This window comes from Thermobia domestica, chromosome 7, assembly GCF_964235325.1.
Source record: "Thermobia domestica chromosome 7, izTheDome1.hap1.1, whole genome shotgun sequence".
NCBI classification, from domain to species: Eukaryota; Metazoa; Arthropoda; class Insecta; order Zygentoma; family Lepismatidae; genus Thermobia; species Thermobia domestica.
In genome coordinates, this window is record NC_137460.1 from 197,751,085 (window position 1) to 197,823,173 (window position 72,089).

Genomic DNA, 72,089 nt, shown 5'->3' on the forward strand with positions numbered 1-72,089 from the left:
TGTGCGTGGTCTGGAAACATGTTCGAAATAATATGAGCATGCACCGTTCAATCGCGAATATTTCACGAAATTTTACAAAACGGATTTGCATTAAATTAGAGAGTCCTCTTGAGATGATAAAGTAAGCATAGATGTTGATTCCTAAAAGATCCTTATGCTAAAAGTTGCTACAACTGAGGACATAAGGTAGTCTTTCGTTAGTATCTAGATTGTGCAAAAGATGAACGAATTCTTTACTACAATTTTACATCGTTATAAACATCTTGTATGACAAGAAAACATCTAGCGGTGGGATCATCGTTTATTCATAAGGTGTAGGTTTCCTCATGAATGATACGCAAAATATCAATCGCATTGTGAACTTTAGCGTGTTGCTTCCAAATCCGCGTAATCCGCACACTAATTTATTATTTAATTTAAGGGAAATTAAGTATTACGAATACTTACAAATATTTTGCCGTTGAAACATGTAAATATATTCTAATGTGAAAGATAGTATTTCAGTAGTTCACTTTTTTGTTCAGTTCAACATTTTGAACGAGAAACAACGTATTGATTCTGTTCATGTTCTGTGCAATTATGAATCTCCAAAGCGTAAAAAATCGAACAAGATTCATTAAGTGATTTAATACTTATTATTTCACAAGTTGCTTACAACATAGTACTTTGTAAAAGGAAACAATCATTTGAATTCGCATCAGATGTCACATTTACATAGACATAAAAGTAACTTGAATGGTTTATATGGGTAATATCCAATACTTAAGTAGAAAAATAAAATTTTATTACAAAAAGGTGATGCTTCTTTAATATTAATTTCAGGTCCATTATTTGTTGAAGTATCAAGTAGTACATTTGGAAGATAATGTATGAATTACGTAAAATGACTTTATTTTCTGAAAATGCAGTGGAGGAAATGCATGCGATAATTAAAATTATATATATTCATCAATCCAATTTATATGATGAATTATAAATTGAAACGTAATGATCTGAGTATTGTAAAAATTAAGACTTGTGGCAGCAAGTATTACAACAGTATTTAAATTATACTTCATCAGTTTCACAAAGTACTAACATGACGTACTATTGGGAAAGAAGAAAAGGTACTGGTAAATCAACAACATAATTGTGTTGTACCGTTTGTACCAGACTATTTGAAATCAGATCGAGAACACTACAAACCAAAATAAATGTATTAATCAAATTCTTCAAACGTTCCGATAAAATTCATTGGTATAAGATGGGAACGGTTTGCGGAAATACAATTCAGTCTTCTAATATTATACATTTAATGAGCGATGTTGGACGTACATGAAAATATTCAAGAGATCCAATAAGTATTAACGAATTTAAAAGAATTTGATCTTAATACTGTGCAATCTAACCTTACTTGCAACTATTTATTATACCATAGTATGTAAGTAAGCCTGTCACAGAAACATAAGTGCCTTAGCACCAAAGTAAAGATGTATCCAACTACCTGAAATAATGGGTTGAAGGTTAGTTACGTATTAAATATGCTTTGTTCAGTCCTAGGCGCCCAGATCCATCATGTTGACTAAGAAAGACATGGTCAAGCACTTGAAAAGTGTAAGAGGAAATCTGAGGAAGGGTCGAAGCGGAAAAACTGGCAGGTGTTTCAACCTAAACATGATCATAGTGCGTGAAGGTGGCGACAAAGTGATTGGTAATGATACTACTGTACTTGGTGAAGTAGTGATTTATGATATGAATTATGCTAACTCTGAAACTTAACAAAAGCCAAACAAAATTTGCATTCACATTACTTTGAGTACGCTTATGTGTGTATGTGTGTCATCAAAATCCTATGGTAAAAATACAAGCTATCTGTATGTAAGTATCCTTCGCTTCCTACATGAGATGAAAGGAACTGTGGGTGTGATATTTCACTATTCCTGTCGGTGTATAAATTGTGGATGTGACTTTTTTTACCAGTAAAAATTTCTGACGGATACAACGTTGTGCATAGTTCTTTATACAGTATTCTCTCGGACGGGATTTCGAATGCTTTCCAGTGAGTTATACATTTCAATTTGAAATTTCGGGTTTGAAACTGAACTCTTAGCTTGTATTAGAAGAAATGAACTCTGAAGCACTTCTCAATGAAGCGACCTGTGTCGGAATCTAAGATTGCGATTACTAATTAGATTTCTTGATTTCAGTGTCTATGCGATAGTAGCCTCTAACGTAAGAGGGATGGCGTTTTCGGAGATTACACTATACAAAAAAAGGGAAAAAAGAAAGGATTGGGAAAAGGAAATGAAATGAAATGAAATTGTTAAGTTTTACGTCCCACGGTTATGCCGGTCAGGCTAAAAGAGACGTGATGATGAGAGATAAATGAAATGGGGAATGAGGAAGGTGGAAAGAAACGGGAAAACACCAAGAAAAACCAAGAAGATGGTGCTTGTCCACCACAAATTCCACCCCGCACGAGCTGGGATCGAACCAGGAACCCCAAGCACCGAAGGTTAACGCTCTACTACTGAGCCACCGCGCCTCCCAGGATTCGGAAAAGAAGGAGACGGTCTGGGACGTATATGTTAGTAAGTTTCCAGGCATTTGCCTGGTCTGAATGTTTATATACGAGAAAAATTACTTACGATGGTTGACCTGAAAAATCTCTTACACTTTTCGACCGAGTATCCCAACCGGGAAGACAACCCGAGACTGCTCGCACCAAAGACGAGAGTCTTAATGACTGCGCTACTCAGGGCCATAGGTATCAATCTTTATGTAGTCGTAAAGGCAGAATTGAAGCTGAAATTTGATCTGTTGCATTCGTGAATCAAATATCGATCTGAAGTATCTATCTGGGATGGACGTTTTTTTTCCTAGAAGTTTCAGTATTCCATCGACTTTGACACATCTTTCCATATGAAATTTTCGAGTTGAGTTCCAATCCCATGTTTCACTCATTTATCACGAGTATTTTGAACTGTAGAAGTCCATAAGAAAGGTACTATGTTTTAGTAGACATCAAGTTGGAAGCGTTTGATAGAATTGACCAAGGTCAGATTTTGTAGACACTGGAGGATGAATGTATGTATATATGCGTGTGTGTGTGTGTATAGATAAATTCCTTGTAACATACATGAATAGCAACGTTCTCTATACCGTTTTTGTAGAAGTTTAGTTCCAATTGCGAAGGGCTGGGAAGTGTTTACAATAACATAAAAACATGATTCACATCGCTGTCAACTTCATTCAGTCAGGAAATTTATTAACTCTTATGAAATGGCTTCTCGAACACAGCAAATTTCTTCCTGAAGCTTGGATTTTAAGCACATAAATTTGACTGAAGGCATAATCTAGAGGAAATGGAGTGTATCAAATATTCTGTTCTAAGTGGTACTTCTGAAAACTAGGCAATAATAATATAAATCCAGTTTGATACACAGACCTTCAAGTTCTGATTGTACCTATGTACGTTATCTAAGCGCCGCGAAACTCGTATTTCTAATCGGCATGGTGACTGGAATATTGGTAGATATATGCATGTTTAGTTTGTAAGTTTTATGTTTGTTTGATAAGTGCTACATTAGAAGAGATTGAATTCTTAGGTGAAATTGGTTAGATCTGAAACATAGTACAGTGTACAGATAGTTTAATTTCGGAAATGTACCAACAAAGGACAAAAGACAAGAGGAGATTGATTTTGCAATTATATAAGGCATTACATTGTATATGCGGTGCTACATTGAAATACAGTGCACGAAAATATTAAATTTTCCTTCCCTCTTTCCTCGAAACTTACAAACGTGGCATACCATTGCGTTTCCCTTTGCCGCTCATACACTTCCATGTATCAGGTAGCATTATGGTTGGAAGTTTTGATATCCGTTTGTTAAAATCCTACCTGTTCTACTTTTACAGTTTTCCCATTTTGTTTTTCTATTTGAATTGGTTACCCAGCAATAGTAAGATATGTGACAAATTAGAATACTTTTACTTTTTTGTACTATAATGAAACTCGTAAACAATGTAGTCGGTCGGATTTGGAGGGAACCATACCATGTTGTATAAAGTTTTTCTTTGTTTTTTATTATAAAATACAGGATCCTTTTGCAGATTCCGATTGATGCCACCGTGTCATCCTTGGGCAATTTTCAAGATTACACCATATATGACATCACTGTTTCACACTTCTAATTGACGTAGTAAACGCTGAAGGATGAGTTAAAATCTCAGCAACACAGCAAGGCAGAATATATTTAGTAGGACCTTTCCACAATTTGGAACATTTTGGTGACCATTCCTTGTATAGGAACAATTTAGTGACGTCACAATTTTGGAAAAATATTCATTTAAAAATACACTTTAAAAATTTGCTGGGAACAAAATATTTAAACGAATTGGATCAAACTAAAGGATTTGATTTAATTTAACATTCTTTTCAGCAGCGAGGGTATATGAGACGTAGAACCACTGATTAACATGGAATCCGGACCACTTGTTCTCCTGCTGGGAATCTAACCCGCATCTTCCACGCGAAAGGCGCGTACGCTACCCGCTTAGCCACAAAGGTGCCCTTGAACTAAACGAGATCGAAAGGAGATATACACACGAGGAGAAGTGAAAAAGTAAAGGCACTTTTGAGAAAAGGTACATTTATTGTAATGATAGAAAACCGAAACATATACTATTTTTCTACATAATCTTCCTGCACGCAATTGCACTTCACCCTACGTGTCGTAAGATTTTTGATTCCATGGGAAAATAGATTTTTTGTTGAACCTGAAACCAATTTTGCACCCCATCAATGATTAGCTGATGGTTGACGTTTATATTACTTAACTTTTGGTGATGATGGGTGTTTCCAAACTATGCTCGCAGCCTTACTTTCCGGTTCGTGATGACGTACCCAACTTTTATCTACAGTAACGATTTGCTGTAAGAGTCCATTTCCCTCGCAGCAAAAACGGGCCAAATGTTTACGAGAGATGTCCAATCCTTGTGCCTCATGCTGTGCTGACAATTCTTTCTGGACTAACTTTGGACAAACTTTCCGAGAATTTAGCGTGTCTTGTCTTCGTCAGATGTTGACGTCGATGGCTTGCCCGATCTTTCCTCGTCACATATAGAAGTTGTCTGAAATTCGCTATCCATTCGTAGATCTTGCTTCGCGATAAACAGCTGTCCACATGTACTCGACGAGTAATTTCCGCAGGTTTAACACCTTCTGCAGTCACAAAGCGAATCACTGCTCTTATTGCCTCCTTTGTGCAGATCTACAAGGAAACTGCCACGTTTAACGTTCTGGCACACTTCAAAGACTAAGGCGCAAATAAGAGTAACACGTTGCATTGAAATGTTGTAGACGACACTAATTCAGAGCGGTGTACTAGCAGTGTTATAAAAGTATACTGCTATAAATTTTAAGGGTCCTTTGCTTTTTGATTTCCCCTCGAAAAGCAAAAAGCAAGGGACTTTCTTTTAAAAAAAGCATAAATCTTACTGCTCAAGGGCTTGTAAATTTTTAATACAGAGTTCTATAATATAATCATGATATACATAATCATGAAACATTACAGTAGAAGGGCTTGTATCAGTAAGCTTTATGCTTTTTCTAAAAATAGAAATCCCTTGCTTTTTGCCCTTCTAATGACTAAAAAAATAAGAACTAAAGAAACAAAGAAATTGTTATTCCCAAATAGTTTCACAATTCACAAATGCGAGTGTATAATATTAAATAGGATATACGAACAAATTTCAACAAACATTTCAGCTCTTCAGCTAAGGATCCATATACTCAAAATTACTATCTTTGTCATCACTATCATATTCTGAATACGAATCTTCATTTTCAATTTGCTGAATCATGGTAAATTTTTGCAAATACTTTTCACATGCATCACATTTACATTAGGTTGAGCATGACAATTTCCCATATTTATAGCTACAGTTACTGTGATTACAGCTGACACAACTGCAAGCAACGATTTGGATGAGTTCAGGTAGACCTATGCTGTCAATGGCCGTGATCGTAGGCAACAAGTATTCTCATGCAAACCATACATAGCCAAATTTACATTTGGCGGATTTTGTTTTTGTGCTGCTTTCCGGAACATGGTTGGTATTTGGCTTGTTTTAAATGTACAATCAAAGGTTTGTCCGTCGGAGGTAAAGTTCTCAAATTTGCGGAAGGAAGTTTCTTCGATGCGAATAACTGGTACTGTAGTTGGTTTATTGGATTGTTTTCTTTCCATCCATACAAAAGAACAAAACAATTATATACCTGTATAAATTGGATCACCTTCATCAGTGTCGGTTTCGGTACAAAATAGAATTGCGCATCCATGGATTTTCGTGGTCAGTTTGTAGTCTTCAAAAACGTCAATTAAATTTTTAATCAATCTGGAACGAGTAGTTCGGGATACACAAAATGCACTATTATTCAATAATTCGTATAATTCAATAGAAGTTCACATGTGAGTTGGAGCGTTCAGCATCTTTTCAACAATAAACGATAAAGCTAAATTCTTGGACCGATAAAACATTCTCTCTTGCTTATTAGCACTTTCTATGTTTCGTATCCTTACTATAGCACATGGACAATTCCCATGGTATACTGCATCTACTGAGTTTAAATCAGCTATTGCTACTTGTAGCCTTATTCGTACTTCTTCAGCCTGATCATCGCTTCATTCATCGCATATTTTTAGTTGCTTTTCTTTCAGTGATTTTCCTGTTGTGGTAATTGCTGAAAGAAATTAACAATAAGGACTCCATTTCTGTGGATGTTTAGGATGACGTTTTGCACACTCTTCCCCGCAAAACACACACTGTTTATGAAACTGGAAGGATGATATTAATTGACAGTTTAACTTGGTATATGTTGTGAATTGTTTAGTAATTCGTCGAGATTTACTAGCTTCTTAGCACGTGTAATATAATGTATAGGCATCTATGTAGATACACAGGTCCTATGGCATCTGATTAAAAAATTAGGATCATTTTGAAGAAGGCGTTCTAATCTAGGATGAAAGTTATCTTGCCTACTTTTACTTTCACCAATAATAGATAGATTCCTCTGTTATCCAGCAGTTACCAATTGTTCGTCCTCCCACAATCGAAAACGCAATTACACTCCATTAGTCACCTGCAGGGTTGGTTATAACTGCGGTTTTTATTGAAAAAAACAAAAAATAGTTTTTTTTGTTTAAACACGGTTTTTCGTTTAAACCAGTTTTATTCGTTTAAATAATTTGCTCGATGTATTTATATCACATATGGATAGAAATAACTTTGTTTCGCCTTGATATTATTATGCAAAAACTAGGTTATGCTGGAAGGGATCACATAAGCTTAAAGCGGAATTACAACGGCTTTTCGGCTTACGTCCGAGAGAAATTGTCCTCCGTTTGAACTGGAAACCGAGATTAATTGGATATAAATGAGATACGTCTGCCGACTCACTCACGAAGGACTCTTGATAAAATTACGGTGTACTAATTTTTACTATCAAGAATCAAATCAGAAGGACAAAAATATAAACAGTTGCAGAAGTGAAATATTTGTACAGAATTACATATGAACAATTTCAAAATACTACAGAATACAGAAGTACTAATTTAGTCCAAGTTAGTTCCCTACGACCTTTATTAGTCCAAGTTAAGGAAATATGACGACTTAATTTGCATATCAGTAAGAAAAGTGAATAAAGATACGAACTATTTGAGTCCACTTTCGCTCTGACCAATTTATACATAAATACATATAAAAGATACTTCTGATTTCAATAAATGCCTCTTATGGTGTTTGTATGACCCTGTTCCCAAAAAGTACCGCATTTCGATTTATTTTATCAACAGTAAACATTATTAAAACAAAACAATATTTACAATTTTCTTCGGTTGCAATTGCATAACAATAATAACAAACTACAGAAAAAACAAAAGAAACATTCATAAACTTATATAAAGCTGCTTTTGTAGTTTAATATCTTTGAGTAATAAATGGGGAATTTAGGTCTGAATATAATACTATAATATACGGGAGTGAAAAGTGATAACCCATAATGTGTGTTTATCAAGATATTACGAACACTTACCCTTTTACGAACATCTTCCGTTTTTTTTTTTTTTGGCTAAACAAGTTTTTTCTTTTAAAAAAACACCTGGTTTAAACCACCTTGGTTTAAGCCAGCCAACCCTGCTCACCTGTAAAATAAAAGTAAAAAATAAAAAAAAATAAAAGCTGACATTGCTTATATGTTTCAAAATATCCCACTTTCTGCAGAGATATTTACATGCTGTAAGGAAAGAAATCAAGAAATATAAATGTTCCTGATTTTATATCAGTCAATACAGCTTTCAGGACATTACGTTTTCCGTACTTATCAATTTCCTCTTCCTGATAGAAAATCGGGAGGTAAATTCAGGAGTTGCGAATCATTAAAACAAACGGTACATAAAAATTACCTTCCCCAGTGAAATTATAATTAGTGTTAACACACTGAAAATTGCGCTACCCTGGCAAGATGGCTTCATTCTGAATAGGAAAGAAAACGTTCCAATTCATACGAAGAGAAGAAGGAACACTGTACACATTAGCGTAATATAAACACGCTTATCCCACTTTCTATCTTTATACAAGTTTTACTGTAGTGCTTTCATGAGTAAGAAATATTTATTTTACATTTTTCTTTGTTGTTTCCTTTAGTTTGATCGAATTTGTTTAAATGCTTTGTTCATAGAGAACTATTAAAGTGCATTTGTTTAAAAGAATATTTTTCCAAAATTGTTACGTCACTATATTGTTCCCATACAAGAAATGGTCACCAAACTATTCCAAATTGTGGAAAAGTCGGACTAGATGTGTTCTGTCAAAAAATGTCTTTTTGCTTTCTACGGTTGCTGTGTTACAGAGATTTTAATTCTTGCATCTGCGTTTACTACGTAAATTAGAGATGTGAAACAGTGCCTCGTATATGACATAATATTAAAAGTTGTCCAAAAAATGCCATGGGGGCATCAATAGGAATTTGAAAGAAAACATTCAATATCATAACACAAAGCAAAGAAAAGAACTTTATACCATGTGGTACTGTATAGCGAATTTTACCATCGCTATCGTCTCGACTAATACAACATTTGCATTGTTATTTCCCTTTTCCTCGTGTGTGTGACGGCGTACCAGAGTAATATTCGGTATGTTTCCGAATATGTTATTTTATTTTTGCTTTTCGCGCCACACCGTAAAATGTGTTCAATAGCAGATTTTTCAGTGTTACATTTCAATTTCCAGAATGGCGTACGTTTTACCAGCTGTAGTGGAACATATGGGCACCCTTAATTAGTGTTTGTTTATTCGTTATATTCCACTCTCAACATTGTTTGTAACAGGATACTCTATTTTTTTATATTTTCAATAAGGTGATTGACTCTTTTTTGGTTGTTCACTTATGCTCTTCAAACTGTAACTCACTCGCTGCAGCATTGTATTTTCGTATACGACTTAATTTGTCTTCTTTTAATACGACATTGTTACTTTTACTCCTTTGTGCGTTATTGTGCTTTAAAATATATGCTAAAGGGGTTTTCGTACGTCTTCTCTCGCTAATAATAAACATACGTCTCAATTGACTAAGTTGTAAGTACGTGTAATGTTGTATTATGAATAATTGTTTGCAAATGTGTACGTATGTTTGAAACTTCAAAAGAAATGAACACTATCATCGTTTGTAACCATATTTACAACGATATTGTATATGTATTCGATGAATTACATCCAGTTTTGTCTTGTAGCTATTTTGGGCAATTGTGCTTAAAAGAGCAGAATCTGTAGTGAAGAGGAAGAAAAAAGTTATGACATGTCGTTGATTTGAAATGTAGAATGAAAGATTAATCTCAGTGACATAGAATATATGTTGATTTTAAATACTTAATTGGTAATTTTGGCGATCGTAACCACTGATAGTTGATTGTTTAGAGTTGCTATGACAACCGAACATAAATAAAGTGGAGATTTTGAAGAACAAAAGATAGTAGTGAGGTACATACTATGTGTCTAATCTTCCGGTTAGCAATGATTAATTATTGCAAATTTTCGTATTAATTAAGTCTCCGTGAATGTGGTGAAGTATTCAAATATTCGGACTGTGGGAAATAAATATAACTAAAGATAAATACGTCAAATAACGTTAAATTTATAGATTGCGTTTACCAACCAGGACCCTTGAGATTGATTTGAAGTTGAGTAAGCAATCTCATAACTTTCAACACGGAGTTTTCCATACTAAGGACTAAAAAGAAAATTTATAGAAACATTAAAATGGATGTTTCCAGAAGTGAAAATATAAATGAGGATGTTGGTGATGTAATATCAAGTACTGACACATCAACGGACGTGGCTGTTCTTATAAGACAACTTGGTCAGCAAATGTCACAGCAACAGAAGCAGTTATTACAACAAATGACAGAACTATTACAGCAGATGGATGCTAAGTTTCAGCAAATAGATGTCAAGTTTGAGCAAATAACTAAACAGATGGACACTAAAATGGATAATAAATATGAACAAATAACTCAACAAATACACTATAAACTAGAACGAACCGATGGTAAGATGGAACAGATTTTGCACCGATTCATGGGTGTACGAAGTTCCGTAGAAGTTTCTGAAACTTTAGTGAATGAACATACTAGTGAAATTAAAGAGTTACAAGAAGAAATAAATACCATCAAAGAAAAGTTGAGTGTTACTAACGGTGACTCAATTGCAGCTGTAAACACAGAACATGTGATATATCAACCCGGAGTAGCAGTGGAAGATAGTGATTCTTCCGAAGGATATTCAGCAAAGAACAATAGTATCGTGAGAGATTGGAGAAGAAATCATCCATCTCACCGCCGTAAAAATATTAACGTAAATTCTAAACATTGTAACCATACTAGTAAAAATAATCGTTTTCGGTTTAGTGAGATTAGATTTCTAACAAAATTTAGGGAAATGTCAGAAGACACCCGGCCCGCACATTCCTAGAAAAGTTCGAGGAAGAATGTGATTTAATTGGAATAGACAAATCTAATTTTTTGAGATTATGCCGCATGTTTTATTACCATCGCGTTCCGTATGGTTTAAAGCGATCAGAAGTAATTTACATAATTATTTAGAATTTAAAAAAGGCCTTGCTTTCTAATTTTGGAAACGATTTCATGTTGGGTAATAGAGATGCCTTAGTTCAAAATAGACATTATAACCCAAAATTGGATAAGAGTCTCACTGATTTTGTGGTATACGTATATAATGAATTGAAGTTAATTAATCCATACGAACAGGAATCAAGAGTAATAGCATCAATCTAAATCTTGTTACCTTCCAAATTGCAGCAAATGTTGATTTCTGCACAATGGATTAATTTCAGTCACCTTATTATGATAGTGCAAAATTTTGAAAGTCAATCTATGTTGCAGGCTAATAGTAATCGGAATCAAGACAATACAAACCGAAATCAAGTTAGTTATGTACCTGTTCGCAACATTAGTGTCAGGGAAGAAGGTGATCTTAATGCGAGAAGTAATATTAGATTCCATTATGATAATAATAGAACTGAATCCAATTTAACCAATAATAGAGCTGAACCTAATTACAGAAGAAGTAGCAATAGTAACTATTCAGCATTTGGAAATCAGGCAAACAGTACACCTAATATTATTCGTAATAGGTTTCGTAACAATTGTATAGTTGACAGAAGGTATCAAAATATAAATCAAAGATCGGGAGGAATACCTAATACACAGAAATGTACTCAAGATTGTAGCATACAATGCAACTTAACCTAACCATTGGCAATGTAACTTAAGCTAAAATTGTGGCATCTGTCAAAACACATTTAGTTAATTCTTGTTTAGTTTCACACTTTAAATATCGTTATGATTACATTTATATTTCGTACATGTTCTTAATATAAATGAACACGAATATTGATTATCAAAGTTATGCTAACTATGCCCGAATAAATAAAACAAGTTATATTCTATACTAACTCATATAAACTTTTTAGATCGATTCTTAGTATGATAATTTCTTTATTTGTATTAATCCTTGTTATGATATTGATTATTTTGTTTCACTTTAAATATTGTTATGATTCTCCTGTAATTCGGTTTACTTATCTGTCTTGTGCTTTTGCCTAAATAAAAGAAATAATTTATTAGTATGTCTAATTTATTAGTATGTCAAGTTATCCTGGTCTAATTCGTTAATGAACTCCCATGATATTGAACTTAAGAATATGCCTTAGCAGCTGAATAACTAAATAAATTAATGCCATTCTTGAATATGTCCTCTTCGACGGTAATTTTATAGAATTAATATAGAATTGATAATTAAATGAATATAAGAATGACAAAATGGAATTTATATATATATATATATGAGAGATATGCGGGAAGTAATGTTGCTCAGGACATAATACATGTAACGGTCCAGGATTCTTTCTTTAATTGTAAAGAATTAAAGAAGTCCTCCTCGGGAGAAATTTTATACAACGATATTGTATATCTATTCGGTGAATTACTTCCGCTTTGTCTTGTAGCTATTTTGGGCAACGGTGCTTAAAAAGGAGCAATCTGTTTTGAATAAAAAGAAGAAAAAGATATAATATATTGTTGATTTTAAATGTAAAATGACAGATTAAGCTCAGTGACGTAGAATATATGTTGATTTTGTATAGTTAATTGGTAATTTTGGGGACCGTAACCACTGATAGTTGTTTGTTTAGAGTTGTTATGACAACCGAACATAAATAAAGCGAAGTATATACTATGTGTCTAATTTTCTGGATATGCAATGATTAATTATTGAAAATTTTCGTATTAATTAAGTGTACTTGAATGTTGTGAAATATCCAAATATTCGGAATGTGAGCAATAAATGTAACTAAAGATAAATACGTAAAATAACGTTACACATTTTACTTTCAGGTAACAATTGTAGTGCCCTTTACGAAGAATGATACGATATATAGAAAGAGTGTTTTCTAAAACAGCATTTCATGGACTGAATGAAGTTGGTCGAAGCAAAGAAAATATAGGTTCAAGGTAAGTCAAACTATAAATTTTGATTGCTACTATTTTTTTTAAAAAAATATATCTATAAAGGGTGAAAAATTTATCTGCGTGTAAAATATAGCTAATTATAACAAAGCAAAGGAATTTTCTACCATGCATCATTCCTAAAATTTATACAAATCTCCAAATAAAACTGCAATTTCAAGATTTGTTATAATTGCAACTGCCAAATATTGTGGTAATTCTATGCAACCAGGTTATCTATAAAGTACAACAATCTTGACCAATGTGTACAGATACCGAAACGGTTTCATACATCGAATAGAGATAAACGGCATTCTGACATTCATGTGTCTTCATAATAATATACTGTATCTAACTGAGTGTAAAAAGTATCTGTGCAGGTTTCTGAAATAAAAACATTTGAAGAAAGTAAAATTTTCAATATTTGTAACTTTGTACGTATACACTATTTGCTTGAAGCTGCAACAAATTATACCAATAATATTTAACATTTGGGAACGTAAAACGATGGGTATTGGTCCTTCTCTCTCACTTGAAATACTACTATTAAAGATGTCCTTAGAGTTTGGAAATTTTTAAATACTATAATGTTTATTTGCAACACGGAATATTTAATTTGAAATGTTAAATGACCGTTTAATATCCCAATTTGAATTGTGTAATACCTAGCATAGTGTCATATCACTATATGAATATATATTAGGTTGCCAACAATAATAATCTTGTAGTGTTGCAGAGTGTCAAATTTTGACACAATGCAGTTAGTTTTATGGAATGATATTTCAACATGTGTCATATATTCATTTAAATGTCCTAATGGTAATCAAGAAAGTTAGAGCACACTGTGTACTATGGTGTTTCGAAAAAACATATTTTCGAAATGTTAAGGTGGCTAGTACGGAAAATGTCAATTTGTGATCACAGACATCTTTTAAGAATCTTTGGACGCAGCTTATGTGGAAAGCATTGTTTTAATAGTGATGTGATTATACAACACGCACAATAATTTCACAAAAATATCATTTTATGACAATTTTATGTATTATGTCTGCATTCATTGTTTCTTTTAAGCAAATATATCAAATTCGTGACTTAAGGATGGTTTACGTATGCTTTTCCTGGAGATCGGAGAATCAAAGAAGAATAAACTGAAGCGACCTAAACAGATATGGGTTGGGTTAGGTGGTGTGTTCTATGGTTTCTGCAGAGGGGAAAGGTTATAAGGGTTTAGAAACAATAGACAATCTGCAAGCATCGTTGCTCTAGGAGGGGCAGAGGAAATGAGGGCCTCTGGAGCGGAGGTTTTTGTTTGTTTTAAATATGAGAAGCCTGATGTCCTTTGCGGGTGTAAAGCGCTTGGCGTACTGCGTTTGTGTATCAATAATTAGATGTTACCTGCTTGTGTTTTTGTCTTTGTTTACTGCACACATACTGCTATTTTGTAAATGTTAGAGATAATTTCGCAAAGTGAGTAAGAAGAAAATGTTGCGTACAAGGATTTACTATTTCTTTGACCAGAAGGACATTCAGACAGTAGACTTCCAAGTAATTCTGGTGTTATGAAATTTATTATATTTTACAAAAAGTGCTGAAAATATGCAACAAGTAATAATTCTAGAGAGTTTGCGAACACTGTCGAGAGCAGTGCGATAGCAATATGAACAAAGTCTTCGATTCCTACAGTGTCTAGGAAAACGGATAATGGAAACGATTTTGCATTATAACAAATCCAAATTAAATTTGCACCATTCTGGATAAAGTGCATCGGATAAAAGAAAAGAAAACGTTTTAAGAACAATAAACAAAATATCTTTGATATTTGTTCATGGAAGTGTACGGACACGGGAAAGATATAAAACTGTGAAAGAATAAACAAAACGTGAGAAGCAGATCATTTTTTTTTATAATTTGTAAGCAGGATTCTGAAGTGGCAAAAAATCGAGAAAGGACTGAAGGATTGAAGAAATGATCTCCGGTCAAGACAAATGTTATGAATATAAGTATGAAGAGTTACAGAACGAGACCATAGGGACATAAAAATCTTTCAGTATTAGTAAGATTTCTGGAACTCGCAGTAATGATTCGGATTTTGAGCCTTGGCATCAATCTCAAAATCAGAAAAACACAGATACGAATCGATCTAAAATAAGGGTTGGTATAGGTCCCTATAGAACCGGAGCATCCAGGAGATGAGTTGTTCTTACAATATCTGTTAATTTGGAAGATGTAGAATTAATATCACCTGCCAATAAAGATAATGTTCTTGATAAAAGCAAATTGGCACGAGAAATGAAGCAACTTTAAGCTCGAAATCAGTATCAAACCCGAACAAGAAGGTATCAGTTGGCATTGCTTCGATGGATTTAAAACTAAATCTTTAGCAAAGTTGCAGACAGTAGATCGTTTTTACCGCAAAGATATCTTTAAGGAAAATGTTTGTTTAATAGAACTAAAACTCTTTTATTTAGGCCATATAACGCCCTTTTCCGTACTGCCGAGGATAATATATGTTGTAATTGTTATTTCACCAAAGAGAACAACATTGACTTGTCTGATCCTCAAGTGATAAGATGTGATAGCACACCGGTAATCACTGGTCGAAAAGGTGTAGTCATACTTTGTTCAAAGACAATTATTAACAACATTATATGCCACCACGAAAGTTCCGTCGAAAATTTCAGAACGGATTGAATAAAAGCATATAAACTTCTCAAAATGTTTTAACTTGTACGTTTGAACCTGCCACGATTCGCTAGGTGAAAGAAAGTTCAAGTATAATAGATTTAAGCACGTCCAACATTTTGCATATATATGTCCCTGCGTTCGGGTGTATATTTCTCGGCCGACTAGCGAGGATGAACTCTAGAGCTATTTGTTCTGTCGCGGTCGTTAACGAGAGCATAGCGAGTGTTTCAACTGTATACAAAGTTTTCAAAACAACACCGACAACATTAGGGATGTCTTGAACCGAGTACGGTGGGTGCCATAGGTTTGGGGCTATGGATCTTTAAAATTCATTTTTTCATATTTTCGGAAGTCTGCAACTCCGAAAGGAAGCTTTTGTACACCCAGGTTGGTTTAAAGTTTTGGTCTTATGTTGGTGTCAGCAATCACCTCCCAAGCGTTGTTGGTGCTACTGTGAAACACCCTGTGTAAGTACGCTAAACCCCTCTGAACAATTGCAGCTTATTCCAAGGCACAGGATTTACAATTTCTATGGACAGACCTCAATCCTCTGCAATCTGTTTTTGACCGTTGTCAGTCTGTAAGACACCTATTGCCACATTTTCTCAACTCTCCCGTCTACTACTTGAGTTTCTTCATGTTGTATCTAAGTCTAAACAAAGCAAAACTTAGTATAAACAAATAGCATTCGATGAAACCTATAAATGGTGAGTGACTGATATTTTCCTATCTACAAGCTACATCGTTGAAATACTTTATGATCAACCAAAATGATGTCTTACTATTGTACTTTACACTATTCCCGATTCCTGAAACATGTAATTGCCCAGATGTGTGCTACTATAGACAGAGAAAAGCTAGGCTTACTGAGCAGGGAAACGCACTATGTGCTCCCTATGTCAGAAAATGCGTATACACAGGGTATTAATGAACTTATCGGCAAACTGTAAAAGGTAATTCCTCACATCAAAATAACAGAAAAAGTTCATATGGACTTATGTCGATAAGCGCATAGTTTCAGAAGTAGGGCTGTCTAAAATTACGAGATACCTAAATTTCAAAAGGGCCCTAATTTGAATTCGAGAAACTGTGGATGGCGGTCATAGCAGAGTAAACAAAGTCACGCATACACAATTCAAAAGTGCATATTTCAATTTTCAATAGGTGTATAGGCTATTCGATACAGGGTGTAATTCTTAGATATGCTCTAACTAGAGTTTTCCGATATACCCTTATTTCAAGGCGGGTTCAAAGTAGGCAGGATGTATGTCTTGACAACATTAGTTACCCGATGCTTCGGAAGGAAATAGGAAGTGTTTGGTTTCACCAGTTCTATCATATAACTTGTACTGTGATGTAATTCGTCACGGTATGTTTCACGTTTTCTTCACTTATAAGTGTAGAGTGCGTTTTTTACGAGTTCGAGAGACTGTGCTGCTGACGATACTTAACAATTCGACATCCGTTCAAAGGATTTCGTGTTCACTATTGTCAAAGCTTATCGTTTCCCTACTTTGGACCAACCATCAAGTCAGTGCATATCTCAAAATTCGGTTGACAGCATGTCTGGGAATTTCACCCTGCAGGGAATACTGTATACACTCATTTAACATTCATGAAATGTGCACTTTTGGATTGTGTATGCGTAACTGTGTTTACTGTGATAAGGACCACTATCTACAGTTTCTCGAGTTCAGAATAGGGCCTGTTGAAATTTAGCTTTCTCGTAATTTTAGACAGCCCTAGCTCTGAAGCTATGTACTTTTCCCCAGAGGTCCATATGACTTTTTCTCTTATTTTGATTTGAGGAATCATCTCTTACAGTTTTCGGTATAGTTCATTAATACCCTGTGTATATATAGTGTTAGACATATTGTGGGACCGGTGGTCAAAATCCTCGTACAAGTCATAAAGTAGCTATCTAACAGTATGTGTTTCGATAGTGTGCAATAGTTGCACGAGGGATGACCCAGTGTCATTAGATAGCTCCAACACACTCAAACGAAAACTTGTGTCCAAATTGGTCAATAGTATAGCACCAAACACTGATTGCCAGAATTTTATATAGTAACAATAGGCAAGATGGTGCATTGTACTAACCTGCGAGCGGTTAGGTATCAAAAGAGAGGACAATAACTTCCGATTAAGATTGAAAATGATGTAGTTTTCTCAGTTACACTAAACAGAGACAGACACCTAATCATATTGGTAGGAAACTTAGCATATTTCGTAGTTTATATGGGTCTGATTTTAGGTAGAAATTAAAAATATGGTAGGTGGTATTGCTAGTGAGATAAGAGAAATAGTTTGATAATTGAATGAATCAAACAGAACGAAAATTATCACTAACGATATCATGGTAGAATATATGAGAACAATAAGTAGAATTAACACAGAAATACTTCCTCATACTCCCGTTATCTTTCAAGTATGAACGTAGTTCACCATATGAAATGTAAACATATATTTCTACCAAATAAAGTGTACACTGTTTATGAGTGCATTCGCCTAGTAGACAATGAATAAGCCTTTTAATTATGAGATATCAATCTCAGTTCCCAGCTGTAAAAGTGGATTAGAGCAGATGCCAAGCTGTAGGAACTGTTATTTTATGCAATGGTACCGCTATTGAGAAATGATGTAAAACCATAACATTATGAGTGTAGTAATGTAAGTGATAAGGTCTCCTCAGTAGTGTATCCTGCCGTCGTAATCGAAAAGAGCAGAACTCCGCATTTTGCAAGAATCGAGATATTGGTATGGAAATGTTCTTCGTACAATTCTGCATCTATTTAAGGTGAAATTGAGATGATTTGACCAATAGGTAAGCGGTAATGATGTAATGAGTGTTTACCTTATCTGCAAAACTGTAAGTAAAACTAACTAAAAAGACCTTAACTGACATTTCATAAGCAAAAATACCTCAAGTACATTTTTCTTGGCCTTAAGGCTTTTTAGCTTCTTATGAGCAATACGAATAAATTCCTTATGTATAGAATGAAGCAGGAGGTAGGGAAACAGTGTCTTCCGAATATTTTTTCACCTTTCCCGCAATAATGTTTTCATATTATTGGGTTTGCGGTTTTTTGTTTGTTTTGGGTAGTTAATACTTTATTCTAAGTTGCAGTCTCTGAAGCCCCTTGTTATAGGCACCCTTTTGTTTAGAAAGAAAAAAAATTGTTGCTATTTAACTTTGATTTCCAGTTTTGTGATTTCTGTCAGGCCGAGCGAAGCAGTTGAACGATTTGCTTTCTCTTCTGTATTTCTTCCCAAGGTGACCACGAATAGGTTTGGGGACTCCAGAGCTGATAAGATTATCACAATTCTGAAAGACAGAAATTCAAAATCACAATTAACGTTTGTTTTAGGATAGCGGTCAGTGGTGGACTGCAACGGAAAATAAGCAATCATGATGAAGTCCATAGTGCATATCAACTTTCTCATGAAACATGTGCACTGATTACATCATCAATTCTGCAGGAGTATGACACTACATTGACTGATTGTCTGACAATAGAACAGGAATCTCCAACTACTGCCTCTTCATTTCCGAATGATGTATTTAATTTTGTCGCTGGAGATATGTTATCAGAAGAATACTATCGCTCGCCTTGCGTTTCATCATGTAAAGAACAATCAGCGTTCGTTTCAAAGGAATGTGTGAAGATATAACATTAATAGCTCCTAATGATATTAAAATAACTAAACATGGCTTACCTAGAAAACGAAAGAGGAAATGTTCCTGTGTGGAGAAACGAAAGAAAATCCGATTTGAAGTGTTAGCATTAAAACATAATGTTAAAACTCCTTCCAATAATTGCCAAACAGCATGTATAGGGAAAATATCCCAGACGGGCAGATAAGGATGCGCACGAATCGAGACAAGTCGAGACTCACTTTGTAAAATTCGAGTGAGTAGAGACAAAAACGCGTTTCTCGATTCGAATTTTCGAGTCAAGACTGGTCGTAAAAATCTCGACTCGACTCGAATGTCTTGAAAATCTTTCTATAATTTTTAATACTATTTTGAAGAAAATATTCACTCAGAAACAACCTTGAAACCAATTCAAGTGAGCATCCATGCATAGGCGTAACTTAGTGGGGCAAGCGGGTGACTCTCCCTCTAAATTTCTGAACTTTATTGGGATAGTCATCCAGTTTTGTCTGTGAACTGAGCTGAAGCAAATACCACACCATTTTGCTTAATTTTATGTTTTTGTTTCACTGTATCATGGTATTTAGGCGACTAACCAGACCAAGAGAAAAGAGGGGCAAGGAAGTGAAAAGACAGCCACCCTGAGGCCTGATAAAAGTTGCCAGGCAAAACCTCAGTAGCTTAGTCAGGATGGCCGGTCGGAACAGAGTTCGTTGCCATGCTCCACCTTTTCAATGCTGCTCGATAGGCATTTACACTGCCGAGGGCTTAAAGTGGCTTCAGTGAATAGCCCCCTCTCCAGAATGCTTATCCACAGTGATCTGCGAGAACACAGTCAATAATGAAAGTAAATAATCTCTGATCCATGTTTCAGATCTGGTTTGATAAATCATATGAATAGTCGTCTCATAGATGGAACCAAAATATTAATTAAAAGTTAATGCCAAAATTTGCAAAATAACAAGTGTTGCATACGAACTAAATTCCGACAGTAGGATGATTTGCCGGGGCGCAGTTCCGGCACGTTCGGCTCACTTTAAGCCCTGAGAGTGCCTCTCTACTACTAACTGGTAATAGTCACACACTTTCGATGCATGTGATCTGAATTGGTTTACACCTCACCTTATTGTTTTCTTGTTTTTTGACATTACATGTCTCTTTACAACTGTAATTATAAGTTATAAACTATATTGTGAAATTCAGGATTTCTTTATTTTTCTATTACATCAGAAATGCTTGTAATTTAAATAAAGATAGGACTTATGCTGAACATTTTTGGGGGGAGGAGGATCACAGAGCCAGTGTAAAATTGTGATTGAACTACATCTAAAGTAATTTGCTCATGCACAAAGACGTTCATATATCTTCTCTCATTCAGGCTCTTTCTTAGGCAATGGACAGTTATTAAATTTTCTTATCTATACTGATATTGTTACAAAATATTTCACTGTAAACTGTCTTTAAATCTGAAAAGAGTTGAATAACAACGGGAATGGAATTTTGATTTTAACCTCATCCGGTAAAGTGTTGCAAATAATGTTTTGCTACATCCATCTTTAAAAAAATTAAGTGAATTTTGAGCGTGCTGGAGAAAGGGGATTCGGTGTACATTGATTGTCAAATGTAGTACAGGTCAGTCTGTTGTCTGCGATACGGAGTGTGATTTATAAGGATAAGCAGATACATACAGAACTCGACTCTTTGTCGGAAATCTTGTGGTTCCAAATACAAAAGATATTTTATTGCTTTCCCCATATTTCACAAAAATAACGTCTGGAATTGTAGTTAAGTGAAAAGGGATAACAGTACAGTTAAAACAACGCGATATTTTTACTAAAAGCCACAGTAGGTGTGCGGCATTTGAAGTGGACTACCCAAAAAATCGCGTTTTTTCCCAGGACCTTCTTAGAGCAGGGATTCAACTTTCCAGTGTCGCGTGATACGCCATGACCCACGTACCGTCCAACCATGGAAAATGGAACACCCCAAAAACTCATTCTTTTCAATGAGGGTGAACTCGTTCCCTTTTACTACCAGTTTTTAGGGCTGTACTCGTTCCCTTTTATGAGTACTTTTTCAACCTCTATTTTAACATAGCAGAAATTACATAAGCATATGAGTGAATTTTCCAACCCTATTTAAAAGAGCGTCTGACTATTAGCGTAACAGACATAATGGGAGTGTATTCCTACTCTATTATGACCACTTTTCAACCCTTATATTAACATAAAAATTACTTAATACAATGAACACATAATCCAACCAGATATTACAGATAAACTACAAACATAGCAGACCTGATAAAAGAGTATGGGCTCTTTTCCAACCACTATTTATCATAGCAGATTACACCCCTATTTAATACAGCAGAGAATATGAACCAAGGGTCTATTCGTTCTCTTTATGAGCACTTTTTTCAATTCCTATTTTAACATAGCAGAAATTACACAGAGACTACGAACATAGCAGTGCTAATAAAAGACTATGAACACATTTTCCAACCCCTATGTAACATAACACCATGAACACGTAGCAGACCTAATAAAAGCGTTTGACCTATTTTTCCACCCCTATTTTAACATAGCGAAAATTACATAAGACTGTGAGCACAAAGACTAAGGACGCATATTTTAGCAGCACTCCTATGTAACATGGCAAAGACTACTAACATAACAGAGAATAATGGGGTTATACTAGTTCCCTTTTATGAGCACTTTTTCAACCCACTATTTTAACATAGCAGAAATTACTTAAGAAAATGAACATATTTTTCAACCCCTATTTTAACACAGCAGAGATTACACAGAGACTACGAACACCTATTTTCGCAACCCCTATAACCCATTTTTTATAACTATTTAACATAGCACAGATTACAACCCCTATTCAATACAGCAGAGAATATGAACCAATAGCAGGAATGTGATCGTTCCCTTTTGAAAAACCTTATCTACAATAGCACAAATTACACAAGCATTAACCAACGACTATAAGTTCCAAAAGTAGTGACCATCGAGGTCAAAGGTCTAATATTGAAACCCGAATAACTTTTAAACGTAGCCTCTAATTGAGGTGCGGTTTCCACATTTAGTAATGTGTCATTAAATAATACATGTCCCATAAGTGCTGACCATCAAAATCAAAGGTCACATATTTAAACCCGTATAACTCTTTGACGGAGCAACCTATTGATGTGCTGTTCCCACATCTAATAATGGGTAATCAACTACTACATGTCCCAAAAGTGCTGACCATCGAGTTCAATGATCAAATATTTAAACCAGTATAACTCGTAAACAAAGCTACATATTGAGGCGCAGTTTCCACATCTAGTAATAGATCATCCAGTACTACATCACCGAAAAGTAGTAACCATCGAGGTCAAAGGTCAAATATTTAAACCCAAACAAATTTTAAACGGAGCCGCATATTAAGAGGTTCTTTCCACATTTATTAATAGATCATCAAGTGCTACATGTCCCGAAAGTACAGACCATCGAGGTCAAAGATCAAATATTAAAACCTGAATAACTTAAACGGAATCACAATTGAGGTACTGTTTCCATATTTAGTAATAAACCACCCAGTTCTACATGTCGCAAAAGTCGTGATAATCGATGTCAAAGGTCAAATAAGAGGTTGACTGCCAAGGTGATTTGTGAGTACTCCTTTCAGGAAGCCATAAATTTCTTCTTACCTTTGGCATAATTATTTATAGTCATGCCTCATTTTTGTCGCGATATTTTGCATCTCCCGAAAATGTACCAATGGGAGCCGAGCACTATATATAGTAATTTGTATAAATCTCACAGGAATTTGTAACAATGAGCATCATATATGATGATCAAGAACCTGAATATTTTAGTAATTTGTAATATCGAGCACGAGCATCATATATGGTGCTCATGGCCCCACAAAAAAATAAGGTGAGCACCACATACGATGCTCATGGCAGTCAACCTGTGGAGCCACATATTGAGGTGTTGTTTCCACATTTATTAATGGGACATCAACTACTACATGTCCCAAAAGTAATTAACATCGAGGTCAAAGATCAAATATTTAAACACAAATACATCGTAAACGGAGCAATGTATTGAGATGCTGTTTCCATATTTAGTAATAGGTCATCAAGTAGTACATGACGCAAAAGTACTGACATCCGAGGTCAAAGGCCAGATATCTAAACCCGAATAACTCGTAAACGTAGCAACGGATACATTTCTGTATCCTATTGAGTTTTGTATGAAGAACATAAAGTGAAAAGCGAATAAATTTGATTGTCCTATTTACGTCTGTAACAAACATATATATCATTTTCTACTACTCAAATAAACGAAGGCATAAATTTGTACTAACCAGAAAGAGCGAAGAAGGGTCATTATAAGTAACTCAGACTTTTGTATCACTTTGTACTACTCCAATAATATTAAATAGAAAGAATACACTTATGTATTCTACGTAAATTTAAGCTAGCTGAGTATTTTATACCATTTTGCTCCATTTAAATAAACAAAGTGATACATTTGCACTAACCAGAAAAAGCGAAAAAAGACCATTTAACTGGCTCAGAAATTCTATACCATTATGTAATATTTAAACAAACGAACGGTTAGCTTTCGATTGAGCTAATCAATTTTGTAGCAAGAAGAAAAAAGAAACAGAATGTTATATCATTTTCTACTGCTCAAATAAACGAAGAAATAACTTTGGATAGTTTTGTGCGAACCAGAAAAAAGTTAAGAATGAACAAAATTTCAGTGTACTATTTCCTTATGTACAAACTGGAAAAAGTGAAGGGCCATTATAGTTTTTGTATTATTCAAATAAACGAAGGAATAAATTTTTACTTACCATGAAAGGCGAAGAAGGCTAATCTTAGAAAAGCATTTTGTAACTTTGTGTACTACTCAAATAATCGAGGTAATAAATTTGAATTGTCTATTTTATTTTTGTACCAATCAGAAAAAAGCAAAGAAAGATCATTTTAACTAGCTAAGCATTTTATTAGTTTTTATGACATTTAAATAAATAAATAAATACTGGTGTCCTATTTTCTTTTGTACCAACGAGAAGAAAGCGAAGAAGAACCTTTTAAACTGGCTTAGAATTTTATAAATTTTGTAATATTTAAAGAAAACGAACGGTGTGTGACCTTAATTTCCGTGATCTAACAGAAAAAAGTTACACACATAAACAAAGGACTAAATTTGTACTAACCAAAGAAAGCGAAGAAAAACCATTTTAACTAGCTCAGCATTTTATACCATTTTGTGCTACTCAAACAAACGAATCAATAAACTTGAGTGGCTTATTTACTTTCGTATCAAGCATTTATATCATTTTGTATTACGCAAATAAACGAAGGAATTAATTAGTACTAACCAGAAGAAAGAGCGAAGAAACACTCACTTAACTAACTGAGAATTTCATAACTTTTGTAGTACGCAAATAGAGGAAAGAATAAATTTGAGTGCTCTATTATATGATTGTACCAAGCAGAAGAAAAAGAAAAAGGCCCATTTTAACTAGATCACCACTTTATATATTTTTGTACTAATAAAATAAATGAAGGTTTAAAATTGAGTGAACTATTCAATTCTGTACCAATCTGAAAGAGTGAGAAATGAATAAATTTCAGCGGCGTATTTACCTATGTATAAACGAGAAAAAGAGAAAAAATACCATTTTTATCTGGTTCAGAATTTTATATTTTTGTACACTGAAATGGACGAAGAAATAAATCTCTACTAACCAGAAAAAGCGAAGAAGGACCATTTTAACTAGCTCAGAATTGTATATCATTTCGTAGTACTCAAATGAAAGAAGGAATAAATTTGACTGATTATTTACTTAAGTACCAACGAGAAAGAAAACGAAGGTCCATTCTAACAAGCTCAGAATTTTGTATCATTTTTGTTTATTCAAGTAGAAGAAGGTATAAATTTGAGTGTCCTATTTATGTTTTGTACCAACCAGAAAGAAGGGAAGAAGGTCCATTTTAAGTAGCTCAGAATTTTCCGTACCTTTTTGCGCTGTTCAAATAAACTAAGCAATAAATTTAAGTTGTCTATTTAGTTTTTTACTAACCTACAAAAAGGTGAAGAAAGACCATTATAATTAATGCAGAATTTCTGTACATTTCGTGCTACTCAAATAAACGAAAAGATGAATTTGAGTGGTCTATTTAGTTTTGTACCAACCTAGAAAAGGTGAAGATGGACCTTTTTAACTAGCTCTGTATTTCTCTACTATTTTGTGCAATTCAGATGAACAAAATAATAAACGTGGTTGTCTTATTTCCTTTTGTACCAAGCAGAAAAACGCAAAGATATATCATTATAATTATCTCAGAGTTTATATCATTTTGTACTACTCAAAATAAACGAAGGCGTAAATTTGAGTGATTTATTCAATTATGTGGATTTCGCCAAATTAATAACAAGTCCAAATTAATAAGAAAATCTTGCCCCGTTTTCTTATGCATCCAGAAATACATGTCTAAATCGATTAGTTGCTTCAAGTAATCAATTAGACTCCTCCCCCTCCTCCACCTCTCCTTGTCTAAAGCAGTGTGTCTGACGTTGTACACTTTTTCATACAGCTGCAAAAGAAACAGGAACCAAGTTTACAACGTTATAGCTTTAAAAGAGTCTTTTCCATTCGTTTGTTCTGATATATTTTTAAGAGCCTAAATTTAAAAAAGCCACACAATGTTGCCAGAGCTTCACAAAGATGTTTAGTTTCATTCTTTCCCTTCTTTATAGACTGCAAGCAAGTAAGATGCTTCCTAAGAAATCTATGGAAATTTTCAATAAGGAGAGTAGGCTTTTTCTTCCTAAACTCTGTAATGCACGCACAGAGATCTAAAATATCTACTCACAGAACTCTACGTAATCGTTTACCATATTTCTTTTAGCTACTCTCAATGCTAACTTAATGGGATATTCCACAAGTTGACTCGGTGAATGCGTCGTTCAGATAGGACGTAAACCTCTTGCAACTTGCACAAACTTGAAACAGAATGTGCCAGTTAATTTCAGAAAACGAACCGTAATTTCATTCAATTGGTTTGAAAATAGACACTATAATGCCAATTTTCAGAATATCCGTATATTTTTTGGAAAAGTTCCCACGATATGTAATGGTCTCGTTTTTGGTTATTATGAGTCTGTTGTTTCATTTTAAAAGAATTACGATTCCTTCTGTTTTTCTCTCTTTCTCTCTGTCTCTATACATACATACATACATACATACATATGTGAAAACAAGTTAAAGAGCAATAGAAAATACAACTTTTTTCGGTTCGGATTGTTTTGGGTTTGCATCTTCAAAATGAAATATTTAGGTTTAATATCCAACTTTTATGCGTGTTAGGTTGAGGAAGACTGATTAAAGCAAGTGAATTATGGACGAATTTGGTGGAATGACAAACTGAGACTGTCCCAAGAAAACCGACGAGCACAATGTGTCCGTCTGAAGCTTACTTGCCTTGGAAAGAACTATTTACCCCATCTATTAGATAGTTCAGTAGGCGGGGTCTAGGTTTCGATTCCCGATGGGAGAGCCTTTGAAATATTACATGTCCCCTATGTATCTGTGTTCGTGTTCCTGTCGCTCAAGGTTACTGAAAATACCTGTAAAATGAGAATAACTGAATAAAATAGCGATAAGTTACGGAGATATTTTCTGTCCTTTTTAAAATTTAAACTTTACTATAATATGTTAACTATAATTCAGTTAACTATAATATGTTATCATGACAGAAATAAGTACTTCATCGTTAATAAAATAGTGGAATCGAAAATGTTTACACAGCTACATAGACAAGTGTTCCTTTAGTCTTATTTAAAAGAGCAGTTTTTGGGTAGCGGCTTCCGCATTGCTTCCGTGCATTAGAGGTTCGCGGTTCGAGTGCCTCCAAGGATATTCAGAAAAATTTTATAATTTAGAATGTAGATATTTCTGAATTATAATAACATGAAAAATAGTCAATTTGTCTCGTTTTTACAATGCTCAATTGAAACGACTTCCTTCACAAGGAAAAAACTAACAACATGGCGCCACAATCCACAATCTCGATTGCTACTGTCTGAGAACTTTTCGTGTTTCGCAAACAATTCATGAATATAAACGGGTCATCCTTCAGGCCTAGTATGAGTCATAAATTTGTCTGAAAGGTCTTTTTGGATTTGTTATTAAGTTCTAATACTTTTAGTAGAAATACCAATAATATTTTCGTTCGTCATTTTCAACACGTTCTATATATTCGTTCAACAAAAATTGCTAAGTAGGAACTACTCCTTTTTATATATTTTTTCTAAATTTTGTTAAAATATCAAAATAACGCATACATAATAAATGTCCTTTACTCAAAGAAAGGGTGTTACTGTGTATCGTGATGAAAACCAATCCGACTTAGTTTGTGTTGAGGCATGCGAAGGTTCGATTTTCACATCGTCCAGTAGCTGACACATTCTTTTCCCTGCCTTTCTTTTCAAAGTATCTCTAATAAGTCAATTCATCCTTATATAGGATCTAAAATATTTCCTTTTATTTTTGTTATCCTGCGTATGGTTATTTGCATTGGAATAAGACGTAATATTAGTTTCAAATATACAGTAATAATAATAATAATAATAATAATAATAATAATAATAATAATAATAATAATAATAATAATAATAATAATAATAATAATAATAATAATAATAATAATAATATAGAAGACAAAATCTGTATCAGGACACCTAGTATGAAAATCTGTAAATTCGCTCGTAGCGTTAGGCAGAAGTTAGAAAATAGCCGGGATTGGAGACAAGTGTCAGGACTATCAAGACATGCCCTTTGAGTACGTCCCTACAACTGCTAAATGTTAAAACGGAAAGGTTCGCAGCAACATTCATGTAGAAAATAGGGATACAGAACTCACAAGAGCCGTAAGAAAATTTGTTTTTAAGTAATGGTTGTGGCATCTAAGCTTTACAAGACGGCGATGATGAGAATGAAAGAAATATTGGAATAAAGAAAGTGCGAGAAATCCGAACCCGGAGAATACCTACACACAGGTTTCGTTCAGCACAATACTCACTAGGGGGGAGATGGGTGAATAGAGTGAAGCATTAAATTAATAAGACTTCAGTAATAATAATAATAATAATAATAATAATAATAATAATAATAATAATAATAATAATAATAATAATAATAATAATAATAATAATAATAATAATAATAAAAGTAACTATTGGTATTAAAAGTTTTAAGGTTGCCCTAAAAGTTGGTAAACCTTGCTTAAATGTCGGAATTTCGGAGAAGTGGTTCCGCACTTTCAGCACACACCTCAGCAACAAGCCACATTCTAAACAAAAGCTTTCCGCTAAATCTTCATGTGGAAAGTATTCTACTTTATGTTAAAGGAAAACAACTGTAATAAAAATATCTGAATATCACTCAACGGTAAGGCATATAATAAACTAATTTTTATGGTATAAAAGCTTTCCTACAAAAATACCTACACATACCATAATTCAATGAGCTCTGAAATAGAAAGTAACAAAAGGCTATATGATTCAGTCTCAGAGCAATTCTTACTTACAGAATGGAAATACATTATCTCGAGAATTGAGACAACACGAAAAATGTTTACGACACTTTTCGTCTCGTCTCGATTCTCATCTCTAAAGCGGGACGATAATTTGAGTTAGCCTTCTCCCGTCTCGAATGTAAGATGTTAATTCTATTTTTTTGTTTGCTTTAGAAACGACATAGAAAATTCCTCTTCTCGTGAGCAACAGTAAAGAAAAAAAAATGTTGTGCTCAAATGTCACGTTTCTAGTGGTAATGGTATGACCTGAGCGATAATTAGCTCCTATCTTTTAATCTTCTACGAGTTAATAATAATTATTATTAGTTTATTATTATTACTATTATTATTGATGGAGATTTGATAGTTTAAGTATTGAAAAATCCGAGTATTCAAATATGTCAATATAATAGAACGTATGTCATCGTCGATCAATCGCCATCAAAAATCCTAATATAAATAAGTGCCCGACGTGGACTCGAACCACGAACCTCAAGATTACTGATCCAGCGCCTTGACATCTGAACCACGATCACTACGCGCCATATGATTCACCTTTGGTTTCGTTACTTTAGGTTTGTTTGCCTCCCCTTGCGAAGTTGTATTTCTTCGTTTCAGAATGTCTTTCGTATTTCTTTTATGATGATATAAGTGAATAATCTTCTGAAAAGTTTATGTTAATACCTTGAGTTATTCTTAAAGTTATGGTTCACAAATTTGTTTCTCCTTCACACGAAACCACAGATATGATTTATTTAATTCTCATACTCTGCAGTTGCTTCAAAGCACTCGCTATTACCTGATCAGTGATTTATATACTCCAAGAAACATTATCTTAGTGATTCAAGCCGATTTTGATGAAATTTGGCAGTGAGATACTACACAAAAAATAAACGAATACGTGTTTTTATTTTCTGCGGAATAACGGTTTGAGGGGGCAAAAGCCCCCACCCAAAATTTTGAAAAGTAAGCCCCTGAAGGTCAAGAACAAGTGGACCGAAGCAAATGAAATTGTACACACATACACTAGACATAAAATAAGGGAATACGTGTTTTGTGTTTTCCGGGGAAAATCAGTCGGGTGGGGCACAGACCCCTACAAACGTACAAACACGAAATCTGAAAAGGCATAGTAAGTGTAGTGCAAAAGTACCTCAAGCACATGCAGAATTGTAACCTAACTCCGTGTAGGAACAATACACAAAAATAAGGGAATATGTGTTTTCTATTTTCTTCAGTAAAACGGTTTGAGGGAGCAAATGCCCCCAATTAAAATTTTGAAATGGGCTCCAGAAGGGCTAAACAAGTGGACCGAAGCAAATGAAATTGTACACACATACACTAGACATAAAATTAGGGAATACGTGTTTCGTGTTTTCCGGGAAAAATCAGTCGGGTGGGGCACAGATCCCTCCAAACGTATAAACACGAAATTAAAAAAAGGGATTGTAAGTGTAATGCAAAAGTACCTCAAGCATATGCAGAATTGCAACCAAACTCTGGTTAGGGCCAAAGCGAATACGAGTGGTTATTTTGTACAGAAAAACTGCTTGGTAACCGAAACGGGCCTCGAAATATTTTGGCAGTCAGCATCAGAAACGAGATGATTGGAGAAAGTAAGCGAATGAAGTACATATAGACATTTGAGCTGCAAAAGGACAAAGAATGCAGGATACACACATATGTCCAGCATGTTGTAATTATTGAATTCTATGAGAAATGTACTGGCCATAAGATCTTGGCATTCGTGAACCTAAGTTAACTACAGCTGTTGTATTGCCCACAATTACAGTCGAGTTCAACTTCTAGCAATTAGTAAGACGACCTGTTTCCCCAGTTTCCCTATATCCATACATATAATATGTATGTTTTGTGAACATATCTACCGATATACCATTCTCTTTCAAGGCAGGTATTCTCTGTTACACGTAAAGTGTGGATTCTGGCATATAATCTACTAGTCAGAAGTAGTTGCCATGAGGTAGGCTTTGACGTTGAGAGAAGGTTGATATGTTGAAGGTAAACAAATTATGAAGCATGAAGTGTAGATCCTAATTTATTTGTGTGTTGACCACACAATCTTTCCCCACAGTCTGTACATTTGGTATGTATACTGTAGTACGCGTGTTGAAAACGCCTTGCATGTTGTCCATTCATAGAAGTGTAGGTCTAGTAGTACTGACAGGTAGTGTGTTCACTCAATTAAGGTTTCACACTAATAATAGTCCAGAAAAAAATATTGCAAACACAGTGATCGCTTACACCATCCACAACGAATCACACTTGTCCACAAATATCACACGTGGGTACGCTATTCGTGTCGTAACAGTACTCTGCAGGTGTCTGAAACTTTGCTGGTCCTTCTGTTGTGTAAGCGATCACATGCCAAGAGTATTTAAGCACGTATCGATATCTTGCCGAGGAGAATTGATTATGTGTCAATTATTGCAATTTTATTATATTGTCCCTTATATGCAAGCTTATGTCGGACAGTTGCAAGATCACTGCGTCAAAAAAGCGTCCCACAAAGGTCTTCCACAGCCGAAAAAATACACATCCAGTGGTTGTAGTTTCCAGGTAGGCCCTGTGGTATTGTGCGCAACGTTGTATGCTTTTCACTCCGTTCTATTTCGCGTAATGTGTTTTCACAATGGCCACGCCATGCATCTAATAGGAGAACAGTATTTTTTTGCTTTGTTGGAAAATACACTTCAGTGAACCATGTTCGAACATGAATTTTTGTAAGTTTACCGAACTTCGAGGCAGCTAGGTAAATGTTACGTGGGAGAAACATAGTGTCCTGCACCCTTTGGACAAAAGTCACCTTTTGGCTCCTTCAACACAACAAATAATGGTGATAGCAAGATCCCATCCCCAGATATTATTGGCTGGATTGTATAGCTATGTGTTGTCGCACTCACAGCTTGAACAAGTGTTTCGACTTTTTTCATGCCCTGCCGTGCCAAGGTACGCCCGGCATGCATTTCTAGTTGGAATCCGCTTTGGTCCGAATTATAAACGTTATTTGGGCCGCATTCAATAATTAGTTTTTTGACATTGTTCACAAAGTCACTTACAATATTTGCGGAATCCTCGTTGTCTACTGCATGTATAGTAGATATAAATTTTGTCACTTAATGCGAAACAATGCTGTGTCTTCTTTTAAATTGCCACAGCCAGGTATGCGATGCTGAAAATGAAGGAAGACCTAGTCGGTTACTTAACTGCAACGCCCACCTCCGGAGGTCCACATCGTGTATTGGAAAGTGAGCGTTTAGAGCATGTTTAAACGTACGTAGAACGAACTGTGACACTTCAGCTAGTTTGTCCTTCCGTGTCCCTCCTGCAGCAACTTGTTTTTCCCATCGCACGAGCTGTTCCCTGGAGGTAACCTTTCTGTATTTCGATCGGACAGATAACACGGAAAGAGGCCTCTTCTTACCACTTTTGCAGTACATGACGGCATTCCGTTTATACTCAAGGGTGACATCACCAACAGGTGCGGTGTCGGATACAGCACATTCTTCAGCGTCATCCTCCCGTGCATAATCTACATCGTCCTGTTCTCTTCCTTTATCGTCATTTGCAAGCGCTAATGTCGTAGCTATTTTCATCTGGAACGTAGTTCCCGCTTCCATCCAGTCCTCCAACAAATTCTGTAGTAGATTTGCTACATGCCTGTCCCCTGTTATTGGTGTCTCCGGTAGATTATTACATCGAAAGCAAGATGCAACAACGCTATAACATTTACAGCATTTACTGCAACCATACTGTCGTCTTAGTAGGCTCTTTCTTCTCTCTCTCTCTCTCTCTCTCTCTCTCTCTCTGTCTCTCTATACGAGCGTGTGTGTGTGTGTGTGTGTGTGTTTGGTCTCCGTGCCATATATATCATCAGGCGACGATTATGAGTTCTATGCAAACAGTATACATAATAACCCTTTTCCCGTACATGTTTGTACTATTTAGCGAGTAAATACCCCTTTGGGTACTTATCATGTTCCTTATCGCATCAGGTGCCACTCACGAGTGTAAGTGTAAGCAAGAATACATCGTAAGAGCAACAATAGTCCATACAAAGTTGAGTATGTTTGCACACCTTCTTCACTATTCTTTGTCGTACGATGTTTGCAAATACTAATCTTCCGTATTGAATTAGCGTTCGTTGCACGTAATAGCAACTGCACACGTAACACATCCATTGTAAATAACAAAAGTAGGTATAGTACATACAATTACAAAATAGTTTTATTTACAGAATATTACATAAAAATACTCAAGATAATGGGTCGCTGAAAAACTTTAGGAGCGACCTGTCCTCAATTCAAGTTCCAAGAAGCTTCCATATACTTCATATTAAACATCACAATTAATTTACTTCTGCCACACCACCGTTAATCATAATAATAATAATCATCATAATAATCGCTAGGCTTTCCTGAGATCGCAATTCTTCGGTTCCCTTGTGCTATAATTTTACGACTACAATATCTGTACACAATTTCATTTGCTTCGGTCCACTTGTTCTTGCCCTTCAAGGGCCCACTTCCAAAATTTTGGTTGGAGGCTTTTGCCCCCTCAAACCGTTTTTCCGAAAAAAAATAAAACACACGTATTCGCTTATTTTTTGTGTCTTTTTCCTACACGGAATTTGGTTGCAATTCTGCTTGTATTTGAGGTACTTTTGCATTACACTTACTATCCCTTTTTTGATTTCGTGTTTATACGTTTGTAGGGGTCTATGCCTTACATGGCTGATTTTTACCGGAAAATACGAAACACGTATTCCCTTATTTTATGTTTAGTGTATGTGGGTACAATTTCATTTGCTTGGGTCCACTTGTTTAGCCCTTCAGGATCACACTTTCAAAATTTTGGGTGGGGTATTTTGCCCCCTCAAACCTTTTTTCTGCAGAAAATAAAAACACATATTAGTCTATTTCCTGTATAGTATCTCCCTTTCAAATTTAATCAAAATCGGCTTGGATCACCAAGATGATGTTCCTTGTAAGTTACAAGACGTTTACGTCCTATCTGAACGCTGCATCCAGCGAGTCAATTTTTGGAATATCCCATTAAGTTAGCTTTCAGAGTAGCTAAAGGATATATATGTAAACGGGTACGTAGAGTTTTCCTTAGCTAAATGGATAAAGCCAGGTTCGATAACTACAAGGTTCATGGTTCGAAACCCGTCTCTCTCTCCTTCTCTCTCTCTCTCTCAATGTCGCCCAGGAGATCAAACCTTCACCTCTTGAAACCAAATATTAGCTCTCTTGCAATGTGCTATCGTAACTCTATCGCTTTTTTTTACTGAAAGCAGCGTCTTTTAGATTTTATTCGTGGGGCATTCTCCACAAACATAAGATTATCACTTGTATATTAATTTATTACTATACATTTGATCAAACGATACGTATTTATGAAGCTCAAGGGATGGAGAATTATACCCTCCTGCCTTGCCCAAGAGAACATTTGCTTGCAATAACTGAAAAGAAATGAAATGAATCATTGAATAACTTCCATTTTTGTTATTAGATATCTTAGAGCTCTGTGCGTGCATTGCTGGCTTTAGGAAGCACAAAATCTACTTCCGTTATTGACAATTTCCCTAGATTTCTTTAGAAGCAACTTACTAGTTTGCAGTCTTTAAAGAAGTGAAAAAATGAAACTAAAGGTCTTTATGAAGCTCTTGGAACATTGTGTGACTTTTTTAAAATTTAGGCTCTTAAAAATGTTTCAGAACAAACGAATGGAAAAGACTGTTTTACAATTATAACGTTCTAAACTTGATTCCTGTTTCTTTAGCAGCTGTATGGAGTGAGTGTACTACGTAACACTCACTGGTTTAGTCAAGCAAAGGTGGAGAAGGGATGGAGTTGGATTGAATACTAGAAGCATATACTCGATTCAGACATGTATTTCCGGATGAATAGGAAACAGAGCAAGAGTTTGTTATTAATTTCGACTTTGAATTTGTGCTACGATTTCTACGCCGAGAACTCTACCAAGCAGAAAAAAGTGAAGAACTAATAAATTTGGGTGTTGTATTTACCTGTGTATAAACGAGAAAAAAGAGGAGAAATGCTAATTTTAACTGGTTCAGAATTTTATACCTTTTTGTACTATTTAAACAAATAAAGGAATAAACTACAGCGACCTATTTAATTTTGTGCCTGCGAGAAAAAAATAGCAAAGAAATGTCATTTTAACTAACTAAGAATTTTTACTTCTTGTGATATTCAATGAAACGAAGCGATAAATTTGAGTATTCTATTTAGTTTTGTACCAACCTAAAAATGGCGAAGAAGCACCAGTATAACTAGCTCAGTATTTCTGGACCAATTTCTACTACTCAAATAAACGAAGGAATAAATTTAAGTGCCCTACTTTTTTCGTCAACCAAAAAAGGGACCATTTTAACTAACTCAGTATTCTATACTTTTCTGGGGATTCATATAGACGAAGGAATAAATTCGAGTGGCCCACTTAGTTGTGGTGCTAGATTCTGTATTATTTTGTATATTATTTGCGTCACCCCGCGAAAAGCCCATTTTATAATTTTACAGTCCAATCTTTCTTAAGTTTGTAATTCGACATTTTAAAGCATTTTTGTACAAGGAGAGCCACTCTACTATATTTGCGACTTTTTTGTTTACCATTCAAAATAAACCAAAAAGGCCATTAAGTTATTATACAACATTTTTAAATTCGAATCTTTTATACCAACAGAGAAAATATTCCGTTTAAATAAGCAACATATTGTTTTCATACTTCATGTGTGGTAAAACTCTAGTTTCATAGGCTAAGTTCGTTATAAGCAAAAATAGTAAACAAGAAGTATTTTATTTAAAGTGCATAAATATTGAGAGGCTTAAATGTCTGGAGGTATTGAATTTTTAATATTCATTGTGACCGTCAGCCCGGCCAGAAAATTACGTTTTTGGACGAACAGTGTATTTCTTTTTTAACTTCTATTCATGCAACGAAATCATTATTTTACTCATAGGGAAGAAAAGCTATTTTTCTTTTGGTGAAACCTTCAACTCTTTCTTTGTCTGCAGGTGTTCTTCAGTTGCTCTTATCGTTTCTCACGATGGAACAAAGAACTTGCTGTTTTCCAAAACGACGCTTATCGTCTGGACAAAGTGCTTTGTAGCAGCAGACTCATTTGTTTCTTTCCCTAAAAATAGTTACCAGCTTATAGTTTTCGTTACCACGACTGTTCCGTATATATTTTCTCCGCAACAACATTTATTAAGATTGGGAATATTTTCGGACACGAAGTTGATATTGTGTGTGAACGAATTTTCGTCGTCTGTCGTGTTCGCATGTACTCATATTACGTCATCCTTCCTACCGTGAGAACAGTCTTCATAGCTTGTAGGAGTCGAAGGTGAAATGACTCATTCACACAAATTACCAACGTTGGCTCCTTTCCACTGAACTGTTTTATGTATGATAGTATTTTTTCTAGTGTATAAAAATCTAATAGTCATGGAAAGAATCTACTAGTTCAGACTGTGACACTTTTTTTAACTATCACTTCCAAGTTGCACTCCCACGGGACCGAAACAAATGTTGCCAGTGTTCATTATACCGTCGTCATATTTGCATTGTGTATTAATGCAGAAAATTTTAACATTCCTTTATTATTTTGTACAACGCACTTCCAACCCTAAGTATAGCAAACTGGTTGTTCCCAAGCGTTAGGAGAAACGAGAAGTGAGCGGAAGTCGTCGTACGAAAAAGGAACGAATAGTTAGGAAGAACGTTTTGTCCCTGTATTAATATAAAGGAGTGTGGCGAATACTTAAATATGTAAGAAGAATCTTAATTTGGTGTAAAGCTAAAAAGTGAACGACCATCTTTTGGGGATGTTAGCATTTCTTTGGAGTCAAGAAACTTCATCAATTAGTGCTTCCTGTTTTTCCCCAGTCCCCTTGTCCTAATTACGCACTGAAAGTCTCATCTCAGTGCGAATCATAAGTTTATAGTGCAAGTGATGTCAAATACAAGGGCTATGTTTCTAGTGTTTTTATACAGTGTGGGCATATCTACGTTTACTATGCAATGTTAAGTGTTTCATTTTTCATTATTTCGTTTATTTGATTGCGTCAGTGCAACTTCTTCTGTTTGCGCGTTTAAGCTCTGTAAAGTGAAAATTTTGTGTGTTGGTTATATATTTCTCATTCCATTTCGTATCCACATATATGCATATTCAAAAAATAAGAATTCATCTAAGGGAATACTATCGTCTTCATTCATGTGTGTATGCAACCCTGTGAGCAGTCGGCTGGCCAGTTGCGTATATGTATACGTGTATACGCAAAAGTAAGTATAATACAACCTGAGTCTCCAAAGCACCAACGTTGCTCATGTCAAATCACTTGTTATATTTCAATATTATAAATCTGCGCCTGAACAGAGTATGAACCTGGACCATAATTGTTATCAGCTGTTTTCTTACGGAGTTCTCCGGAAGCCAGCACCCAAGGGAAACGGTAGGTAGCAACACCAAATAAGAGAATGAATAATAGTTTTGAGCTGATTTGTTGAGCTGATTTTTTACTTTGGTATGATTTATTCTTCGTAACTGCATCTAATTATTATATCAAGGTTTTCCTTTTGCTTTTTCTCCTATGAGCACAGTGATTCAAAATGGCTACGAATGCTGTTTGTTCTTTTACCTACTACCTTCATAATTTGTCGTCCGTCATTAGTTTCTCTTATGCATTTTCATTCCCTAGTAATGCTAATTGTTGTGGAGTCTTTTATACAGAATTAAGTAAAAAAATGAATGTATGAAGCTACTCTCTTATATTGAAATTCTTTTCTTATGTAACCGAAATTGAATTTCAATGGCAGCTCATGTGGGTTAAATATTATGTTTAAATATTTTGTTAGTGGCCGGGAAACTTTTTACTTTAGCGTCCCCGTTAGTATTTTGTCAACCAATAACTAAACGTAAGATTTCATTCGCTAAACGCATATCCATTAACCATATAATTATGAGCCTTACTTAGTGGCGGGACAGGCAATTAATATTTATTTAGCAATGCTTCTTGTTTATCATTTTTGCATATAACGAAATTGGCATATGACCCTAGTGATTTTCCACACAAGAAGGATCACAACAATGTGTTGCTTATTTATACGGAATATTTTTTTCTGTTGCTACAAAAGATTCGAATTTAAAAATGTAGTGCCATAATTTAATGGCCTTTCTTCGTTTATTTTGAATGGTATACGAAAAGTGCTCAAACATAGTAATATGACACGTTTTGTATAAAAATGCTATAAAATGTTGAATTACAAATTTGCATCAGAAAAATTGGACTGCAAAACTTTAAAATGGGCCTTACTCGGGGTGACACAAAAAATATACAAAATAGTACAAAATCTAGCACCACAACTAAGTAGGCAACTGGATTTATTCCTTCGTTTATTTGAATCCCCAGAAAAGTATAAAATGCTGAATTAGTTAAAATGGCCTTTGTTTCTGTTTGACACAAAAAATAGGCCACTCAAATTTATTCCTTCGTTCATTTGAATAGCAAAAAGTGGTACAGAAATACAAGGCTAGTTAAGTTGGTCCTTTTTTGAATTTTTGGTTGGTACAAAACTAAAGAGACTACACAAATTTATCCCTTCGTTGTTTGAATGTCACAAGAGTTCAAAATTCTTAGTTAATTAAAATGACATTTCTTTGCTTTTTTGTCGCTGGTATAAAATTGAATATGTTACTGAAATTTATTCCTTCGTTTTTTAAATAGTACAAAAAGGTGTAAAATTCTGAACCAATTAGAAATGACAATGCTTCTCTTTTTCCTAGTTGATACACAGGTAAATAGGAAGCCCAAATTTATTCATTCTTCACTTTTTTCTGCTTGGTGCAGAATTGAATAGATCACTCAAATGTATTCGTTCGTTTACTTTGAGTAGTACAAAATGGTATAAACTCTGAAATAGTTAAAATGGAATATCGTTGGTACAAAAGGAAATAAGATACCCATACTTATTACTTCGTTCATCTGAATAGTACAAAATAATACAGAAATACCGAGCCAGTTTTAAAATGTCCATCTTCCATGTTTTAGTTTGGTACAAAAGTAAATAGAGCACTCAAATTTATCCTTTCGTTTATTTGAATAGCACTAAAAGTTACAGTAATTTTGTGTTAATTAAAATGGTCCGTCTTCACCTTTTTAGGTTAGTACAAAACTAAATAGACCACTTAAATTTATTGCTTAGTTTATTTGAACAGCGCAAAAAGGTACAGAAATTCTGAGCTAGTTAAAATGGACCTTCTTCGTGTCTTTCGGGTTAGTACAAAACTAAAATAGTCCATTCAAATTTATTCTTTCGTGTTCTTGAATACCCTAAAATGATACAAAATTTTGAGCTAGTTAAAATGAAACATTCTTTTCCTTTCTCGTTGGTACGGAAGTAAATAAGTCAGTCAAATTTATTCATTCTTTCATTTGAGTAGTACGAAATGATATACAATTGTGAGCTTGTTAAAATGGTCCTTCTTCGCTTTTCTGATTGGTACAAATTTATTCCTTCGTTGATTTCAGTGGTACAAAAAGATATAAAATTCTAAACCAGTTAAATATGGCATTTCATTTCTTTTTTTCTCGTTGATACATAGGAAAATAGAACACCCAAATTTATTCATTCTTCACTTTGTCTGCTTGGTACAGGATTGAAAGGTTCACTCAAATTTAACACTTCATTTATTTGAATATCACAAAATGGTACAAAGCGGTGAACAAGTTAAAATGGACTTTCTTGTTTGTTTCTTCTGATTGGTACAAACATAGAATAGACCACTTAAATTTATTCATTCCTTTATTTGCGTTGTACAAACGTTATAAAATTCTCCATGAACCTGGTAGAGCCTTATTTTTTTGTGTGCAGTTTTTTTTGTTAATTTATACTTGAATATGTTAATTGAGCTTTATACATCACAAAAAATAGCATTACATCTGAGAAAATATTTTTTCTTGTCCATATATATGGTGTGTCCATATGGTCACGCTAGGCCTTCGTGATATATAAATGCAATAAATAACACTACAGTAGAGTTGAAAAACTATATTTTCCTTACTTTTCTTTCATACAAAATTATTCCCATTGTAGTGGGAAAATGACAACAATAGTGTGTTTAATACTTCTTAGAATAGAAATTGAAAAAAAAAACAACGAACACAAAGGCCAACATCACATTGTACACATGCTGTACTCCCCACTGATGAACAATTTTCTCCAGCACGTCTTCTTCGTTTGTTGCCAGGAACAGGAATAACTAAATGCCCAATACCATCAAATATCACTGAATTGGATGTTCTGTTTCCAGAGAAACTCAGTCTGGATACAACTGGACGTCCAGCACCTCTTGGAGACGAACCAAATGCAAGTAAATAATATTGAACAATTTCTCTTCTAAATTCTAGTTGACTGAAAGTTGAAACAGCATTGAGTGATATCTGCCATGCATTGTGAAATGATACATCCAACAGCCAAATGATGATTGACCACCACCATTTCTTTCCCCTAATACCAATTCTATAGTATTTTATTTTCCTCTTCATTCGATCTGTGCCCCCCATAAACGTATTGTATTCTCCGATCAAACGTGGACGATATGTGATCTCTTTCTCTGCTGATCTGGAATATCTTTTTACATTTCCTAGTGGGGAAACACAATGAACAGTGTATGCGACTGTGACTACTGAATTGTCATGCAATCTTGAAATGACTACACCATCTTCACTGCCACTATGTTCGTAGTAACCTCTTTTCTGCTTCTTGAATTCAGATGACATTCAGAAATTGAATTCCTTGGGAACTGTGGTTTCACGTATAGTACCAGTTATAACATATCCATTAAGGACTTTAGGTGTAACAGAAGTGGTATGCTTCTGAAAAGATTGTCGAAATAGAAACTGAATGGTCATGTTTAACGTCACTTAGAAATTCATCTTCATATATAACAGAAGAGCGTCTGCTTTTCCAATTTTTGTTCATATTCTGCAATGCATTGCAGATTTTTGCCTTGGTACACATCAAAGTTGATTAGGTATCCATTTGGGCTATTCAGGCACCAAACCTTGTACCCGAAACGCACAGGTTTTCCTTTATAAACTGTTTACAATCCTTTCTGCGATAGTATGCTATCACTGCTTCGTCAAAATTTATTGCCTGCGCTGGAAAAAAATGTTTGATGCAATTACTTTTCAATTTGTTCATTAGTGAGCGTAGTTTGCAAAGTTTATCTAATTCACTCCCCTTGTTGTCCGCAAAATGCAAAAACCTCATTATTTGAATAAACTATCCCTTCTAATTGCATTGTGTAAAATTCAATTTCTAATATCAGTCCCAGAATCCCAATAGTATCTCTTGCCTGGAAGTGTATTATACCCTGACACAAACAAAACGCCCAAACCTAATTTCAAATCTTTTTTAGAGACATTCGGATCTGGCAAGTTTTTAAACAGAACATATTTCTGGATTTCACATATAGCTAAATCGAATATATCTTCATCAAAGAAAAATTCAAAAAGTTCAGCACGTTTGAAGTCAGTATATTTTGAATAATCTCCCTCGGGGAATACAGGTAGCAAATTGCTGATATCGTTTTGTGTCCACTTTCCCATGTTATCACGTTGATTCCGCTTCCGTTTCTTTGAAATGTTACTTTCTTCCTTCTCTATGTTTTCACTCCCTTGTTCCAGAGTCTCTCCCTCCTTCTTCTCATCAATCCCTCCCAAAAGCATGTCGATAGAGAATACTACTTCTACCAAAAAAAATATAAAGTTGTTCCTACTTAGATTGTCTATCAAACCGCCAATATCTTCATCTGCCGAATCCTCGTCAGATAAAACATTTGATTCTGGAGGCTCAATAAATATACACTCTATTTCTCCATGGCCTATTTCATCCGATTTCTGAAGTTCTCCCCATACTTCATGTACTGTTAAGTATGTGGAAATGCAAAATAAAAGTTTTTCTTAGGACGGAAAAATTATCATTTGCCAATTCTTATTGCTACTACGAATGCCTAGCGTGACCATGTGATAACATGAACGGTACATGGCTCTGCATAACGTTCATGTATGTTTCTTAACACAATACGTTATTTACCTCAGCGCCTGACTTCTTTCTGAATCAAAACACACAATAATTGGAAATATATTAACAACAATATAAAGTTAAAATGAATTCTCACCTTTTATTATGTGCCATGTGAAGATGCACGTACCTTCACACTATAGAAGGAAATCTCAAGATTGATACTGAAATCTTGTCAAACATATGATTAGCTGAGAGTTGACAGCGCTACATGTGAATCTTTGTGAAACTAACCAGAGGAAAACAATTTGAAGGTTTTCGTGTGCAATGTGACCGTATGGTAAATCAAGGTTATACCAGGTTAATTAAAATGGAATTTCTTCGCTTTTAATTCTGTTTAGTACAAATTTATTCCTTCGTTTATTTCTGTAGTACAAATACATATAAGTATTCGGTGCAAAAGTAAAAAAAGGTACTCAAATTTATTGCTTTGTTTGTTTGCGTTGCACAAACAGGAATAGCATACTGAGATAGTTAAAATGTTCTTTATTCGCTTTCTCTGGTTAGTACAAATTTATTCCTTTGTTTATTTGTGTAGCTTTTTTCTGTTTTGTACAAAACTAAATAGGTCAGAAAACTTAAGCTCACACACAACATTCGTTTGTGTACATATTACAAAATTTATAAAATTCTAAGCCAGTTGAAATTTGACCAGGATTGTCAGTGCTTTTGCGTCATGAAGTAATTGATGACCTATTATTATATGTGGAAACAGCACCTCGATACGTTGCACTGTTTGCGAGTTATTTGTATTTAAATATTTGATCTTTGACCTTGATGGTCAAAACTTTCGGGTCATGTGATAGTTGACGATTTATTAATAAATGTGGAAACAGCACCTCAATTTGTGGGTCCGTTTAAAAGTAATTCAGGTTTAAATATTTGACCTTTCATCTTGATGGTCAGTACTTCCCGGTAGTATAGCAGTTGATGGCATTACTAAATATGGAAACAACCTCAATATGCGGATTCGTTTAAAAGTTATTTGTGTTTAAATATTTGATCTTTGACCTGGATCGTCAGTACTTTTGGGACATGTAGTACTGAATGATCTATTACTAAATGTGGAAACAGCACCTCAATATGTGGCTTCGCTTACAAATTATACGGGTTGAAATATTTGATCTGTGACCTCGATGGTCAGTGCTTTTGGGACATATAGTAGTTGACAGCCCATTAGTAAATCTGGAAACAGCATCTCTATTATTGGCTCCATTTAAAATTTATTGGCGTTTAAATATTTGACCTTTGACCTGAATGGTCAGCACTCTTCGTACATGTAGTACTTCATGACCTGTTACTAAATGATGACCATGATGGTCAGTACTTTTGATTCATGAAGTAGTTGATGACCTATTACTAAATGTGGAACCAGCTCCTCAATACGTTCCACTGTTTCCGACTAATTTGCGTTTAAATGTTGTCCTTTGATCTGGATGGTCGGCACCTTTAGGACGTGTAGTAGTTGATGACTTATTACGAAATGTGGAAGCAGCACCTCAATATGTAGCTCCGTTTAAAAGTTATTTGGTTTTGTATATTTTACCTTTGACCTCGATGGTGAGTACATTAGTATCGTGTAGCATTTCTCGACCTATTACTAAATGTGGAAACACCACCTCAATATATGGTAGCGTGTAAAAGTTATTTAGGTTTAAATATTTGACTTTGACCTTGATGGTCGGTATTTCTGGGTCGTGTAGTAGCTGATAACATATTACTAAATGTGGAAACAACACCTCAATATGTGGCTCCGTTTAAATGTTATTTGGGTTTAAGTATTTGACCTTTGACCTCGATGGTCGCTAGTTTTGCGATATGTAGTACTGGATGACCAGTTACTAAATGTGAAAACAGAATCTCAACATGTGGCTCCGTTTAAAAGTTATTCAGGTTTTAATATTTGACCTTCGTATTTTCGGGATATATAATACTTGAGAACCTATTTTTAAATGTGGAAACACCACCTCAGTATGTGGGTTCGTTTAGAAGTTATTTGGCTTTAAATATATTGACATTTCACCTAGGTGATCAGTGCTTTTGGGACATATAGTATTAGATGCTATATTACTAAATGTGGAAACAGCTCCTCAATATGTGGCTTCGTTTACGAATTATCGGTTTACATAATTGACCTTTGAACTCAACGGTAAGTACATTTGGGACATTTAGTACTTGATGACCTATTGCTAAAATGTGGAAACAACACCTCAATTAGTGGTTCCTGAAATTAACGAAACGTCGTGATTTGGGGAAATGTGAAGTCGCTATATTTTTCAATTAGGATTCAAATCTTTGTATTGTTTATAATTTAATCAAATATAAGTTAAGTAAACGAAGTTTAGAATTTTAGCGTCCGAATACTTCTGTTATGGATGACTAATTTGTTTCAGGCTTCCGAGGAAAGATTAAAACAATTTAATGGCCGTGTCAATAGCGACAACTTCCAGTCACGACCCCTGTTTTCAGTTTTTGTTAGAAATAGGGAAAGAAAGAGTCAGAAAGAGAAAAAAGAGGATAGAAGGGAAGGAAGAAGAAAGGAGGAAAAGGAGGATAGAGGAAGTTAGAGAACTCTCACTCCTCGAAAATGGGAATATGATGAAAATGGGAATATGGTGGAGGAACTTAAATGGTTACTGAGATTCAGTTTGTATTCAAAATGCTATCACTCGAGGATCAATGCTGAAGTGATCTGCAAAAGACACATGTTTACTCATACAACTCCGATCTGGATCCAGGCAACTACGTAAGTGGAACTCATCCACACCCAGCCCGGATGAAGGGAAACTTTAGTTTAATTATTTGTCTGTTGTTTTTAGAACGACTATTAAACAGTATCCAGTATCTGAACTCCAAAATCGATTACACATTTGAATCAGCCAAGAAAAAATTCAAATAATCCATATATTCTTCACAAATTAGACATTTTGATATTTCTGAACGGTTGTCGTTTATTCGGGCTCATTCTGTTATATTGGCTTTTCTCCCAAAGCCGATTTAGATTAGTTTAGAATTATTCTTTCATAGCCTTCGTCATAACTTACGAACACTATCACAGTAAATCGATATCAATACTACAACATAAAGCTGAATTTGTCACTCTTTGTCACTCTGTCACACACACCTTCACACGGGAGAGCGTATAGACATGGATGAAATAGTCTAAAGGAAACCACCTAACTACAATTTACTGGATATATATATATATATATATATATATATATATATATATATATATATACGGATTTACTTAAATTCTTACATTCTTACATGCAAGGATTTAAGTGAGTGTTTTCTCATATATAAAAAATGTTTTTCTTTTTCTTTCAGTAAATTTACGTGTCCTATCTCCTTATTATTGATGAGAGTCAATATCACATCAACTGTCATAAGACACCTGTCTGGTCAATTCTAACTAGATGCACACACTGGTAGTCTAATAATTATATCAAAATTCGACACGTGAGGATTTTTTGTTCAAAGGATATCTCTTTTATATGGCCACGCAGATTTTGGGGTAGAAAACACTGATTTGATTGGAGTTTCTAGATACGAGGAAAGGTCTGTAATTGTAAATTTCGCAAAAGGATTTCATATTTATTAATGTAAGAGTGCATTTGATGGTAATATAAAGTTACGAGTACTACCTGCCTTTATCTCATATTACATGCAGTTTTTATTATGAGAACGAGTCTAAAAGTTACATATGTCATTCAGCAAAACTACAGAGCACAAAGGAAATCTATCTAGTATGCGGTGGTATTCCAGAATTTACTTCTTACACTGGTCCGATATTTCGAACTACGGCGACCAATGATCGTTTGGGGTAGGTACTGAGCCCTTTACACATATTCATTTGCTAATAAACTAAATATATATAACCCTAGAATGCTAATCCTACTTTTGCAGTGGCTCAAATACGATGGAAAACCAGTCCGTCGATGCTCCGCGTCGATGAATACCTCCAAGAATCATCTCTAACAAAGTGTCAGTTAGTAAATTAGGTTCAAACACCATATACCGAAAGATCAATATTTGTGAAATTAAATACTTAAAGCCTTGGAGGTTAAAAAGTTTTAAAAAATCTTTTAGAAGAGCAATAGAGAAATATCTGAAGGAGAAAAACAGCGGCGCGCCAAAAGGAAAATAAGTTAGGACTCTAAAACTAAAAACAATAAGTGGTCGAGTTTCTACATACAACATTCCAGAGCCAAATATACTTATATATGCCGAAAAAAGTGGCCTACTTAAATGCGTGGCCTAAACTAAATGCCTCCAACACTATTGTAAGTCTGTGCACTCAAGGGGATTTTCCCAAAAGCGAAAGCTTTAGGGAAATCCCCCTCCTCGCTGTAATCCGACTGAGACGTTGGGGACTCCGGCATTACCTGGAATCAACGTGGTTTTTCAATTTAGGATTTCTAAATAAAAAATCGGACCCCTCAGAAAATGATAATTCCGAGGAAAGTATGGAAAAATAGAGTAAAGTCGATAAAATAGAAAAATCCTAACTAGGGATCTGCCAAAGTTAAAAAAAGTAAATAAATTAGAATTTTGTACCGGTGATTTATTTGCCAAATCTCACCAGTGGCCATCACATTCGCAAGAACACTACGTCTTGAGATGTCGATTAATTTCAATAGCTACCTAATTTAAAACTAAGAAAATGAAAAACATTTGAAAGAGAGAGAGGGTCGTACCAGGGTACGAAAGTACGAGAGTTTACTGAAATTGATTTACGAAATTGTTTGGCTCTATCCATTCCATAACTTCTACGAACAAGGGTAACTTAGTCAGAATGGGTAACGTGAGAAATAAAAGTTTAAAGTTGCAGGTTAACGTAAAGGCAAATGCATATATTTCAACGGCACCGATTTTCCAGCTGCCTATTATATTCCGTGATCAATTGTAAAATATCTCAAAGGGTTTGCTATATGATGCTATCCAACTTGTCAGACTAGATTCTCAATGTGTAGACTATTACTATTGAACTCCAAACTACGAAGTGCGAATATAGTCCGATAATTACGCACACACACAAACATCCTCGTGCGAATTTCTAGTGTAAGGGTCAGCACCCGAAATATGTACTGTTATACATAAAGATGCAAGGGCTCGGAAAAAACCGGCTTTTTTGAAAAAAAAACTCGGTTTTTTCTGCTTCGCTTTTTTGATGGTAAATTTTGGGCTATTTTCAAAATTCTGCTTTAAATTGATAAAGCAGACTTTGTTTCGCTTCTCTATAACACAAAAAATCATTTAATTAGTGGTTGGTGCTGATAGTAATATAAAACCTCGAAAATAAACCATGAATTCCGAAAAGATATTTCAAACAATTTTTCTTCAACATATTTACATTATGAATTCCACAGGATTAACCAATGTATATAGTAAGAATTTTTTAACCTCCTATATACAGAAGTAAGCAGAGTTGGCAAGAACTATGGTTGTTTTTGAAAAAGCCAAAAACCAGTTTGGGGGGATGTTTAAACCAGGCTTTTTTGGTTTAAACCAGGCTTTTTTGATTTAGATTTTTTGCTTTATGTATTTATATTACATATTCACAGAAATAAGTTTGTTTCGCCTTGGTGTTATTATGCAACATCGGGGTTATGCCACAAGGACTCCCATAAGCTTAAAGAAGTCCGTTCAGTAAATTTCTTAAATTGAGAATCTCTCGCCCTAGCCATCGGGAAAATCCCGTCATTACTTGAAATGTAAGATAATAACGGGAAAATCCTGTTATTGCTTTGCATGTAAAATTTAAAGGTCAACGTATCATAATCAGTACGCTAAAACTGAAGTATTAAATTACAAATTTAGTACGTAGATATCATTGAAAGTACAATCCAAGCTAATGTTGGAAGCTACGTAGGCAATCGATAAATTTTGCCAATTTCTATCAATATATTTAAGCAATCTTGGCTTCTTTACAAAACAACAGGCATTTAGGCATGCAGAAATATACAATTTGGTTGGTTTCGTATATTTATTCTTAACATCCTTACGAAATACCGAGGTTATCAAGGAGAAGATTTTCGCTTAAACTGACATCCGAACCTCTACTTGGTTTACGCATGAAAGAAGGGTTATGGCTCGACCGATAATTGAACATAGGACACCTTGATTAAAAGGTAAAAGGGAAATAAAACTATTACAGGTGGTTTGATATCTGGAAACGTCACCATGAAGTTCACACGATTCGCATTTTTCATTCTTTTTATTTTTTTTTATTTTTTGGTTTAAACCAGTTATAAAAAAAACGTTGGTGTAAACCAGCCAACCCTAAAAGTAAACACTTCTTTTTAAAAAAATACACAAATAACTAGCAAAATAATATGTAGTATTTTTACTTCAAAATATTCCATACCCTCTTTTTGAAACAAAATAAAATTAAAATAAAAAATAAGAGAAATACTTACTGTAGATTTATGTGATACACTTAAAGGCTGCACATCTGGAGCTTTTGGTTCTGTATATTCTTGAAATTATACAGTTAAGTGGGATTCAACATATCATTACGGAACTCCCCCCCCCCCCCAAAACCAAGAAAAGGACTACGGAATATATTTAAGTTAAGCTAAATACAACTGCACAACAAACATGACTGAGTGATTAGTTTTTGCGCTTCTATCGGGAAGTCCGGGATTTAACCCAGCATTCGACCATTCTGACAAAAGCTTTTCTTCATTCCATCTGTGAATGTAGAAATAGTGCGTGTACTGTGAGTTGGCCGACTTTCTTTTTTTTTTATTGTTTTTAAATCGTTATTGTTACTAATTACCAGGAGTGACGGTTTTGCGAAGGTTAGGGAGGCGGTCTTTCGGACTGAAGCCCGTTCCCCAAATAGAGCTGTTCCGATAATCGGGTAATCGATAACAATTCGATAACATTTCAAAACCGTTTCATCGATAAAGAATTTTAATTTTATCGAATTATCGAACTTTCCAGACTCCCGAAATGTTTGAGACCCCCGAACTGTTTGAGACTCCCAAAATGTTTGAGACTCTCGAAATGATCGAGACTCTCGAAGTGATCGATCCTCCCGAAATGATCGATCCTCCCAAAATGTTCGAGACTCCCGAAATGTTCGAAACTCTCGAAATGATCGAGACTCCCGAAATGTTCGGGACTCTCGAAGTGTTCAAGGTACTCGAAATGTAAGAAATATTAGACAACTTTGAGACACTCGAACTGTTCGAGAATTTCGAATTGTTTGAAAGCAGCAAATACAGAAATATATCAATATTATCGCATTTCTCGAGTCGCTTGAATATTTAGAAAAGTTCGGGATTATCGGTGTGTTCGAAAGGAACGATGTATTCGAGGTTATCATAGTTGTATATAATATGTATTACATATATGCAGAGTGATCATTATATAACTTCTCTCCTTAGTAATGTAGTGAAGGAAAAGTTTTTCCCCACAGATCTGTACAATGTTTAAGCAGTCTGTCAGAAGAGAGAAAGAGGAAGAGAAAACATGCATCACTCGAATGGAATTGGAATCCAAGAACGCGTTAGTCTACTAATAGTCTCTTTGCCGATTGCGCCAATAACGGGGCAGGCAGAAAAATAATCTTACATATGATTTCGACCAATACAACTTTGCAATAATTTATCAGATGAAAAAAGTTGTTTGACTAGTTTGGGTGCAAGAAGAAATCATTGGAGAGGTGAAGGAACCGAACTGTTCATCACTACTTTTGATAATACCCGAAACTTCGATAATACTCGAAATGTCGATAATGCTCGAAATTTCGATAATACCCGAAACTTCAATAATACTCGAAATTTCGATAATACCCGAAACTTAGATAATACTTGAAATTTCGATAATACCCGAAACTTTGATAATTTCAGATACTCTAACGGTTTCGAGTAACCGATGACAACTCGATAAATTTTCACTCCCGAAGTTCGATAGGTTTCAGCCTTATCGAACACCCCTATCCCCAAAGTTACGGAATGTCTGCAACAAACGAAATATCTGTTAGTCATGCCTTTACTCATAAACTTTAAGCTCCCGTCAAATAAAAATTACGAATGTTTAGAAAAACTGAACGTTAGTAAGAAAAAACCCTTCCCAAAATACTTTTCTAAATCCGCCACTGATTCTCAGTATAAAATGATTTTTAAGGTTGTATCCGGAAGATTTTTGTTAAACATATAAACGAAACGAAATATTAGTTATGCCTGTACTCATAAACTTCAAGCACCTCCCAAATAAAATTAGGACTTTTTAGGAAACGAAACAATCAGAAAAACCCCTCCTAAAGTACTTTTCTAAATCCGCTACTGATTATTTGTATAAATTGGTATTCAAGGTTGTGTCCGGAAAATTATTGGTAAGTCACTTCACAGCTACAGTATAACAGTTTGTGGAAGTACGGTTTGACGGTTATATTGAAAAACGTGCGCTTTGACGGATAAATAGAAAAACGGGCAAGTTTAACTTTTGCGCTAGAAGCTAGAGTACTAAAAGCTCTTAGAAATGAAACACGGATATCAAACTAAAATGATGTAGAGAAGAAAAAAGATGTCGATAACTCAAATGTTAAAATAAAGTTAAATAGCCTCTTAAATTGCCCTCAAATACTACATTCTTCATGTTAGCTTTAATTCGTAAAACATGTGCTCCATCCATCTTGATGGTGAATTTCAGAGCGAAATATCGCATTTAGGTCATGGAATTCTTATCTAACTATAGAATATACTATAAAAAAGTTATTTAGATAGAAAAATCATGAAAATGAAAAAAGCCAAAATTTCCAAAATTCTCGTTTTTTCCCAAAAAGCCGGATTTTTATGTGAAAAAGACCATCGATTAAAAAAAACCGGCTTTTTTGCATCTCTAGTTATACATAAACATTCAATACTGTCATTTGTGGCAACAAATATATTTAACGTATACATTTAGGGATGTCCTATTACTTATTCACATTCATTTTTATATCTATATCCATATCTATCTACCTATTCATCTATCTATTTATCTATCTATCTATCTATCTATCTATATATATATATATATATATATATATATATATATATATATATATATATATATCTTCATATCTTTTATTTATCTTCATAATAGTTTATATTTTAAATTCGCAATCGGACAACCTATACTTTAAATATATCAAAGACCGTTCAAGCATATTCCGTACTCACAACTTATATGTCACTACAGTAAATAATCGCATACTGTTCAGTGGCCCCCACGAATCTGAATGGGGACAGGCTATCGCAACTTTAACGTTAACAGGAAAATTCTTATGATACGGGGAGTGAAGAAAGAAAGCACTAATTTTCAAACTGTTTTCACAACGAACCACGCGCTGCGATGAATCCTGGCCACAGCTATTCATATCTGCAAACATGGCGTCTTCTTTATCGGATACTATAATTCGCTATTTTTAACTGTTTTCACTGACTCAAATTTATTGTTTATTGCTCCCTATTACTTCCAGCCAGTTTACATGTCAATTAGAATTTAGGTTACCTAAAGTTCTGTCCTTTCAGCGTTAAAATCACCAAAATATCTGCAGCGAACAAACGTGGTTGTAGCACAGATGGTTACATATCAAGAAGTGATGTGAATCGCGCCTTGATATCGCAGCATCAGAAATAGTCACAATCAAAATAAAGAGTTTTGGCGGTGGAGAATATGAAACGATTAGAAAATGGTTAAATCTGGATAAAACCAGATTTCAGAAAGAATATGCGCATCTGAAGAAGGACAAGGAGGTCTAAAATATTCTGCCAAAATTTAGATTGGTAGTTTAATACAAGAATTCTTGCCCAATAGCCTGCCTAGGTTTTCATACAGGATTAAAATGATATTTCAATATTTGCTTATTTGCAATACCCATTTGCAAAATATTATCATAAAATAATGTACAAATAAAGATGTTATTCCCCAAATATAATTTCTTCTAAATTATTCCTAGCTTCCACATTAACTTTGATAATAACCAACTGGTTACGATACTGAACCGAAACATATTTTGGAAAATTGGCATGGTAGAGAAAGTGAAAAATTTAGTCTACCCCAGCCAATTTAGATTTCATTACATAGATTGTAATGGTACATTACACTCCGTTTAAATATTTTACGTTTTACGTGGATGGTCTGCACTTTTGATGCGTGTAGTAGTTGATGACCTGTTAGTAAATGAGGAAGCATCAGCTCATTATGCGACTTCGTTTACGGGTTATTTAAGTTTAAATATTTGACCTTTGACCTTGATAGTCAGTTTTTTGGGACATGTAGTAGTTGTAAAATGTAAAATGTGCGATACAATTACTGATCCCGCCAAGTATGAGGTTCGTAGTGTGATAAGATTTTTGAATGCACGAAAAGTGCGTTCGATAGAAATTTATAGACAAATCACTGAGGTGTATGGAAATGTAATGAATGAAGCATCAGTTCGTAAGTGGTGCATTATGTTTAATGACGGACGGACGAATGTGCACGATGAGGAACGCTCGAGCCGGCCTTCTGTTGTAACTGGCGAACTAAAAGGAAGAATTGAGCGGAAAATTCAAGAGGATAGACGATTCACATCAAGCCACTACGGCAGTGATGATGAACTTAAGGAAGATGTTAGTGATAGGTTCAACAGTTTGGCGGCAACAGTATATGCCGAAGGCATAGAAAAACTTGTACCACCGTATTACAAGTGTTTAAATTTACACGGCGACTATGTCTAAGTAACTACGACTAAGTAACTTAAGTATCACATAGTATGTAACACAAATTTCGCCTTTGTATATCAGTTATTAAAGTGTTTACACAAAAACGTTCTTTACTTTCCCAATGACCCTCGTATTAATTGTTTTGCGATACTGGGATGAAACATTAAACGTTCACGAAAGTTTTATCGGGTTTTACGAGACAGAAAGAAAAACGACGAAAGTTTGTCCAAACTGATAGCAAATGTGTTAATACCACTGGGTCTGAGCATAGATAACATCCGAGGAAAATGTTAGTATGGTGCAACCGCTATGCGGGTCAGTACTTTCGCGTTGAAAAGTCAATCAGGGACATGAAAGATTTTGCCATTTTTATTCATTGTTATGGTCACATTTTCAATTTATGCATTGTTAATGTGTGTGCAGAAGTGTCTGCGATTCGAAACATATTTGTTGTTTTGAGTAAATGAAATGAAATCCTTCAGTTTTACGTCTCACGATTATGCCGGTTAGGCAAAAGCAGACGGAAGTGGTGAGAAATCAATGAAGTGGTGAAGTAAAGAAAGTGGGAGCAAACTGGAGAGCCCCGAGAAAACCCACGAACACGTTGCTTGTCCACCACAAATCGCGAGCTGGGACCCCCAAGCACCGGCGGTGAACGCTCTACTACTGAACCACCGCACCCCCATGTTTTCAAAGTAGTTTCCATTCCTTCATAGAAACCTCGCCAAAAACGCATGCAATTTGTGAAAATATTCAACGTCAAGGGGAACACTTAAAGCATTTGCTAAATTAAAATAATTGAGTGACACTAGATGTAACTGTAAATTAGAAGCTTTTCGTGCAGTTTTAAAACATTTTCTACCGGTAGTTGAAACTCTAGAGGAAATAGCAGAACACGATCAAATTTACGGTCCAGATGCCCATTCCGTTTTAAGAAATGTTCATGGCTTTTTTAGTTTCTCTTTTGTCTTAAATTGATTGGACGTGTTCTTGAATACACGAATCAATGTCCGTATACTTACAGAATACACGTGCCAATTTTTCTACTGTAAAAAAATTGTCGCAAGCCACTATCTGCAGCCTTCAGTCCATACAGAGTGAGAAAAGTTTCAATACACTGTGGACAGAAACAAAAGAAATTAAACAAACCATGGGGTGTAGTGCACCGAACGTTCTACGAAGACGGATCCCACGAGCATTGGATGGTGGTGATACTTCTTCCGAATGTGAGGCAGCAGCTGAATATTACAGACGCGAAGTGTACTATTCCATTCTTGACATCCTTGTGGCAAATTTTAACAGTAAGTTCAAATTCAATAAGTTCAAACATTTTCGATTACTTTTGAAATGTCACTCTTCCCGATTCTTCAGGGATGAACTTGAACGGCATGGAAACAGTCATTAACCATATCAGCGACTGACCCGAAAACTATGGATTCAACACGAATATCGATCATTACAATTTTTTTTTAAAATGTCAGCTCTCCCATCCCCATTCCTTGCCCTCGCGAGTATTTCTTTCCAGATTGTAAGACATATATGTGTTAAGTTTACTTGGAATTAAACCAAGTGTTACATAATTATGTAGGAAAAAATGTTTTAAAATTAATGAAGGTGACTCTTGAATTGGAAGTGTCAGAAATCAACAACTTCCGGTTTAAGATTGATCACTGTAGAGCAAAAGACGTTATTAGAAAGCTAGAAGCTGTTTCTGAAAATCGATTAAGCGTCCTAGGAATGCATATTATCTCTGTTCTTAATCTACAACTAAAACGGGAAGTGGTAGCGATTAACTATTTCCTGTTTTTAACGTTGATTGCTATGGAAGAGAAACTGTAATAGATAACAAAGCGTTGTTTTCCATTATCGGTTAATCGTATGTTCTCATCTCCATCCTTAACCCTATACTAAAACCGAAAGTGGTAGACATCAACCCTTTCCGGTTTTAACGTTGATCACTGCAGAGCAGAAACCGTAACCCGGTTTTCTAAAATCGACTAAGAATACACTTTATCTTCATCCTTTACCCTCTACTAAAACTGGAACTGGTAGATATCAACTTCTATACGGAAGTAGGTAGCAGGACGCAGTTTTCTGCAATCAATTAAGCATCCCAAGAATATAATTGTGTCACCAATCGAATCGATCTACTAACATCGGAAGTAGTATAAATCTACTATCACTTCCTATTTCATTATTAATTAAGAAAATATTGTTTGAGCCTCCTCAGTGTCTTCATCAATTTATTCAATAAAAGCCTTGGTTTCGCTGAAGATTTTGCCCTCAGACCCGCAAATTTGTTCGATCTAACGCTTTGCATCTCAAACCTGCAATCATTAGTGTTTGCTCGGCTTACGGCCTCGCACTTCAAATACCTCCAAATATACTGATTTTCAGTTGAAATACCTGGGGCTTTTCTCCCAGGCTACCGTGTTTGTTCGGCCTATGGCCTTGCACTTTATATATCTGGAAGCATAACAATTTCAGTTCAAATACCACGTTTCATGTCTTCAACTTTACGGGATCCCGAGATATAAACATCTTAGTATAATAATAATAATTGTAATATTCACCTCTATTATCTTCCTAACCCTTTTCTTCCCTTCTAGATCACAATCAAAAACGCTGAAATATGTATCTAATTATTGGGATTTGTACAGTTAGTACTTTGGTCCATCTCGTCCGTTACTCCACACGAAACTCTTGAGCAAAACTGAATTTGACGCCTGTTTTTTTGTAATTGATAGATAGAGTAATTATCTAGAAAGAGTTCGTTAGTAGAGGATCATAAACCAGGAGGTTGTGGATCAGAAACCAGGAGTGGTAGAAATCAACCATTTTTGCTTTTAACGTTGATGCTGTAAACCAAAAAGGGTAATAGATAGCAAGATACGGTTTTCGGCAGTCGATTTAGCATCCCAAGAATACCTTTCAACTCCCTCCTTAATACTATATTGAAATAGAAAGTGCCAGAAATAAACTAGTTCCCGCTTTAACATTGAACGGGGAAAACGGTAATATATAGCGAGAAGCAGTTTTGAGAAATCTACTAAAAGATTCCAAGAACACATTTCATTTCTATCCTTGACACGTTGATAAAACTAGAAGCGGTAGAAATCAACAATTTTCGGTTTAGTTTCCATTACTGCGGAGCAAAAGCTGTAATAGATAGCGAGAAGCTGTTTCCGGCAATCGACTGAGCATCTCAAGAATACATTTTGTCTATGCAAAACGCTCTAATAAAATCAGAAATGACAGGGTGTCTGCTAAAATTCCAAAATGAAATTTCATTACCTTTTCTTTAACAAACCAATAAATTTAGTAACATTATCGAAAGCGAATTTGAGCGCGACTTGTTCCAATTTTGATGCAAGAGATAGAAGCGTCCTTTACTTGTGATTTGGTAGCATCTAAAACCATAGACGTTTTTGGTGGTGAATTTTGACGTTTTATAGAAAAACAGTTTCCAGTTTGTACTTGCGTTTGTACAGATAAAATGAATCGTGATACAAAAGCAAAATTTCGTGACTTTTTCTTGACTTTCATGACCGTTTTCTGATTTCGTGACTTCTTAAAATCCCTTTCGTGACCGATAGACACCCTGGTAATCCAGTATGACTTCCAGTTTAAATGTAATATACATACAACATGACTTATAAGAGACAGCGAGAGGAGTTTTTTTTTTTTTAAAAAGGAGATAGCGTTCTTAAAATAGGTACCATCTCTTCTTTTACCCTGTAATCAAACGTAATTATTAGAAATCAACCACTTCCGGTTTTAGCGTTCATCGTTGTACAGTCTTGTTCGAGAAATATTGACCACTCACCCTGCTATGAAAGATGATATTCTTGCAACCGCAAAAGGAAATTATAATGCTATGGCTCTAAATAAACTTCTTAATCGACCAAACAAAATTCACATTTATTTGATTTAATTTTAACTGTAGGTAAGACTACAGGTCTTTTCAAAGAGAGGTTAGAGGCAAAGTTTTCTTAAACAAGACTGTATATCATCATCATCATCATCATAGGCATTCTGCTTTTATTGGCAGGTCACTTGCCGCAGCTGAAAAGCTTCCATGCTCTGCGGCCCTCCACTAACTTCTTCGTCTTCGCGTATGATCTTTCTGTTTTTATATAATGCATTAATTGTAGTATCCTTCGCCCCCTCCCACTCTTTCCCGGCACCATACCATCTAGGACGACCCTCATGATACAATCTCTTCTTAGGCAATGTCCCAACCAGTTTCTCTTCCTCTTCCTAATAATATCTAAAAGTGTTCTTTTCTCACACAACATTTCTAACACTCTCTCATTCGTTTTGAGCTCGACCCAACTAATTCTTTCCATTCTTCTCCACACCCACATTTCGAAGGCTTAAAGTCGATTTTCGTCACCTTTACATAATGTCCACGTTTCCGCTCCATACAGTACAACACTCCACACGAAGCATTTTATGAGTCTTTTTCGCAACTCTTTATTGAATGTCCCACAAAACAGACTTTTCTTCCTCCTAAAGGCTTCTTTCGCCATTCCTATCCTTGCTTTTATTTCAGGTTCGCACTTCATGTTATTACTAAGAATACTACCCAGATATCGAAAACTATTCACTTGTTCTATTTTCTCCCCTCCTACTTTTATATTTGACACAGACCCCTTCGTTCCAATCACCATAGCTTTTGTCTTTCTAACATTTATTTTCATCCCATATTCTTCAAAGCCCTTTCTCATTTTTTCTAACATTTTATTGATTTACTTTTCAGATCCTGCAACAAGCGCCATATCATCTGCAAATCTTATGCATCTAATCATCTACCTCCTACCGAAATACCATCATCATCATGTAAACTCTTCTTCACTATCTCTTCTAGATAGACATTAAATAGTGTTGCCGATAGGCAGCATCCTTGTCGAACTCCCCTTCCAATTGCACTCTCTTCCGTCAGTTTTTCCCCTATCCTAACACTTACTTGTTGGTTCATGTATATGCCTAAGACTATATATGGCAAACGGCAATAAATAGGCACGGTTTTTGTATTCGGTTAAGAGTCCCTAGATTATATTCCATCTCCACTCTAATCACTAGCCTATAAAACTAAGTGGTAGATATCTACTAAAACTTCTGGTTTCAATTTTAATTCAAAAATATTGGGTGGTCCTGTTTACTGTCTTTAAGAGATTTTGTTTTAAATAAGAAGTCCTAAAGCTAAATTTCATGTTTTTAACTTTCAGAGATTCTGAGATACCGATATGCTATTATAGGAGTAATAATTCCTATTCTCATCTTTTCCTTCCCCTTTATTACTAAGAGATAAAAGAAATGCTGAAAAAGTGTTAAATTATTTTAAATTTGAAATCCAAATACCAAATTTAAAGTTCTCAGTCCTATACGTTTCGGAGATAAGGGCATCTTATTAAAATAACTCTCACCCCGATTCCTCCTTTTTCGTGAATATTCAAAAATTTTTCTTAGTGGTACACCACGTCAAAAATCCTATGTAGGTGTAAATTCAAAGTTTCAAGATAGTCCCTAGAGCAGTTGCTCTTATCTAGGGGTACGAGTCTCTGACAGAACTAAATTTAAAATTACAAATATTACGAATGTTGTAACAAATATTAAATTAAATATCATTTAAACACGAAATAACTATTGTGTAAGAATTATGGTTTCATTAAGGACATATGTGAGAATATGGCTATTTTTATTTACTATTATTATATGCAAGCCCGTTCTTCATACGGGTAGAATAGGTTTATGGGAAATATTTGAAAATTATATTTGATCACCCTTTCCCCGTTACGTAACTTATTTGAACAGAAGTGAAATAAAACCCATAGCTCGACTATGTTCAAACGTGTGTTTCATACGATGTAGTATTTATTCTTTGCAAGAAATCTAAATTCTCTTCTGCTTTTACAATTCTTTTTTTCAAGATGAGTTGATAAAATAGAAATGTCCCACCTGCTAAATATGTTTAAAAATTTATTTCCGACGTTTCAAACACTTTGCCACCCTGTAACCTCTTTTGGAAGCAGAATTTTCGAAAACGCTGGGGCATTTCCACATGGTGACTTCGTTAAGTAAAAAGTTTATATACCTAGTTTCATCTCCTTGACTTGGAAGATATTTAATTTTTGCCGTATATATTAACTCATCCACCCTCTTAGGATACAAATTTTAATGAAACTGACATGGTTAAAAAATGGCTTCAGCCAAGTGCTAACTATGTTCTAAAATCCTCAATCATTTTTCATGAGATGAGACGGAAGTGGAATTTCCTAGAATGCTGGGTTGCGTGTCTATTTGTTTTTTATATTAAATTTCATATACATACATGAGAGATTTGTAAGATACTGTACTTTTAGCAAATATTTTAGACGTTGACCCCTCCCCTTAGGATACGCATTTCAGTAAAAGTGATATGATGATACCATGCTCTAGAATAGTTCTAAATATGTTCAGTAATTCTCCTCGAACATTCTATGACGATGAGATGGTAAACGCCGATTTAAATGTTGAGAAATAATTAAATTAATTCCTCCTTCCTTCTGCTTAGAAGGAGAATTTCGAAAACTCTGAAATACGTATTCCATTCTTTTTAGTTCAAAGTTTATATACCAAGTTTCACATTTCGAATTTAAGCGAATTTCACATTTCATGACTTTTTCTGAATAAATAGTGGTACATTTTAATATTATAGAAATCCTCTCTTTTATCCATCTTTAAAAGAGTGGAATTTCCGGAAACATACGTACAATTATTTTTAGTTAAGAAGTCAAATCCAAATTTCACACCTCAAACGTAAGCAAATGCGGAAATTTTAATAGGTAGACACTATCCTCCATCCTCCTCTTAGCACAGAATGTTCGGGAAAGCTGTACATGTAATGGTTTGTTTTTAATTAAGTTTAATTTTGAAATTGCACGTGTCCGATATAAAGAAGTCTTACATTTATCATTTTCTAAAGATAAATGAAATAAAATACACTTAAAAAATATTGTTATACGAATTGCTCCTTCCTTGTTTAGATGCGGAATTTTCAGGGACTGTGAGAAACATGTTCAGCTATTTTTGATGGTTAGTTTATATGCCTAGAATCATCTTCCTTACTTCAGGGATTAGCAAGATACACTATCCTTTAAAAAACCTATTTACGCCGCTAATGATACATATTTCCAAAAATCCTTCCTCATCCGTTGCTTTCATCAAAAAGAATATTCTTGCTAATTATAGTATTATGGCTTAGTCGATAATGAGTAACTAACTTATACTCTCCTATATACTGTATAGATTATTAATATTATTGTTATGATTTCACTGCTCTACATGCATTCTGATGTTTTCAAACGAATGACATTTTCTGAAATGGACTTTTACACTCATTTCAAATATGTAATCACTTTATTTCTATCACGTCAGTTTTTTGAGAATTCAACATACTCAGAAATCAAGGTTTAGTGGAAAAACTACATATATCCATGGGAAAACTAGTAGAAAAAATGAATATATTCTAGTAATTGCTAGAAGATTTACGTTAATTTTGCTATTTGTAAGTCCTACGATGTCTCGACTTTCATCCCGGACAATTTTCTCTTGGTATAAGCAAAGAAAACATGAGACTATTTCTTTTTTGTTGAGCATGGATCAATTGTTTACTGCTGTGACATATTAGGACTTATAAAATGGGTTGGTGTGACTTACAATGCTTCTGATCAGAGACATTTTATCGATTCATCGAAATCAAGTTGAAAGGTTTCCTATTTAAAAACGGCAATATCGTTGGGTCTATTCCTGTTACATATTCTACTCATATGAAAGAGACATATGAAAATGTTACGTGTTTGCTACATTCAGTGAATTACAAACAACACCAATGGCTCTCGTGCGGCGACTTTGAAGTTATAGGCCTCCTGCTGGAACGTCAATCAGGGTATACTAAACATCCTTGTTATCTCTGCGAAAGCGACAGTCGTGTAAAAGGTGAATATTAGGTTAGGAAAGAATGGTCTTCCCGAAATGCTCTGTCACCTGGAGTGAAGAATTGAACGTTCAAAAATTTTACTCCCTCCCCTACATATAAAGTTAGGCATCATCACGCAGTTCGTGCTCTAAATAAGGTCTTAAGTGTTCGCAGTACATATGCAAGGCATTTAGTTTTATGAGCTTCGAAAAACTCGCAGCAGTATATTTATTGGTCCACAGATAACAAAACTTATCAAGGATCCACGTTTTCAGAATCCCATGACCCAAATGGAGAATAAAACATGACAAAGCTTCAGCAAATGTGAAGAACTTCGTGGGTAATACAAGACTCTGTGATTACGAACTTATTGTAGAAAAGTTGCTGCAAGATCTTAGAAATCTTAGGTGTAATATGAGTGTCTAACAACAATTTTATATGCACATTTCGAAAATTTCCTACACAATATGTTTATAGTGAAGAACACGGAGAACGCTTTCACTTGGACTTAAAGGATATTGAAAAATGTATGAAGGTGGTTGGACCATTAATATGATGGCCAACTATCGTTTGCTGCTGAAAAGGGAGAACACAGGCGTTGTAACTCCTCGAAAATTGACCAAACGAAGGAAAGTGTTTCGAATTAGTAGGCTTTTGTACGATTAAGTGTACATATTTGAGTAAATTTTCGAATTTGTTTGGATCTGTGTGTGTTTAGTTACTGTTGTCATTCTGAAATCACTGTATGTACATGAAAATTATATTTTATGTATTCTGTATTATAATGTATTTTGTACGTGTTGATATAAACATACCTCCCCATTTCCAGGGAAACGTGACGTGATGGGGAGAAATTGATGTTATATTCGTAATCAGCGGCCTAAAATTATAAGAAAACGCCACTCAAGCCAAAATCATCGGAACATTTTTTTCATATTGCAGAGCGATATTTTAAATTTTGTTACTATTACTGACGATTTGAGAATACAATGCTGCAATTAAAATTGCAAAACGGTCAAAGGCAACCGCGAATGATGTGGGCGTGAAGTATGTAGGGTTTGAAAATGTGGGCGCTTGTTAAAAAGGTTGAAACCATTGCCCTGTAGGATCCCAAAACTTTAATTTAAAAAATACATCGTCTTGTATCATTTCCTACTTTATAACAATAGAACGAATAATCTATAACATCATTGTACTTCTGCTGAACAGTACTAAATGGTCACCGAAGGCTAACATGAAATGGCGCCTCCACACAACTAAATTCGCTTCTTCTTTAGTTAACTGAACATTAAGCATAATACCGAAGTACCATTATAAAAAAATGAGACTGCAGAAAAATTGAACCTTTCCTCTAACAGTTGAAAGAATAACAGAACCTGGACACAATAAAATAATAATAATAATAATAATAATAATAATAATAATAATAATAATAATAATAATAATAATAATAATAATAATAATAATAGACCACCATAACTGCTGCGACTAAGTTACTGTGCACGATAGCTCTTGAAGGAAAGCACATTTTTATTTATTTATTTATTTATTTATTTATTTATTTATTTATTGCAAACTATGGGTAGAGTAATTATTTAGGAGGAGCTAGTTAATTGAAGTGATCCATAAACCGGAAATAGTAGAAATCAACCATTTCCAAGTTCTCATGTTGACCACTATAAAACAAAAACGATTTTTGGCAATTGATTATGCATTCCAAGAATACCTTTCATATCTTTCTGTTACCAACCGAAAGTCGTAAAAATAAACCATTTCCGGTGTTACGTGGAACATTATAGAGCAAAATCGATAATAGCGAAGAGCGATTTTCTGTAATAGTAAATCCTTTCCATTGGATCTGGCAAGAAATTACCGAGAAATATATTACCACACGCAAATCAAGCCCAAAACTTGGCCAAGCTCGGCCAGCAAATGTAGCTATCTTATCCTTCCATTAGTCGCGCCGCGGTCAAAAAGACCGCAGGAAAATTATTTTTTGTTATGCGGCCACCCTGTTTGTCACACAGGCTCCACCTTCTAGCTAATTTCCCCCCCGCCCCTTTTCAAACATTTCTGCTCAGTAATTCTGCAATCCATTGTTTAGTTTAACTACCAGTGATTGGATAGTGACTCTGCGGTGCTTTCCACCGCGCGCGACTAACCGTGTATTATAATTTTCAGTGCTTCTCTCAGCAGACAGCTTTTGCGTGAGTGACATTTTAAGCTCTATAAACATAAGTATTTTTTAAAGAAATGGATAGGAGAGAGGTTGACAAGGTTTACAAACTCTTACTAAGTGTTGAAAAAGAGGAAAGTAGGAACGAACAGATTAAAAGAACACAGGAAACTGTTAGGAAAAGACTTTTCGAAGAAATTAGTAAAGATGAAGATGTCGTGGAAGCTTTGTCCGAGGAAGAAGATGACAAAGAAGATAATGTTGAAGTGAGTGATCACGAAAGTGAAAGTGAGGAGTCTGCAAGCGAGTTTGAAGACTTTCAATCCAGGAATTATCAATGTATCCCCGAGCCTGTTCGTTTGTTGCAGTATATTGGAAAGGACATTGAAACGAAATGGAACATGCATGAAACTAATTACAGAAGCCGAACCAGTAAGTACAATATAGTGACACATCTGCCAGGACCACTCGGTGAAGCCAAAAATGTCGCAATTCCTCTTGAAGCATGGAAACTCTATTTTACTGAAGAATTGTTAGAAAAAATAGTTGAATACACCAACCTGTGGATAGCAAACAGAACGGGAAATTACAACAGACCCCGGGATGCAGCTGATACCAACAGGGTAGAAATAGAAGCAGTGATTGGTCTACTCTATCTGGCTGGAGTATTGAAGTCGTCGTATACAAACTTGAAAGATTTATGGGCACGAGATGGAACTGGTGTCGAGATTTTCTGCACAACAATGACAGAAAGAAGGTTTCGATTTTTGCTGACGGCAATACGTTTTGATGATTATAGGGCAAGAGGAGACCGACAAAAAGTTGACAAATTTCCAGGTTTTAGAGAATTGTTTGAATTCGTTTGAGGAGTTCGTTGAAAACTGCAAAAAGTATTATTCATTGAGTGAGTATGTAACAATTGACGAAATGCTCGATGCATTTCGTGGAAAATGTTCATTTCGGCAATACATAGCAAACAAGAAGGCAAAATACGGTATAAAGATTTATGCAGTGTGTGATGCCAGAATATTTTACAGAGGAAACATGGAAGTTTATACAGGAAAGCAGCCCAGTGGACCTTTCAAAGTGAGCAATAAAGTACAAGAAGTTGTCGAGAGGCTTGTGAAGCCTATATCAGGAACGGAAAGAAATATTACTATGGACAACTGGTACACGTCTGTACCTTTGGCGTTTTCCCTCTTGTCAAATCACAGACTGACAATGGTTGGAACGATCAAAAAGAACAAGCGGGAGATACCTCCATTATTCGTACAAACAAAGGAAAGACCGGTCAAAAGCAGTATGTTTGGTTTTGGGAATGTTTCTACGTTACTGTCGTACGTGCCAAAGAAAAATAAAGTAGTGTTACTTCTGTCAACCTTGCATGATGACGGAGCATTCGACGAATCCACTGGTGAAGCAAACAAACCTGAAATTTTGACATTCTACAACCTTACCAAGGGAGGTGTGGATGTGGTGGGCAAACTGAAAGGAGCGTACACAGTGTCAAGAGTTTCCCGAAGATGCATCCTTACCCTATTTTACAGTATCCTGAATATTGGCGGCATCAACAGCTTTATCATTCTGCAAAACAAGGTTGAAATGGATCGAAGGACATTTTTAAAAACCCTCTCACATCAACTCTGCCAGGAGCACCAACGTTATCGTCACACCCTCGAAACCATTCCTCGGCGCATCAGAAACAGGCTTGATGATCTACTAAGAATTGAGGAAAAAGAGAAAAAGCAAAAAGATCCCAACATTGGAAGATGCTACTACTGTGACAGAACCAAAAACAGAAAAACAAAAACAGCCTGTACCTCTTGTCTGGCTCCAATACGTAGAGAACATACTGTTTTTACCTGCAAAGAGTGTAGTATTGTCAGAGCAGCAGAGTCTGAAATGAGCAAAGACGAAGTGTAAAACGGCGTGAAATTGAAGATATGACTGTCTAAAATAATTCAATTTAGTGCTGTATAGGAGGTGAAGTTTCAAGATAATAAGACTGTGAAAAATAATTCCGAGCCGGTGTGTATAGCTGTGAAATTTTCAAATAATAGGATTGTAAAATAATTACGTGTAGAAGAGGCTGCGATATTGTAAAATAACGAGAGTGCCAAAAATAATTCATTGTAATATGTGCTGTGAAGTTTTGCTTTATTGTCATATTCATATAGTATTTACTTTAGTCATTTATTATTGTATTTCTAATTTTGGGTAACCAAAGGGTTAACTTGCAAAATATTCTATTATAAAGGAAGGAATATTGTATTACCATGCAAGAGCAAAAGATCATTCTCAGAATTCGAATCGTACCTAAATGCAGTACCTAGTTCCCTACTTAAATAGTTATGTAAAAAAAAAACATTTTAATACAAATGAAAAAAGATGTATAATTGTAGGTTGTTCTAATACTTTTTGCTGTAAAACGTATTATAATAATAAATACATTACACCCTCCTAATCAAGAAAAAAGATATTTACCGTTATAATGCAAAGAAAAATGTTTAAAACGATATTAGGGACACGTTACGTTCATGTGGTCCTTTTGACTGTGCGAAACTACTCGCGTTACTTCGGCAACGCGACTTCCCGAGGGTTAATTAGGTTGAGGCCTGCTCATCTCCGAATTTTATTACCAATTCGGCCAATAGTTATAAAGAAAATGCTTCTAGCTAATTAAGTAGTTACCGAGAAATAAGGTACGAAATGCAATCCGTGCCCACCCTGTTCTTGGCCGAGTTTGACCACAGAATATACCAGTACTTATTCCCTAGAAAATGGGCTAATAGCTCACAAAATTTAGAAAAGATTCGGCCAGTATTTAATTTAAAAATAAACTCTAGTAAAAACCGTAAAGAACATGACGTAATACGTTCGGAATTAATACTGATACTGGAATTTGTATCATGTTTCTTTCACTTCTGGTATTAATAGTGAGATTACTGTCGAGATGGAATACACTCTTGCGGTACTTAATGAATTACATAGAATAACTTCTAGCTCTCCAATCTATAACACTCAATTTATAACCGGAAGTGATTGTATCTGCCACTTCTGCTTTTAGTATAAAGGTTAGAGTTGAGATAGAACATATTCTTGGGACACTAAATGATTATAGCAAACCTCTTCTCCTTATCTATTATCCTTTCTAATCTATTGCGATCAACACTAAAACCGGAAGTAGTTGGGTTTTGCAACTTCCGGTTTGGTGTTTAAGAGAGATAATAACTTACCTGTTCCCACAACGTTAAATTGATTCCATAAAAAAGCTTCTCCATATGTTTTATAGTTTATGTAAATTAAATTGAAACCGGAAGTTATAGGTGATTTCTAAACTTCCTCTTCACTAGGGTGTTAAGCACCAAGATGAAAGTTACTCCTGGAACGCTTTATCGATTCCCGAGAACTGCTTCTTACTATCTATTTTCGTTTTTGCTCTATAGTGATCAACGTTAAAACCGGAAGTGGTTCATTTTTACCACTTCCGGTTTTACTAGAGTGTTAGAGTGAAGATGAAGGTTGTCCTTGAAACGCTGTATAGATCTATGGAAACTGCTTCTTACTATCTATTACAGTTTTCTCTATAGAGTGATCAACGTTGAAATTGGAAATGGCTCAAATCTATTACTTTTAGTTTTACTAGGTTGTTAAAAGTGAAGATGAAAGTTGTTCTTGAAAAGTTTAATTGATTGCCGAAAACATCTCGTTATCTATTATCGTTTTTGCTCTATAGTCATGAATGCTAAAACCGGAAATGGCTCATTTCTACCATTTCCAGTTCTACTAGGATGTTAAGAATAAGATGATAGGTTTCCTTGAAACGTATAATCATTTGCCAAGAACAGCTTTTCGCTATGCATTACAGTTTTCGTTTTATATTGGTCAACGTTAAAATCTGAAATAACTCATTTCTACAATTTTGTTTGTCGAATCACTTCTATTAATGAACTCTCTCGAGGAAATCTACTTATTGCAAATAAATAAATAAATAAATAAATAAAATAGAAAGTTCGCATCCTTTCAAATGCTATCGTTCGAAGTAACGGTCGTACATATGTACACTCATCTCTAAAATGATTGTCGCATATGTATAACTGTCCTCTTGTAAGAATATAATTTGATAATTATGCAGGGTACTTTTAATACTGATACTATGTGTATAATAGGGAAATACATATTTGTGGTAAATTTCAAGAGAAAATAATTATAAATACGAAAATTAGAATGAGTAAAACAAAATGTTGCTAAATGGACAAGAAAGTTTAATTTTCTTTTCAATTTTCTTATTTACTGTTCTATTGACATGAAATTTGCCACATATATGTCCTTGCCAATTATACACATACTAACATTATAAGAAATACCGGGCAAATTCATTATCAAATTATATTCTTACAACAACATACTTATAGACATGCGACAATAATTCTGGACATGAGTGTACGTACCTACTAACATTGCGATTTTACAAATTCCTCTACGTGATCCTAATAATAAAAAAAAATCTTAAAGAGGATCATGTTATATTTTCTGAAGTGGTTTGTTATTTCACTTCCGATTTGAGTAGAGGGATTACTGCCGAGATGGAATATACTCTTGGAGCAGTTAATGAATTACCTGAAAAACCTTCTCGCTATCCATTCAATAACACTCAAAGTTATAACCGGAAGCGATTGGTTTCTGCCATTTCAAGTTTTAGTAAAAAGATTAGAGTGGAGGTAGAACATATTGTTGGGACACTTAATTGATTTCAGAAAACCTCTTTTCGGTATTTAGTATCGTTTAAATCTGTTGTGATCAACACTAAAATGGGAAGAAGTTGAATTTTGCTACTTCCGATTTGATTAGAAGTTTAAAAGAAAATAGGATATTTATTCCCACAATGCTAAATTCATTCTTAAAACAGCTTCTTCTTATCTCACTATGTAGATTAATTTGAAGCCAGAAATCATAGTTAATTTCTATCTTTTCCGGTTTTACCAGGATGTTAAGGATGAAGCTGAAAGTTATCCTTGATACCCTTTATCGATTGCCGAAAACTGCTTCTTACTATTTATTACCTTTTCCGCCCTATAGTGATCAACGTTAAAATCGGAAATGACTTATTTCTACCACTTCCAGTTTACGTATCACCTCTATTATCAAAATCTCCCTCGAGAGGAATCACTCTACTTATTTATTGCAAAAAGCAGAATTAAAAATTCGCATTTTTCCAAAGTTATCGTATGAAGGAGCGGCCGCATGTATACAAGTACTAAATAGATATGTTCCACTACGCGACACCAATACTTCATATACCCCCGCCACACACACACACTAGCATATGTACACACGGAAGTGTACCTGGTAGTATCCACACGCTTACGCCGGAAACTAGAAACACACACACACACACACACAGAGAGAGAGAGAGAGAGAGAGAGAGAGAGAGAGAATCTTATTGTACCTTTATACTGAATGCACCATTACTCGCAAAATCAATTAAAAAGAAAAAAGAAAAATATTGTAAATGAAACTTTCAAAGATTGGTATCAAAGCTGCGTGTAACACATGAAATTGTTCCATAATGATTGATTCGTAATATGATGTATATGGGTTTCTTAATAGTAGTATAACAGTATGCCTTCAAATTGACTACAAAATAAAAAGTGAAATTTATTTCTCAAATTTTGCAAAATCGAAGTCGGTGGGCATTATGGGAACAGTCTACAATAACAATATATGCAAATAAATATTAATATACTTCACGTTTCCCAGTGAGTGCAAGAAAGCTTCGAATTGTGTTTGGTGCCACAATCATTAACTGATGTATATATATATATATATATATATATATATATATATATATATATATATATATGTAGGTGGATGGGTTGGTGCACTTATGTTTGCCCCCCCCAACCATATTGGCCAAGGATATGCAGTCATGTGTCTAATAGTGCTCGAGCAGGACACCATGACGACCGAAGCGTATCGGACCTGCTTGCGGACTACGTGCACCCCTTCATGTCGAGACCGTTTCCCAATGGTAGTGGCATTTTTCGACAAGATAATGCACCATGTCACAAGGCCAGGAGTAAAATAAAGTGATTGGAGGAACACAGAAGCGAGTTCCAAGTGCTATGTTGCCCAGATCTCAATCCAATCGAACACATCTGGGATCTGTTTGAACGTGACGTCAAAGCACATCGCCTCTCCTGGAATTTACTGAATTAGGTGACCTGTGTATTGTTTAGGGTTGAAATGAGTCTCAATTTCATTCATAGAAAATTGTAAGTAATTACACGAGTCCTCTCTCGTAAGTACCGACGAGCTATAATATATATAGCTATAATATTAGTAACGCATTTTTTCTAGCGCCCATGTATTTAACTTTATTTCAGTTTTATACACACGCTCCAGATTAGTTTCACTAATTATAACCTATATATATAATGTCCGTAGAAGTATTTATTATTACATTTCTCCCATTTCTTGCAATTAAGAAAATGAAGTTTGTCACTTGTATCACCGTAGTTATGTAACGTATTCAGTTATACCATTTACTATTACATTGACTAACTGTTCATAAGTCCCAATTAGCTTATATTATTAGATATACATATTTATCGTTAGATTCACAAGACTTAGGAAGTACGAGAATTTTCAATGTTCAGTACGATCTTCGTCGGTGAGAGCACGATTACAAAGGTGGAAACATTGGTTATGTTTTTGGATTTGTACAGGAGGGATGGAATCAAATATTATTCTACAGTAGGATTTCATCTTACTAGTCTAAGGATAGATTTAGTAATACATTAGGATTACGTTGACCTGCCTGAACCCCATGCCATATGCAGTTAGTGTAATACAGACAATGTTAATTCTTACATATGTTACTCAAGAATATGACACAGATCGAAAAGAATATCCAACATGAGGCGGTATTTTCTAACATTTACATTTTATATTTATCGGATATTTCGGAACAGTGGCAAGGCATCGCTGTTTGGGCTAGGTACAAAGACCCTTTACACATATTTATATATTGAATTTACATTTTAAATTTTACTTTAATATCATATCTATATTCCACAGTTGTTTATATCTCAATATACATATACGCAATAAATATTTATTTTTTTAAATTAACGACCCGGACAAATATTTTTTTCTAGTTTGACTCTATAACCTTATATAAGGGAAAATCCGACATATCACAAGATTAACTAGTTACCCGCGCATAACGATATAATTCATATTTCCAAACATTCTATTTAAAATAGTGGACATTGGATGTGCAAGGTAGACCCGTGAATACAGAATATATATATATATATATATTATAGTATATGACCTTAATGTTACTACTGCTTTTGGACCCAAACAACTATGACTACATTTACATTCTATGGAAACAAATGTATGAATAGCTAATAATTCGACGGAAGATTTTAAACGTATGATGATGGAAGGAAGGAAAGAAAAATTTTATCGTAGACCGGACTGTTGCTCACTATTGCAATTTGTCAATGTAGTGGAAAATATTTATATGATTATCCACATCAATGAATATCTCCATGAATCGTGTCTCACGACTTCTCAGTTGGTAATTCATTTTCAAATGATATATATTAAGTTGTTGATATTTGTAAAGAACAAAAACTGGGGGAGGTTGAAGAAATATTAAAAAAGCTCTCAAAGAATAGAATAGAGGAAGAGATAGAGAAAAGGAAAGATCGCCACCAGAGTATTAAGCTAGGACACTAAAACTTAAAAGATAAGTGGTCGAATTTCAGCATACAACAGTCCACAGTGAAATATACTCTCATATGCCGAAAAAGGATGGTCTACTATAAAGTGTTTCCTATTGGGGAAACCTTGTTGCCAAGCAGCAAGTCCGTGTCTTGTAAATAAGTACTTCACCAGTTATTTCTTCCGGAATTATAATTTAGTAACCGTAACCCGGTCCAGACCAACAACAGAAAGGAAAAAATGGGGAAAGGCAAGATGTTGTTGCTCGGAATTTTGAAATTTCTAGAATAGTTAAGAAAATATCCGATCCCTCAGAAAAATAAGAGGACCCTCTAATAATTTATAGAAACTAGATTAACGACAATAACTAGAAAAAAAACTAACAGAAATTTGCCAAAATAAATTAAAATTAAATAAAATAATTTTGTACTATTAAGTTGTCTGCTAAATCTTACTAGTCATACCCAATACGCAAGGGCGGTAATTTTGAGGCGTCAACTAATTTCAAAATATTATATCTACTAGAGGTAGAAGAAATGAAAGTTCAGGGTCATTGGGGATTTTGGACGTTCTGGTACGGTATTGCGAGATTCTACTGTAATAGAATTACTAGAGTAGTTTATTCTAGCCACTTCGTAACCTCTACGAACAATAATGCAATTTATTTGGTCGGCTCACGTAGAGAAAGATTCAAAGATGCAGAGTATTATCAAAGATGTAAGCCAAACGCATACATTCAAACTGTAGCAATTCTACAAACAGCAATTCTGTTGCTCGATAAACTGCGAAATATGCGGGATCATTTTCAATATATCTGTTGTTTTTATTGTCAGGCCAGTTTATCAACTAACTGGTATATTTATTATGGAATGTCGACAAATCAAGTGAAAATAGCATCCGTCATTTTTACATATCACACAACTCTCATATAAAATTCTAACGTGATAATTAATGCACTAAGAATTTATTATGATACACACACAGACACACACACACACACACACACACACAAAATCACATATATATATATATATATATATATATATATATATATATATATATATATAAAATCAATACTTTGTACGAAATTTTACATATGCGTTCTACCCTTTCAATATACTGTTCAAAGCAGTCTTACTATACATATTAAAATCAGCAATTTATTATAATATATTAAATAATAATGCAACTGCCCACAGAAAGCAAGAGATAGAGAGGAATCGTGAATGTAGCCTGGCGAAAAAAATATTACCATATAGACAAAACTTCGAGTTAAGTAGAAACGCGAATTTTATAGATATTAATATTTTGATTAGTAGATTATATAAAAGATAGTGCTTTTCCATAAAGGTAATTTACAACGTGTGATTTCTATAAATCCATTATTATGGG